Source organism: Chanodichthys erythropterus, chromosome 18 (assembly GCF_024489055.1).
Source record: "Chanodichthys erythropterus isolate Z2021 chromosome 18, ASM2448905v1, whole genome shotgun sequence".
Taxonomy (NCBI): Eukaryota; Metazoa; Chordata; class Actinopteri; order Cypriniformes; family Xenocyprididae; genus Chanodichthys; species Chanodichthys erythropterus.
In genome coordinates this window covers 21,689,966-21,762,054 of record NC_090238.1, presented here as the reverse complement: position 1 = coordinate 21,762,054, position 72,089 = coordinate 21,689,966, and the positions used below count along the sequence as shown (strand labels likewise).

General features: G+C 37.5%; 1 protein-coding gene across 1 annotated transcript; it reads left to right on the top strand.

Annotated features, from left to right (window-relative positions):
* The first annotated feature begins 17,181 nt into the window (after window positions 1-17,181).
* chst15 (carbohydrate (N-acetylgalactosamine 4-sulfate 6-O) sulfotransferase 15) lies at window positions 17,182-60,279 on the top strand. The gene is made up of 8 exons (XM_067366545.1): window positions 17,182-17,336; window positions 46,225-47,049; window positions 49,026-49,365; window positions 49,638-49,781; window positions 50,392-50,548; window positions 50,706-50,862; window positions 53,455-53,602; window positions 53,766-60,279. The coding sequence occupies exons 2-8, from the start codon at window positions 46,621-46,623 to the stop codon at window positions 53,948-53,950; spliced, it is 1,560 nt and encodes a 519-aa protein (XP_067222646.1). The 5' UTR covers window positions 17,182-17,336; window positions 46,225-46,620; the 3' UTR covers window positions 53,951-60,279.
* Window positions 60,280-72,089: the final 11,810 nt, after the last annotated feature.

Below are 72,089 nucleotides of genomic sequence, written 5' to 3'. Positions count from 1 at the left end.
AAAGAGCAGTTTCCTCTATCTCCGGGTCCGAAGAGGGCTCGGAGAGCAGTGGGAGGGCTAGAATCTCACCACTCTCATCCACCTCTTCTGTCGCCAGCGGACAGCAGCGAGCAGCAGGTAGGCAAAACCTCGACTGCTCTCTCTGTCCACCCGTGGAAGTAGGTAAGTGTTGCACAGCACACTGTGACCCCGCTTCGGGCCGCCTCACACAGAGAGCCTCCCGGGCTGCGTCCCTGCGTTCCACCTCGCTGCCCCGCGGCGGGTACGCCGGTGGTCCCCTTGGTGCCGCTTGCGAGGTCTCTGGGAGCCTGGCTAGCACTCCCCAATCCGTCTTGCTGGCTCCTTCGGACCATCAGGCTCGGCTATGCGATTCAGTTCGCCCGGCGCCCCCCCCAAGTTCAGGGGCATCCTCTTCACTACAGTGAAAGATGCCAATGCCCCTGTTCTGCGTGCGGAGATCGCAGTCCTACTGGCGAAGGACGCGATAGAGCCGGTCCCTCCAGCCGATACTTCATTGTACCCAAGAAAAGCGGCGGGTTACGACCGATCTTGGACCTGCGAGTTTTGAATCGGAGCCTCCACAAGCTACCGTTCAAAATGCTTATGCAGAAACGCATTTTCGAGTGCATCCGTCCCCGAGATTGGTTTGCAGCGATCGACCTGAAGGACGCGTACTTCCATGTTTTGATTCTTCCGCGACACAGGCCATTCCTGAGATTCGCGTTCGAAGGTCGAGCATATCAGTACAGAGTCCTACCCTTCGGGCTGGCCCTGTCTCCCCGCGTCTTCACAAAAGTCGTGGAGGGAGCCCTTGTTCCCATGAGAGAACAGGGTGTTCGCATTCTCAACTATCTAGACGACTGGCTCATTCTAGCACAGTCTCGGGATCAGTTGTGCGAACACAGGGACTTGGTGCCCAGTCACCTCAGCCAGTTGGGGCTTCGGGTCAACTGTAAAGAGCAAACTCGCCCCAGTGCAGAGGATCTCTTTTCTCGGTATGGAGTTGGATTCGGTCGAACAGATAGCATGCCTCACAGAGGAACGTGCTCTGTCGGTGTTGAACTGCTTGAATACGTTCAACGGCAGGACAGCGGTCCCACTGAAGTTTTTTCAGAGGCTCCTGGGGCATATGGCGGCTGCAGCAGCTGTAACACCGCTCGATCTGCTTCATATGAGACCGCTTCAGCACTGGCTTCACGGCCGAGTCCCGAGATGGGCATGGCAACGCGGCACGTTCCGGGTGCCAATCACTCAGGAGTGCCGCCGAACCTTCAGTCCGTGGTCGGACCCTTTGTTTCTCCGGGCAGGAGTCCCGGCATGCTGTGGTTTTCACAGATGCTTCTGCCACCGGCTGGGGTGCCAAGTACAATGGGCATGCAGTCTCAGGGGTTTGGACGGGACCCCATCTGCATTGGCACATCAATTGCCTCGAGTTGCTGACAGTACGCCTTGCTCTGAGCCGCCTCAAAGGCCTGCTTCGGGGCAAGCATGTACTGGTCCGCACGGACAACACTGCGACTGTTGCGTACATCAACCGTCAAGGTGGTCTACGCTCCCGTCGCATGTCGCAACTCGCCCGCCATCTCCTCCTGTGGAGTCGGAAGCATCTGAGGTCGCTTCGCGCCATTCATGTCCCCGGTGTGCTCAACCGTGTGGCCGACGAGCTATCACGAGCTGCGCTGCCAGGAGAATGGCGACTCCACCCCCAGGTGGTTCAGCTGATCTGGAGAGAGTTCGGAGAGGCTCAGGTAGACCTGTTTGCCTCACCAGAAACCTCCCACTGCCAGTTGTTTTACTCTCTGACCGAGGGGACACTCGGGACAGATGCACTGGCTCACAGCTGGCCCCGGGGCCTGTGCAAATATGCGTTTCCCCCAGTGAGCCTACTTGCACAGACCCTGTGCAAAGTCAGGGAGGACGAGGAGCAGGTCTTGTTAGTTGTGCCTTACTGGCCCAACCGGACCTGGTTCCCAGAACTCTCACTCCTCGCAACAGCCCCTCCCTGGCCCATCCCTCTGAGGAAGGACCTCCTTTCTCAGAGACGGGGCACTCTTTGGCACCCGCGTCCAGACCTCTGGAAACTCCATGTCTGGTCCCTGGACGGGACGTTGAGGTTCTAGGTGACTTACCCCCTGAGGTACTTAAAACCATCACTTCGGCACGTGCACTGTCTACGAGACGTGCTTACGCCTCGAAGTGGAACCTGTTTGTCGAGTGGTGCTCTTCTCGCCGAGAAGACCCCCGAAGATGCTCGATCGGAGTCGTGCTTTCCTTCTTGCAGCAAGGGTTGGAGCGTAGGCTGTCCCCCTCCACCCTCAAAGTCCATACTGCTGCTATATCCGCTTACCACGACCACATAGATGGCAAATCTGTTGGTCAGCACGACCTGGTCATCAGGTTCCTTAGGGGGCCGAGACGGTTAAATCCTCCTCCTCCTCCTCGTCCCTCTTCCATACCCTCTTGGGACCTAACTCTGGAGCTCAGAGCACTCCAGATTGCTCCCTTTGAGCGTTTGCTGTCAGCAGACTTAAAGATTCTGTCTATGAAGACTTTGCTGCTGGTGGCATTGGCCTCCATCAAGAGGGTAGGGGACCTGCAGTCATTTTCGGTCGACGAATCGTGCCTAGAGTTCGGGCCGGGTGACAGCCACGTACTGAGTACTGAGACCCCGGCCTGGCTATGTGCCCAAGGTTCCTACCACTCCCTTCAGGGATCAGGTGGTGAGCCTGCAAGCGCTGCCCTCGGAGGAGGCAGACCCAGCCCTGGCTTTGCTCTGTCCAGTTCGCGCCTTGCGACTGTACATAGACAGAACTCGAAGCTTCAGGACCTCAGACCAGCTCTTTGTCTGTTACGGAGGCCAGCAGAAGGGAAAGGCTGTCTCCAAGCAGAGGATGGCCCACTGGATAGTGGATGCCATCGCCCTGGCTTACCAAGCCACCTAACACGTTCGCTAGATACTATAGCCTTCGTGTCGAAGAGACCCCGGCTTAGTGTCGGCTTGCTGCGCTACATGCGCGTTCTATTCTTCAGAGAGTCCCTACGGGCAGACCCTGTTGAGTCCTCCGGTTACCCCTCGGCAGCCGACGTGGCGGAGCGTCTGGCGCCAAGCCTATACTCCGTTGTATCCTTGAGAACCGGATTTAGGCTGGGTTCCATATGTGTGACCCTACGGGGATCCCATATGGGTTTTTCCACGGCTGCTCCTAAACGAAGCCCGTGTCTTTCCCTCTGGGGGAACCCATCTCTCACCGAGTGGAGTCACCCCAGTTCTTCCATATGTTGTACAACCTACGAGGTTAGTCCATATGTACTTGTCCATATAACTCCTTCGGGGAAGGATATGGCTTCCGCAGCGTTCCTTATCTCATGTAGGCTACGCTTTCCCAGCGTTATCCAATTGTCTCACTGTTGGGAACAACAGTGATCGACCCTCTCTGTGTGAGCTCGGTCCCACCGTCCTTAGGCAAGGGGGTTCAGGTGGCTCACAACAGAGCGCTGGAAGAGGGCAGCTCCTTTGGCGCTTTGGTAGGGATTCCTATTCGTCGGTCTGTCCGACGTACGTCGAACGTGACCAACTGAATAGGAACGTCTCGGTTAGATAAGTAACCCTCAGGGAACGGAGACGTACGTCCCGTCGCCACAGGCGTTGTCCTGCTGATGCTGCCGCCTGCTGGGTTCGGCTCCTCAGCGAAAACCTGAAGATGCAACGCACCTGCTGCTCATTATATACCCGCGCTGCGAGGCAAGCAGCTGATGCATATGATTGCATGCCAATGTGCATTGGCTCGTTTAGTTACACTCGAAGTAGATTGGCCTCTCTAGCGAGATTCCTATTCGTCGGTCTGTCCGACGTACGTCTCCATTCCCTCCTTCAGGGAACGAGGGTTACCTATGTAACCGAGACGTTCTACCACACGTACATTTACTTACGTTTTCATACACACAAAAACGTACAATATTGACGTACTTTTGGTACCACTTTTGACATTTTCTTTTGACAATTATTTTTCCTCTGCATGCTAACAAAAACTATGCAGTTATTGGAAAAAGTAGTAAAAATATATTAAAATAAATAATATATAAATAAAACATAACAAATTATATATACATTTTAAGGCATGTGGTTACACAAAATTTCCTGATTTTACATTCCTTATTAATTTATATTTAGTCAATGTTTTTTTGTTATAAAGCTCCGTTATTTTGAATAAATTCAAGTCTGTGTTTTAAATAAATGTTAAGACTTTCTGCAACTATATTGCACAAAAAGGAGATTTGGATTGACATTAGCTCAGCTTTTGCTCATTTAATAAAGCAACATTATTGTCTTAAAGCAATAGTTCACCCTAAGTCATAATTTTCTTATCCATTTTAGGGTGAACTATGTAACCCTTTGATACATGTCACCTACAACCTAACCATACGCTGTACTTCAACTTAACAGACACTCTTTTAAATGTCAAATATAAATCAGCATTAAATAGATTAACAGATCTTTCTCTTCACTCAAAAACACATTCTGTGTAATAACACTTAGTTTCAACATTTACTCTCTCGATCCACTGCTGTTCACTTAATACAACAAAAAATATTCATGAAGGCTTCAAGTAAACTTCAGTATCATTTATTTAAGTAGATTGAACATAATGAAATTAAGTTAGTACAAAATGTATTGTAATTGCGTTGCTTAGTTTTTAATTAATTTAAACAAGCAGCAAAACATTTTTTTTAGTGTGGCATGTGCAAATGTTTGAATACTAGCTTTAGTAACACCCATTTTAGCAGACATCTTAACCTCCAACATTTCTTTTATACAGAAACGTTTCTATTCTTGCTGCTTCTATTTTAAAATTTTATTACGATCATCTTTCATCCACTGACTGCATACGTAAGATCTCCTTATAGATTCACAATAATAGGGCCATGCACTGTCGTAATCTTTCATTTTGTGAGGTAGTTCATAGTTGAGGTATGTTTTGGATTTTCGTGTTGTTATTTCTTGCTTCTTATCAGTACTTCCTGAATATGTTGATGGAGAATCCACTCATTCCTTCCTCCCCCATATCTTCTGCTACAGGCTACCATGCAACTGCCAAGCATAACCAAACTTCCCCCATTGCTATTACCTGGCATTTGGTTTTCTAAATGCTTTTCCTTTTCATAAGCCATTAAATCTTTCTGCATGTTCTTTGCATTGATGTAGAGTTTATATATACTGTTCTTGATAAATGTACAAGCAGTTTAATTTTTTCTTTCAGATTTTGTATCGACTTGAACAAATTCATTTTAAAGCCCATTTCTTTAATTACATTAAAACCATGAAAATTGCAGGCAGGAAGCACATAGATGGGCTTCCTCTGCACTGTACGAGTCTGTTTTTCTCATTCTCTGCCAGCCCCTTAGAGGAGCCCAGGGTTGTTGAGCGTATCCACAACATCCTGAGGGACTCAGACTAACAGTGTTTATTAAGCTCTGGAATTGTCATCACCTGACTTAGATTAAGGCTTACCAAGTCAATTAATTCTGAGACCTTACAAAAAAGCTCAAGTGGATCCAGAATGGCCAACTTTCTTATAAAATGTAACTATTCTAAAATAATAAAAAAATATAAAAAGTTTGAATTTTAATTTTTTCATGTGCAGAAGTTAAAGGTGCAATATGTAAAATTTTTGCAGTAAAATATCCAAAAAACACTAGGCCAGTGTTATATATTTCGTTCACTTGAGTACTTACAATATCCCAAACGTTTCCAACTATTTGTAAATCCTGAGGAAAATTGCAATTTTAACCAAGGCTCCGGGACGTGTGAGGAGTCGCCTGTCAATTGCGTCATACCCACATTACCCTCGGTCTTCCTCGGTTTCTGGTTTTATTTTGTAGAAACCATGGAAACATTAAAGATGCTTTAATATTTACACATTTTAATAGACAAGGGAACAACTGTTTTGATATATTTATAGATAGAAAACTAATTGTTGTTATATAGCTCAACACGTTCACTCTTATTGTTTAAATCTAATTTTCTTGATTTTTTTGCGAGTACCTCGCCTCAGAGAAAAACACTATTTTGTCAAGTAGCTAACATAGCTTAATCAGATGCAGCTTTATTTTTAGTAACAGTAATACAGAATTTTCTCCATCATACAATATGTTTTAAAATGAATTGCATGCCATTTATCAACACAAGCCATCCAGTATTTAATATGATATTCTAAAATCGATCTAGCTTACTGCAAGTGTGTCTCAAACAAGTGTCTCGCAGCAGCCGCCGAACGAACACACAGAGTAATGTTATAACATAATTTTCAACACTCTCAAATGTATCTAATATGATAAACAGAGCTGCGTTACCTCATACTCATGACCGGAATAGCGGAAGCGGCGCCAGCGACTGTGTCATAATAAAAGTTCCGTTGCTCGTGAGGCATGTTGCGCAATTGCTCCAGTGGCCTCGTTCAGCTCCCACAACACTCGGTCCTGCTCTGCTTCATACTATAGTAACGTTAATAATCGCATCCAACATGATTTCTTCCCGAGTCCTATCCCTATTGTTTTGCAATGTCCGTTGAGGTGAAGACCACATCCGCTCAAACTTGGCGTCAAGCTACGCCTTTGTTTCGAATAGGCCTCTAGCGACCTCTAGGGGACAGAAATCCTACATACTCCAACTTTAACTGTTTCACTTAAAAACATGGACATAACATATTTTAAAAAGTGATATTAATAAAAAAAATATTTAAATGTTTCTTTGCTCTAGCATGAATAAAATACAAAGTTCTGTCATGAAAGCTGAATCCTAATTCAAAGGCTGGATCCTTTGTGAAGGTCAGACTGGGAGTTGTCAAGCAGTCTAGCCTACAGAGAACTGTTCTTGTCGCCAAGCATCTGTGACAGCTGCCGTTGACAAGCGGAAGTAGGCCTAACATTTGAACTGGACTTTTAGAAAAAAGTTATATTCAAATGCCTAAAAACTAAACAGCATTCAAAATATGTTCACCTTGGTCCATTTATGTACACAATAAAGAATATAAACTATATAAAATAAAAGCAATTAAAATGTTGATGTTCAAATATATATATATATATATATATATGTATGTATTTTAGATTAGATTGTAGATTAGACTAAGCTGAAACCCAATACCTACTTACATTTAAAAGTATAATCTGGCAATTTCTATCCTTATCATTATAGGCGCGCAATGAAAACTGGGGTAGGATCCATCCGTTGTAACCTTCATTGCCTGCAAAATTAAGGACACATTTGAAGGCTGCATTTGAGCCGTCATGCCACAGTGACACAATTGGCCTTACCTGAAGCTAGTGATTACAGTTTGCAAAATTATAAATATGGATATTTTTAGCTTTATAAGCTAAAAACGCTTTACTTTGCTTCAGGTATTCGTTATTAACCCCCTGGAGCTGTATGAATTACTTTTATGATTGATGGATGTGCTTTTTTGGGCAAAATCTAGGGTACATTCACTCCCATTGTAAAACTTGGAAGAGCCAGGATTTTTTAATATAACTCTGATTGTGTTTGGCTGAAAGAAGAAAGTCATATACACCTAGGATGGCTTGGGGGTGAGTAAATTATGCTGTAATTTTCATTTTTGGGTGAACTAACCCTTTAACCACCTGTTTGACAAAGTACAGAGCGACTGTCAAGTCATATTCTTGCTTCACGTATAGGCCCATATGTGCGTCAATGTATTAGTCCTTGAAATATTTATACCCACACTTTGTCTTTACTCTCTCATAGTGACAGCACACAGGAATGTTTTCTGGAATACTGCTGAACTATTCCATCCAAGCTGTACATATACTGTATTCTCAGCTCTTTGGCACACTCCACCATGCCCTGAGTATGAAGAGAGGATGGGGTTATCTTTATGACCACATTTTTTCAATTTCTTTGGTGTTTGTCACAGCTCTGTTAAATATCTATTTTTCAAAAGGACAGCTCTAAAAGAAATAATAATTACCACATAGAAGAAAGTATAATTATTGCATTTTATTACACGGCTCTCTGGAATACTTGACTCTGATTGATCAGTCGTGGAATTCAGTGGTCAGATATTTTCTACTATTGACTGTCATCCTAAGCAAAGTAACTAAATCCAGCACTGCCTTGATTTCTCTTTGCAGACTTGATTTCTTTTGTTTCATTCAAACGCAAACGCAGCATTAAAAATAAAGGTTCCAAAAGGTGGTTTTTGCAGTGATGCCACAGAAGAAATATTTTCAATTCCCCAAATAACCTTTCAATGAACAATTCATAAAGTAACATTTTTTTTTCTTATAGTGAAAAATAACCTTTTTTTCCATTATGAAAAAACCTTATGTACATTGAAAGGTTTCATGGATGATAAAGGTTCTTCATGGAACCATAGATGCCAATAAAGAACCTTTATTTTTCAAGGTGCCCTAGAAACCCTTTTTTACAAGATGTAATAAGTCTAAGGTGTCCCCTGAATGTGTCTGTGAAGTTTCAGCTCAAAATACCCCATAGATTTTTTTATTATTCAATTTTTTAACTCCCTATTTTTGGGCATAATTAGAAATGCGCCGTTTCTGTGCGTGTCCCCTTTAAATGCTTGCGCTCCCTGCCCCCAAGCTCGCAACTCTATAATGGTAAGTATGGTATTTATTTAGATGTTTACATTTGATTCTGAATGAATTTGAGGCTGTGCTCCTTGGCTAACCGGGCATATGGTACACTGTTGGAGAGATTTATAAAGAATGAAGTTGTGTTTATGAATTATACAGACTGCAAGTGTTTAATAATGAAAATAACGACATGGCTTTGGTCTCCGTGAATGCAGTAAGAAACAATGGTAACTTTAACCACATTTATCAGTACATTAGCAACATGCTAATGAAACATTTAGAAAGACAATTTACAAATATCACTAAAAATATCATGATATCAAGGATCATGTCAGTTATTATCGGTCCATCTGCCATTTTTCGCTGTTGTCCTTGCTTGCTTACCTGCATAAAGTCTGTTGATTCGGCTGGCATATGCAAATATTGGGGCGTACATATTAATGATCCCAACTGTTGCGTCAGAGGTCTTTTGCAAAAATCTAATTTACATAAGAAGGAGGAAACAATGGTGTTTGAAACTCACTGTATGTCATTTCCATGTACAGAACAGAACTAATTATTTAACTATGCCAAGGTAAATTCAATTTTCAATTCTAGGGCACCTTTAAGAATGTGGTGCCATGTTGCATCTCAATTGATAATTATCTGTTATTAGGTAAAAGCAAATTTGGATTCCTTGATACTTCAGCTTGACAGCTGTCAAGTTTTGTTATATTTAGACACACTTTAGCCCAAGTGTTGGCGACATTTATTTTTCACGAGCATGTAACATGCTGTAGGTTTCAAAACAAAGTAAATTTAGCGTGGATTCAAGACGGTTTTTTGCTTTCCCAGCCCCCAAACAAATATCTCCCAACTGAGATCTGTAACAGCTCGACAAGAGACTCATTAGGAACAATGGATAAAAGAGAACACTCATATCACAAAAACATCTTCAAAAAGTAAATGGGAATATTGACATCTATATTCCCTGAAACTGTGGTTTGCTAAAAAAATGGTAATGTATGGTCAATCTACTGGAATTCAGATGTTGCAGGTTTTAAATGATGACTGTGTCTGAAATATGTAGAAAGGCTGGTCATACATTTGCAGGAGCAGAAATATAGGTTGGTTTGATGAGATTTATTCAGTCGTCTCTGTGTCCTATTTTGACATTTCATCAAGCACCCAGGTAACATTTGCAATGAGTGGGCTGCCTGCCTGATGACAAATTAGAGATATGACCTGAATAAAATATCAAAAAGTAATTTGATATTCCTCATCGACTTGATTAACATCATCAGCTTCATCAAGACATGAAGGATTTCTCTGAGTAGAGTGGCGAGTTGATCAGCATTCAGATGAGATGTTTATAAACACAACTCACCCATCCATGTCTCCGTCATGAATATGGATGAAGAACAATTGGCATTTTCAAAGAACATTTACACTCAAAACAGAAAAAAGAAAACGTATTTTCTAAGAGACAAGCACTTTGGGACTGATCGAAGATTTATTTCAGAAAAGATTGCTTGCTTTATAGATTTGTTGTGTTGCATTCCCGATGTCTCGTCCAGTCCCCCAGGTTTTCAAATATATAACAATGATTTAGACAATGTGGAAAGAATTTCATAGATAACAAGCCATGGACAACAGCCCTCGTTTATCTTATCACACAATTACCAAGAGCAACAGATTTATTTAATCTTTATCGCAATTTTGCTACATTCCCCTGTTGACTCACCAACTGTGGCAGAATAATCCAGCTGGGTTTGGATGATTACACATATTTTTGGAACCATTTGAGGATGCTTGAATCTGTTATTTTGTTCTCTGGTGAAACCCAGTTTGCAGTGTTGGGGGAAACATTACATGTAACTAATCAGATTACTTTTTAAAGTAACGAGTAAATGAATGCTTTACTTTTAAATTTACAACAAAATATCTGAGTTACTTTTTCAAATAAGTAACGCAAGTTACTTTGTTTTAACATTTATCGGCCTCTACTGTACATGAACCTTATTGTAAAGTGTTACCAACATTTCAAAACAATAAAAAAGTTCTTCTTACTTAAATTGAATTTCTTAACAGGGTATTACTTTTAAAATTTCTAAAGGGATTTTACTAAGAAAGGGAGAGAAGGGAATCTAGGTGAAAACATCTCCACAGACTCTCAAACAGATGTCCATCCATCTGTCCATCCATCCGTCCATCCATCCATCCATCCATCCATCCATCCATCCATCCATCCATCCATCCATCCATCCAACCAACCAACCAACCAACCAACCTATCAAAAATGTCCATAACAATATTTGAAGGCCCTCCCTCACTCACAATTCACAATTTCTATACCCAATAAAAAAAATTAGAGCTTGGCATACAGAAAGATGTATATTTGTCATAAAAATAACCAAATACTAAGATCTATCACAGGGGATTTCAACCTTTTTGACCTGTTTTTGCAGTGTACTGTGTTTATTATAAGGGGGTTGAATCCACAACTCAGTACTCACTACTCATGAGTACTTTCAAATAAGCTTCTCTTTTACTCTTATTCAAGTCATTTTTTGAACAAGTACTTGACGCTACACTACACTTTTACTTGAGTGTATTTTTTCAGTACTTTTTCCACCCCTGGTTAAGGCCTTCTAGTAGGCCCTGGCCACAATTAATTTTATCTGTTTCTGCATCAAGTCAAGACCAAGTTGTTCAATGTCTGATTCTGAGTTGAGAACAGACCATTGAACAAACACGAGGATGTGACAGTGTTAGTCAAATCCCATTCGTTACGGCAAATTAAATTTTGATTTCCCAGAGGGCATCTCTCTTTGAAGAGGTGGGATGCTGGCACTGATGGCGACACGAGGAGATAGACAGAGAGAGAGAGAGAGAGAGCGAGCGATTAGCTCTGAGACATGGCATCGGAATCTAGAGCATACTGCTGTAACAAACACACCAAATGACTGAAATATGAGAAAGTAAGGTAGTCCTACAGAGTAGCTTTCAAAAAATATGCAAATTAATATTCCATATTTACACTTCTGAGGTTTACAAAAAGCAGAACTTTTACAGAAATTATAGTTGATGCTCTGCCTTAGGACTCAAGTTTGAACTCTGACTCATTTTCCAGTCTTCATCACAGTCGTCTGGGAATTACGGTGCTTTTGCTACACATTCACTCTATTGCAAAATATCGGCGGGGGGGGACACACTGACAGAGAGAGAATTCTGTCAGTGTGTATATCCATATTTGAAAATTGCTTCATACAAAATGTATCATGCTAAAAAAGTTCCAGAATAAATCCAGAAAGTTTGGTTGTTGCAAATAATCAAACGATGGAGTACAGGAAAATAAACTTTGGTAACACTTTAGAATACTAGTTTCTTACCCACTGCATAACTAATAAGGAATTACTGAAGAACTAATATGTAATTTTTCATTAACACTTAAGTCACTACTGTTAACTACTAAGGAAGATGTATTAACTAATCAGTATGTAGGCCTAATAGAATTTTATTATTTTGTTAAGTAACAGTTAGCTAATCAATAACTAATGAATTCTGTCGTACCTCCTGAAGAACTACTATTAATTATCTATTAATTAATGTTCAAGAACAATAACTATGAAGAAACTACCAATGAACAAACACAATTACATTGAGTTGTGGTCCTTTCTTATTTACTAATGTTATCAGTAGTAGTATTATGAAAATGCAATATTAATAAAATACAATAAATTTTATAGATGTTTTTGCCTGTGTGGTAAATAATTATTTTGTGAGTGTCTTCTGTAAGAAATCAACTTCGTAAAGGAACCCAACTCCCACTCTAAATGCCTTGTCATAGCCAACCTACCTCAGATTAGTACTGTAACGTTAAGTGTGTCTGTTTTCCTCAGCATATCACATTACCATTGAGTAAATTCCAGTATGTAAGGCAATGACTGAAGGAAAGTGAAAATACAGGGAACCCATTAGTAATTAATAAAAAGAATTATAGATAATTCTGCAGTATTTACTTAGAACCTGAAACAGTATTCTAAAGTGAAGATTTAAGGAACCCATTAGTAATTAGTAAACAACTTCCACATAATTCACAATATTTTATTTCATTTTAATTTTAACATGTACACAATATTTGCATTTCAAAGCAATTAATGTGTAATCAACCGGTTCCTTTTATCCCGTTTCCATAGGGTAGCGGTGCTGGATCTCGTGCAGGAGCTGGGCTCGTGTTCGGCGGGGAAATTGCTAACTTCAGACCGCCGCCGTGTGTTTCACTCATTCATTGCCGAAAGATGCTGTGACTGACTCCATAACCTGCCCATAAACAAACATAGCTCTGAGAACATATTTTAATATCTTAAGTAATTAGATTTAGTATCTTTAGAAATAAAATAATGTGTTTTATGCAAGGCATTAGGCCATCATGCAAAAGACCGATGCGACACTCGTTAGTCAGTTGACTGATATCGCGTACATGTATGTTGATATTCATAAAATAAAATGATTTACAGCACAGCAATGATTTTATAGATAAAATAAAATGCACACAAACCTGTATTTCGGCGAAGAAATGCACCAGAACTGCTCTCTCCTGAAGAGGATGAAAATGCCCGCGCTCAGTAGGGGGGAGGGGCGGGGGAACAACAACACAAAAACTACCCAACACTGAAAAAATAACCCAAAAATGACCCAACAGCCTCATCCCAGCGTTTGGGTAAATAAGTAAATAAATAAATAAAAAATTTTATATCTGTGGTAAGTTGGATAGTTGTGGCAAGGCAGTGGGGGTGGGGTTCCTTTCCGAAACTGATTTCTTACAGAACATGCGCACAAAGTAGTTATTCACCACACAGAAAAAACTTCTGAACAATTTGTAGTAACAATTTTTTAGTCTTTTTTTTGGGGGAGTGCAGCATGCAGCATATACATGCATATGTAATTTCCATAATAATAATAAGTGGTGGACTGTGACAAAGTAGTACAAAGTAGGCTATAGTTATAATTTTACTCAAGTAATTTTGAAAATTAATCATTTTCTGTTCATTAGTAGTTACTTCAGTTATATTTCTTGAACATTAATTAGTAGATAATTAATAGTAGTTCTTCAGGAGGTATGACAGAATTCATTAGTTATTGATTAGCTAACTGTTATTCTATTACATACTGATTAGTTAATATCTTCCTTAGTAGTTAAAAGTAGTGACTTAAGTGTTAATGAAGAATTACCTATTAGTTCTTCAGTAATTCCTTATTACTGTTACCGAGACTTTAATATAATCCACAAACGTACACATTGATACAAACATGTAACTTATAAATACTAATTAAACAACAGGTGAATGAATTCAGAACTATGAGCACATCTAGAGCGTGAATGAGTAATCAGGAGCTAGTAAGAACAGGAAAACAGAAACAGAGCAAACAGAGAGGAAACGAAACTAAAACAGAACATACAGTACATGTTTCAGCAAGTTGATGATGAGCAAATTCTGGAGAAAATGTATTCCATTTTAGACAAGTTTATGGGAATTTACACACCATAGTGCCTTTCAGTGAACTCTTGACTCATAATTAGGCCTGAGACCACAGATTTCTGCCAAAAGCTCAGCAGATTGCTCAATTCAAAGCTCAACACATTATTTTACTGTTCACTGAATTGTTAAAATATATTTTTGGTCATTTGCTTATACATTAAGTAATCAATAAGTTTCCTACTCTGCGCTTCATAATATATATATATATATATATATATATATATATATGTATGTATATATATATATGTATGTATATATATATATATATATATATATATATATATATATATATATTTTTTTTTTTTTTCAATCAATCACACACTCAGTGAAACTGTCAAACTCTTCACAACTTCTAAACATTAGAGGAATGTCACAACCCTAAACAGCAACAGTAACAGCAGTACTGTATTTATACGGTACATTTATTTTTGTAGAAATGTGACACGTAAAATGAAAATCCACAGTTGCTTGTTATGGAAGAATGTGTGCTGGTGATAGGGGAAGACATAATAGAGTGTGTAAAAATGAACAAACAACTTTGAATTGTTAGTTTATGTGTAACAAATTTCTATAAAAAATGTACTATATAACTAAAAATACTCATTTTCTTTCTGTGTACTACAGTATTGGCTAAGTGTGACACAAGAGCATTCAGCTAGACAAAACTGAACTAGAAATTGAATTAGACTTTCAGGTAGCCTACTTAAAAAATGGCTGAAAACAGTAATACACATATAGGCCTAAATTTAATTAATTGGCTTATAATGGTAAAACACATAGGCCTATGATTACAGTAATTAATCGGCAAAACACGGCACAGTGTGTTAAAGGGGTGGTTCAGTGTTTTTTTTCTAGGCTTGATTGTGTTTTGGGGGCACAGTTTAACATGTCTTAATGCTTTAATTTTTTGAAATGCTGTATTTTTCATATATTTTACGTTTATTCTACACCTCTGTTTCCACTGTCATGAACGGCTCGTTTGACTTCCTGGTTCTATGAAGCCACTCCCTCCGAAATACGCAATGTGCTCAGATTGGTCAGCAGGTTGGTAGCGGCCCAGTGTATCGTGATTCAGAGCAAATGTAAATAATAGCGCCTATATTGCTGTATCAAATTGAGCCGAATCAGACCCAGATGAAGAGGAAAAAGCAGAACCTCTGCAATCGCGTCTTTTAAAAGAAGTTTGTCTATGAACAGAGACGTTTGTCGCACTAGAACTTAGCTAACTGGCTAGCAAAAATTAGTTGGTCTTTGTTTATGTCCTTGACGCATTAAAAATCGCAACAGAACTATAACATTACATTTAAAAGACATGTACAAACAATAAAACGTACTTACAGTTTGGGGCCAATAAACAGCAGCTTCTGCTTTTAAAGTGGGAACTGCTTCATCTTTCAGTAATAGCTTTTGTGCAAATCCAGCATTGAACTTGTGTAGATTCTGGAAGCTGTCTTCCACGCCGCATCCAGTGTAGAAAATATCACAGATTATAATGGGTTCTATTATCTTTTGACGCGTCGCGTCGCGCAGCTCGCATTCGGTGTAAACAACTCTTCCGTTTCCACATGGCCTCGCCCACTTTGTTGCGTGTTCCCAGGGGCAGTGTTTATGTTAATGTTTAAGTTAATTTTCATTACTTTTCAAAGTAACTTTCCCCAAAACTGCATAAAAATGTTTACACAATCTTAAAACATTTGCTGGGAATAAATCCAGTTAAAGCGAAACTCAGTAAGATTTGCGAAGCTCCCCCTACAGGTTCCTTCAGTGAATCACACTGTCGTAAATACTCCAAGCGCAGCTCTGGACTACAACGACTACAACGCTCACCAGCGCAGTAGTTTTGCAAATACAGTACAAGAAATCTCGATGGAGGTGGCTAATTTTCGAAATTGTCTTATAAAGTGAGGTCACTATGTGTATATTGAATTACCACAGAATTGGCACAGCTCAACTTGCAAGTGTTGTTTTCTGGTGTAGACGTGCCAGAGGGGGTTAGTGCTCGCCTCAAACACACCACTACAAGTCAATTAACCATCGTAAGGACTTAGAAAACTATTTATGAAGGTAAAAAAGTTCTGCTTTAAAAGTGAGAGGACGTTTCTTTTTTTTGCTGAGTATACATGGTCATCCCCCTTATTCAGTATAACAAATGAAAAGTTACTGAATGAGGAGGACAAACCACAAGTCTCTTCTCAATAACTTCTGGACTTGGTAAATAATAGTACAGCAATACAGCTATATTTTGTAGAAACTCTGATTCTTTGTTATTGTCTTATTTGATAAATTGCCAAGCCTGCACTCTGAGTGCTAGAAAACAGATTCATCAATTCTGAATCAATAAATATTATGCAACGACTACTATTCAAACTGCTCATGCTTCTTTTCACCGCTGATTTATTTTGGCTATTGCAGTAAATTCATCTTGTATAATCATTCAATTTCTTTCCTCCCATTGGAAAAAGTATCTGTGGTTTGCCAAAGGTTTTGACTGTTTGGTTTTGTCATGTGCTCGACCACACACAACATCAATCTCAAAGCTCTACATGGACATTTGTGAATCCATCAAAGAGAAGAGGAGCATGGGGGATGTTTATTTTATTTAAAAGCTGTTCACACACATACCAGATTGTTGATGTATAAAAATAATGAGTGCAGTGCAAAGCTGATTTCCTTGGCAAAAAACCATTACATCCTTTTCTGAATTAACTAGGGTGCATGACAGTCAGTTAGTATACAAACATGAGGAGAGATTAGATATGATGAAAACACAGAATTGGTCAAAGGGTTTGTGTTAATAAAATACATTCAATCAATCAGTTTGTAGGCTACTTATTGTGTACCTACAGGTTGTTTTGCTAAACTGTAACGAAACTCACGAAATAGACCATTAAATATTTCTTCTTTTCTGTTCTGTTTTATTATTAATCTCAAGTAGATTGATTTCATAAATAGCAGGGATTTGTCGGAGCAAAGCACATCAATAGCAGCATGCATCCCACCCCCTCTGCTGAACCCCTGATGATAGAGAGAGAGAGAGAGAGAGAGAGAGAGCGAAAGAGAAAGAGAGACACACATTGGTGCTTGAACAGAGACAGAAAGGCTTTCATCAACTCAGTCGCTCAGAAAGTTCTCTATATAAAGGGTCTCAAACGCAAACACAAGCGTTCATTGGAATAGTAGCCTAAAGCTGGACAAGTTGTCAAGGTAAGTTTTCTACGCGAGTAATATGAAGGTATTTTTGACAAGATTGTTCGAGGGTTTACGTGTTACATGTTTGAATCAGGCTTTACCGAAACATTAGATGAGAGCGAGGCGCTTTATAGCGATGCTCCTCTTCTGTCACTGACTGAATGTTAAAGCGTCAAAAGATGATTTCTAAAACTGGTCCATTGAGAAGCGCTTCATATACAGCGGCTCTCATCAGGATTTTCACACCCACAATGTTTCATTCAAAACGGATGGGATGCTGCTGTGACAGAAGATTCGCTGTGTATACATACGACCTCGGGCAAGTTCAACTGCATCAACCTTACAAACGTTACCATCGTTACCACAGTTTACGCTAAAATACCATAGTTACAGTTATTGTTACTGTTGTAAAACCATACATTCAGGGGTCGATTGGTAGGCTAAGGTTTTCGCTCTTTGTTGAATATATCTTGTGAAACAAACATTAAAATAAGTTCACGGGTAAACAGATAATTCCAGTGTCACCGAATAACTTTTGTTAGCCTAATTAATGACTAAAGTTTTGTTGTCCATTTATACCAACCTAATTCAGGTTGAGGGGTTGGATAGTTAACAAGTGTTACAAAACCAAACAGAATTAGGGAGACAAACAGGAATAAGTAATTAGGACAAATATATTTTTGAAAGCAAACTAATATCACTCAACACACATTTGCATGATGTGATTGTATTCATGATAAAAAAAAAAAAAAAAAAGCTTGAACAATTATGAGATATGATTCATCATTTTCACAGAATTTTAAAATTGACCAGAAGTAGGCTATAAGCCTATTGTCAGACATAATTTATCACAGGCTTCTGAACCTTAAATCAAAATGTAAAAGGTTCACATAACCAACATTTAAACTTATTTCTCCAGTTTATATATATATATATTGTAACATTGGGTAGCTGATGGGGTCCATTTTTGTTTAAAAATGAAAGAAAAGTTGTCCTCACCTCCACAGGTTTCTTTGATCTTAATCTTAATTAAATCTTAATAAAATCAACGGATGTAAAAGAGTCTGTGCAAACATTTCGTGACATCAAATGGCCCAGAAATTAACCCTGTAATTTAATTTTGTTTAATTTCTTTTTCGTTTTTGGTGATAATACCAAGTTAGTAATATTTTTGTGAAAGCTATGGCTACCATGGCAAATCTTTGGAAGGGTAGACTATTGCTCTTGAGCTATTTTTAGGTACCAACAGCACACTAAACACACTTGCTTTCATAATCACACATCATTTTGTGTGATTTATGAATGTACATGTACAGCAAACATATGTATACATATGTGATTAAGTCAGTCAGCCAATCAGTCAGTCATGAACAATTTCAAGTCATTTTCTAACTGACCCTTTGCCAGGAGTTTGATTGACAGGCGATCTAACCAATCATAACACAGAATCCTCCATTTTGTCCAACAAAGCAGTCAGGGGAGTTGGCAGATTAACGTTGGTGAACTTGAACTTGAAAAATGGTGTGTACTGACATCTTTCTGCAGTTGAAACAACATTACTGTTCATTCAAGTGAGGAACTGAGGCGCCACAGCAATCTGTCATGACACATTAAAGAGCCACATGTTTAAATTTCTTTAAAAATGATCAAATTTGAAATTTGAAACTTTGTTTCATATCAAAAGTAACCTGCTCTGTTGTATCTCAACGTGTTGTCAGTGTCCTCTTTGCTCTGTGATGTATTTTTCACTGTGTGAGAACAATGATGTGTGGCGAGAGATCGGCATGGCTTGTCGAACGTAGCAACAGTAACTAAAGGGGACGGGTCTTTGCGAGCGGTCAATTGATATGGGCTTCATCTAATTCTGGAACTCTGGCATTCACTTGCCCCCATCCAATAAGCTCCACCCCGGACGGATTTTAGGAACAGGGTTTGGAATGAGGGAAAGAGACTGGTAGGAATGTTGTCTTAGGAAAAGCAGTGGTTGTTGATAGAAGAACATCTCTCGCTTGGGTATCAGATGGATCTAGTCTTACATTATTCTATGGCACCAGGTTGCATCTACAGTGTCAATACCTGTTGAAATCCATGCTGTACCGTAAAGCACCTATTAATCAGGCTGTAGCTGGTTAATTCTAACCAATGAATTCAGAACAATTTAAAGTTGCTTTAATTTTTTTTATTATTTTGTAAGAAATTAAAGAGAATTAAAGTGCTCTTTTACCCCAGAAAATTGCCATGGGGAGGTTTCATGTTTGTCATGGCTACTGCACTCTGGAGTGTCTACAAGGCTGTGATGTATTAGTAATTGTTGGCACAAGGAGTATTTATTGGATGGCTGGAAAGTCTCTTCCTTAGAAAGACATTCACCAGATCTTAACAGCTGCAGAATATATAACTTAATGCTGAGTCAACATGCTATCCATACCAACAACTAAACCCTTCATCGCTCTGACCCACTGTCTGCCTAGACACACACACACTGGTTTCCATGTTTTATGGGGGCTTTCCATAGAAACAATGTTTTTTATACTGTACAAACTGTATAATCTATCAACTAACCCTACCCCTACCCCTAAACCTACCAATTACAGAAAACAGAAACCTTTCTGGATTTTTACATTTTCAAAAAACTTTGTACGCTTTATAAGATGTTTTCTTCATGGGGACCAAAAAAAAAAAAAGCTCCCACTAGTCAAAAATTACTGGTATTACTATGCACACACACACACACACACACACACACATGTTAGGTTTTTGTGAATTGTGGGGACTTTCCATAGGCCGCAATGCATTTTATACTGTACAAACCGTACATCCTATCCCCCTACCCCAACCCTAAACCTAACCATCACAGGAACCTGTGCATACCTTTATTTTCTCACAAAAACGCAGATGGCCGGTCCCCACGATGTAGGTGAACTCAGGTTTATATTACATCGTGGGGACATTTAGTCCCCACAATGTAATATAAACAAACTCACACACACACACACACACACACACACACACACACACACACACACACACACACACACACACACACACACACACACACACACACACACACACACAGAGGTTTGTTTTGTTATCAAAGTGAGGACATTCCATAGGTGTAATGGTTTTTATACTTGTCCTCCTACACAACCCCCACCCCTAAATCTAACCATCACAGAAAACTGTCTGCATTTTTACATTTTTAATAAAACATTGTTCCAATTCCAACCAATACGCCCATATAGGTCATTTTTTAGTTGCGCCCCTATTGACAACAGGACACTTTAATTTGAATGTATTTTACCCTTTTATCTGCATCAGATTTTGGATTTTGTGTAGCTCAATTGGTAGAGCATTGCAATGTACAATAATATGCAATCATGTGATCATTTCAATTCAATTCAATAAATGTGAATTGAATTGAGTTGAATTGAATGCGATTGTGGGCTAGATCCCAGGGAACAGGTTTCTGTTTTTTTTTTTTTGCCGAAACAGATGAAAGTGAATATGGTACGTTTTTATGACATGGGTTTTTAAACGAATCACCACAGTTCTGATTTGACATTTGCACTCCATTGCATTTTAAAATAACGTACCACCAACACTACACCTAAACCTACCCAATAGTGTTAAATGTGACATAAAAGAGTCCGTAATCGTGCTGTTTTAGCTTGTTCAGATCTCTCTTTGAGCTCTTTTACCATGACGCCTTTCATGGTATTCGCACCAAAGGCTTCCTCGTCTTAAGTACAACTCCGTATCAGCTGACCTACCGAGCAAGCTTGTTATGTCAGAAAAGCGAAACATATGGAGCTGGTTAAGCGATGCAAAGTCCAAAATATATTTGTTTACAAATCGTGGACTTTGGTAAAAATTGTTTTGAAGTCATAAATCCAGCATTAGTATCAGTTCTGGCAGGACAAGTCAGTCAAGCTCGCATCAGCTGACTCCCAGGTGACTCATGTCTACCTATAAGAATACGATGCCTATAACAGCTCCCATATATAAGCTCTTCAGTATTATCAGCAGCTATTGCATTCTCAGGAGCTAATTACCCTCCTCCATCACCAGCTCCTCATCTCTTCAGTCAGGATTGGCCTTATGATTCCCCAGAATCAACTAATTCTTGAAATGTGTACATGTTAAATTATTGACATTAGTTATATCTGCATATATTGGTTCTGTTCTGTTTACCCTAGGGGGGTTATTGCTGCTCTCCCTGATCTTATCCATGCTAGGCTGCATGGATGCGCAGGGAGTTCTTGCCCAGAACAGAACCATACCGCCAATACAAACTCTATGCAATTATCAATCATATTTGACAATAGTGGTCCTGACAGAACATAATATTGTGCAAGGAGATGTGAAAACGTGTCTTTATTAATCCATAATCTGACCCCGTAATCTTAACTGTGTATGAAAACAATTAAAAGCGCTTGTTTTTTACAGTTTTTTTACTGTTTTTTTTGTGGTTGTGAATACAGTATTACACAGTATGAAACAAAAGAAATACATCAACCATGTGTAGTTGGACAGAAACAATTGTTGTGTTTGAAAAAGGAAATCAAAATACTTCCTGTTAGATTTTTGTGTGTTACATAGAGAATTATGTGTTGTGTTTTGCAAAAAGTGTTTTATAAAATTGAAAACTGAGTCGAAGGCTGAGAATTAGTTTATGGTTTTGCAGATTTGGCGTGTGGTTCTGGTGTTTGAGTGTCAGGTTTCAGAAATTGTGTGACAAGTAAGGATTTTGTGTGTAAGCAGTTGAAAAAAAACTGTAAGTGAATAGTGTTTCTAACTATATGTTACATCCATTCACTTGTTTATTATGTTAACTATCATATTGATTGCTTTTCTTTTTACATGTCAGATTTTATATGTCATGGTCATTGAGCTAATTCTTATTTTTTTGTGTGTGGCCTATGATGATACAATAAATTGGACTTTCGTGATATTTTCCATCATCATAACATTACATAAAACTATACAATTTATTCAGGAATACCATAATAGCACATTTTGTATTAAGGGGGTGTTTTATATATTGTTCCTATTGCTTTCAGCAGTGAGATGAAACTCAATAGTGGAAGACAGCAGGGGCTCTCAGACCTCACACTACAGGAAACAAGGCCTTTATTAACATTTCTCTTCCTTTTTCTTCTGAGAGCCGCAAAACTTGGCCAGACAGGTAGACAGATGCCCTTTGGCTTCTGACATGGAGCTGTGTTTGTGTGTGTGTGTGTATTTATGTGAATGTCTCTTTCCTTCTACTTATGTGTGTGTGTGGATTGTTTGTGCCCAGCCCCTGGCAAACCCCTCTTTTAATTTTTTTTTCTTTTTAGAAAATGAAAGCTGCCTCCCATAACCTTTGGGGGAAAATAAAAGGGGATGAAAATTGGAAAAAAAAGCCAATGAGAAAGAATTCAGTTATTTATGGCTCATGTCATCTGTTCACTGGCACAATTTATGCTCTATAAAGGCTCTCCATTCTTTTCTTTTTTTTTGCAATTTCATACCCCAGCAAATCAGATATTACACAGCATTGAATTTTTAATATTGTGTGGCCTCCATGTGATAGAAAGAGTGATCTATTAAAAACTTTGAAAGTAGTTTATATCCATTACTGTAACTTGAACATTATACAGGAGGAGAAGAACTGAGCTCATAGTCACAAGGGCCGGAACTATCCCTTTTATAAAAAAACATAATTATAAAATGGATAGTTCCGGCCCTTGATTCTGATTCTGGTTGAGCCGCGTTTGAAGCCGTTGTAAAATTCCTGAAAACATACAGCTGACCGCATTACATAAGTATCGCTGTGCCACTCAATGTGTAAGTTGCTGCGTCTGTCTTAGCAACCACTCTTAGAAACGCAAACATATGTTTGTTCTCTATTGATTTTGTTCACTCAAGATTACAGCATTATGTAGAAGAGTATTTTGAGAGAGATATCGAGTGACAAAGTATATTATCTGCATTCAAATTTAGCATTTTCCTTCAGGTCAGTCCTATGTTCATAATAAAAAATTAGTTTGAATGTCTGCTGTAATCTTGTCCTTTTAACATTTAGTGGGTTTTCCCATGCGCTGCTGACACTGACAGCGCTAGTCAAAGCATTTGCGTCTTGTTCCGTGTTTACAAGAAATTTCAATATAAAAGTCTTTGTGTCTTAGTGCCATCTAATGGTGAAATAAATGTAACTTCTGTTGCTGTTCACAGTCAGGGTCTACTTTTTTTTTCCAGCAGAAGGAAGCCTTTTAATGAAAGTTGTATAGATACTTTTTGCCTTTAATATATGTATTGTGTGGTAACCGTTTTACAAAAGCAATAAGTCCTGTGAAGCAGTGGTTTACAGTGAATTTATAACAGCTAACGCCCCTTAGCTGTTATAAATTCACTGTAAACCATGGCTTCTAGGGGCTTATTGCTTTATTAGAACATACGCGCAGAATGTGATGTCATGTTGTGACCGTTGTAGTGTGTGTAGAAAGAATTTGCCCACTTGTAGTACTTCATGGAGTTTTGATGTATTTTATAGACTCAATATTGTTTCTTATTTAAATGTGGTGAACATAAAAAACAAACAACCAAAAAAAAACAGTACCCCCAACCCAAAACCTCTTACCGTGGCCCTGGGGAAATTAATACTTTTATTCAGCAAGGACACATTAAATTGATCAAAAGTAACAGTAAAGATATTTATAATGTTACTATAAATACTTTTTTATTTAAGAGATAAGAATTCTGGAAAAAAACCTGAAACTTGTTAGCATTGTTACGTGTACTGGTAGAGAGATGAGGCAGATGCGGATTTCCACAATAATATACTGCTTTTAATGTAACAAAGGTAAGGAACGCCAACATACACAGTAAAACAACATTCAGAACGGACAAGGAGTGAAGGGAGTGAGTGTCATATAAAGGGAGTGCTAACAATAGAGTCCAGGTGCAGGTGATCCGTGATGATGGGGAGATGACGAGGGAAGTGAGTGCAGGTGTGGAGAACAGGAGGATCTTGGGAAATGGAGTCTAGGAGAACAAGGGATCTGTAACAGTACCTCCCCCTCCCGGTAGGCGCGTCCTCGCGCCGTAGATGTAACAACCGGGAGGGGGGCGGGCGCCCTGGAGACCTCAAACCGGAGCAGGGGGAGGAGTAGACTGGAGTGGAGGTCTCCAGGGCAGGCTCAAAAACCATGGCGGGTCAGGAGCCGTGGGCAGCCATGGCGGGTCAGGAGCCGTGGGCAGCCATGGCGGGTCAGGAGCCGTGGGCAGCCATGGCGGGTCAGGAGCCGTGGGCAGCCATGGCGGGTCAGGAGCCGTGGGCAGCCATGGCGGGTCAGGAGCCGTGGGCAGCCATGGCGGGTCAGGAGCCGTGGGCAGCCATGGCGGGTCAGGAGCCGTGGGCAGCCATGGCGGGTCAGGAGCCGTGGGCAGCCATGGCGGGTCAGGAGCCGTGGGCAGCCATGGCGGGTCAGGAGCCGTGGGCAGCCATGGCGGGTCAGGAGCCGTGGGCAGCCATGGCGGGTCAGGAGCCGTGGGCAGCCATGGCGGGTCAGGAGCCGTGGGCAGCCATGGCGGGTCAGGAGCCGTGGGCAGCCATGGAGGGTCAGGAGCCGTGGGCAGCCATGGAGGGTCAGGAGCCGTGGGCAGCCATGGAGGGTCAGGAGCCGTGGGCAGCCATGGAGGGTCAGGGGCCGAGGGCAGCCATGGAGGGTCAGGTGCAGCAGGCTGCCATGGAGGGTCAGGGGCCGAAGGCGGCCATGGAGGGTCAGGGGCCGAAGGCGGCCATGGAGGGTCAGGAGCCGAAGCCTTGAAGCCGTCGAGCCCAGGCGGCGCTGAAGGACCGGCGGGAGATGGCGGAATCCACGGCTCCGCCGACCGAAGCGCAGCCGGGGCTCCAGAAGGCCGCAGTAGAAGACAGACGACATACAACAAAGTGAACACCGGGGGGAGTGAGGAGGCCAACTGGAACTGAGGGACGGAGGGACGGAGCAGAGACGGAGGAGTGCAGTCCAGAAGTGAGGGCAGGCCGACGAAGGAACAAGGTGTGAACGGGGGCAGGATGGAGACTGGTGAGACTAGTGGACTGATGGGCCATGGTGGAGACGAGGGAGGTTGGAGCCAGGGTGTAGGTAAATCGCCCAGAGGTCCGAGGTGGAGATCTGGGCGAAGGGGCTTGAGGTGGAGGTACAGTGCTGAGACATATGGACGGAGGCGGGAGAGGGAGGCAGGGAGGGGAAACAGTCTTTGGGCTGGAGGGTTCAAAAACACAGTTCATAGGAGCAGTTGGTTCGGCGGCGGCTGGAGCGGCTGGCTCGGCGGCGGCGGCTGGAGCGGCTGGCTCGGCGGCGGCGGCTGGCTCGGCGGCGGCGGCTGGAGCGGCTGGCTCGGCGGCGGCGGCTGGAGCGGCTGGCTCGGCGGCGGCGGCTGGAGCGGCTGGCTCGGCGGCGGCGGCTGGAGCGGCAGGCTCGGCGGCGGCGGCTGGAGCGGCTGGCTCGGCGGCGGCGGCTGGAGCGGCTGGCTCGGCGGCGGCGGCTGGAGCGGCTGGCTCGGCGGCGGCGGCGGCTGGAGCGGCTGGCTCGGCGGCGGCGGCGGCTGGAGCGGCTGGCTCGGCGGCGGCGGCTGGAGCGGCTGGCTCGGCGGCGGAGACTGGAGAACTTTGCTCGGCGGCGGAGACTGGAGAACTTTGCTCGGAGGAGACTGGGGTTGAGGGCCATTTCATCCCCTCAAATACAATTAAAATCCCCACAGGCACTGGAGCTGGCTCTGTGGGGACTGGAGCGGGCTCTGGAGATACTGGAGCGGGCTCTGGAGATACTGGAGCGGGCTCTGGAGACACTGGAGCGGGCTCTGGAGACACTGGAGCGGGCTCTGGAGACACTGGAGCGGGCTCTGGAGACACTGGAGCGGGCTCTGGAGACACTGGAGCGGGCTCTGGAGACACTGGAGCGGGCTCTGGAGATACTGATGCGGGCTTTGGAGACACTGGAGCGGGCCCTGGAGCAGGTTTTTTCCTCCTCTTCCGCTTTCCGGACCCAGCAGGAGAGTCTGGATCCAACGTGGGGCAGGAAGGACGTTCACTGGAGGGGTAAGCGGAGGAATACGGAGGCTGACTAACTGGCCCAGCCGACCGTGTTTCTGGACGGACTGGAGACCAACACTCATCCACATAGAATTTGGAATTATTCAAAAACAAAATAAAATTGATAGTTTCACTTAAGGAGAGACGATAATCAGGTTCATGGAGACGGAGAGTGTTGTCATCCAGACCGTCCAAAAACAGGGCGATTAAATTAGCATCGGGCCAGTCAGTCAGATAAGCCAGCTCAACGAACTCCTCCACATACCTCTCCAGTGAACGACCAACCTGAAGAAGCCCGATGAGGCGATCGCCAGCAGAAAGGAGAGTGAGAGGCGTTGGAGGAGCGGTAGCCAGGGAGCCGGGGAGTGTCTCCATATTCCTTGAATGTGGAAATCCGGTCGGTTTGGGTCCGTTCTTCTGTTACGTGTACTGGTAGAGAGATGAGGCAGATGCGGATTTCCACAATAATATACTGCTTTTAATGTAACAAAGGTAAGGAACGCCAACATACACAGTAAAACAACATTCAGAACGGACAAGGAGTGAAGGGAGTGAGTGTCATATAAAGGGAGTGCTAACAATAGAGTCCAGGTGCAGGTGATCCGTGATGATGGGGAGATGACGAGGGAAGTGAGTGCAGGTGTGGAGAACAGGAGGATCTTGGGAAATGGAGTCTAGGAGAACAAGGGATCTGTAACAAGCATGTTTTTTTTTATAGATATTACGAAGTGCAACTGTTTACAACAATAAATAACAAATGTTTCATGATCGCTTAATCAGCATATTAGAATGATTTCTAAAGGATCATGTGACACTAAAGACTGAAGTAATCACATTGAAAATTTCTGCTCTGCCATCAATAATAATAAATTCCATTTGATTATAAAAATATATAAAAAAGTTATTTTAAATTATAATAATATTTCACAATATTAGTTTTTACCACATTTTTGCTCAAATAATTTCCGCCTTTGTGAGCATAATGTTTTTCAAAAACATTAAAGGTGCCCTCGAATGAAAAATTGAATTTATCTTGGCATAGTTAAATAACAAGAGTTCAGTACATGGAAATGACATACAGTGAGTCTCAAACTCCATTGTTTCCTCCTTCTTATATAAATCTCATTTGTTTAAAAGACATCCGAAGAAAAGGCGAATCTCAACATAACACAGACTGTTACGTAACAGTTGGGATCATTAATATGTACGCCCCCAATATTTGCATATGCCAGCTCATGTTCCCAACATTATGAAAGGCATTAGACAAGGGCAGCCAGTAACGTATGGATCTGCACAGGTGAATCAACAGACTAGGTAAGCAAGCATGAACAATAGCGAAAAATGGCAGATGGAGCAATAATATCTGACATGATCCATGATATCATGATATTTTAGTGATATTTGTGAATTGTCTTTCTAAATGTTTCGTTAGCATGTTGCTGATATACTGATAAATGTGGTTAAAGTTACCATCGTTTCTTACTGTATTCACAGAGACAAGGGCTGTCGCTATTTTCATTATTAAACACTTGCAGTCTGTATAATTTATAAACACAACTTCATTCTTTATAAATCTCTCCAACAGTGTAACATTAGCCGTTAGCCACGGAGCACAGCCTCAAACTCATTCAGATTTAATGTAAACAATATAACAGTATACAATACTCACATAATCCGACGCATACATGCTGCATGCATGACGAACACTTTGTAAAGATCCATTTGAGGGTTATATTAGCTGTGTAAACTTTGTTTATGCACTGTTCAAGGCAAGTGTGAGCTCCGTGGACGTGAAGCACGAGAATTAAAGGGCCAGTAGCCCTGAATCGGCGCATTTATAAGGATGCCCCAAAATAGGCAGTTAAAAAAATGAATTTAAAAAACTCTATGGGGTATTTTGAGCTGAAACTTCACAGACACATTCAGGGGACACCTTAGACTTATATTACATCTTTTTTTAAAAAAGTTCTAGGGCACCTTTAAAAAACCATTAACGACCCCAAATTTTTCAGTTGTGTATAAAGTAATGTATTACATTTACTAAATTTGTAAATTTTTATTCATAAATAAAAATAAGTAAATATGAAAAAATAAAATAATACAATTCTATACATTTAAAAATGACACCATTAAAGTCAAAATTCATGCATGTCACATGAGACACTTAATCCTTATGACAAATTGTGAACTTGAATTCTTGAACTGGAATCCTTCTTTGTTGTGCAGGCCCTTTTTGCTTTGCAAGACTCACAGCCACTGCAGTTTAAGTGAACTCCATAGCAACAATAAAGATATTTCACTAAAATATTTCACTTCACACTTCACCAATTGTTAACATCAGCCTAGTCAGCAATGTATTTGGCCATCCGTGGGAATATAATCTTGTGTTGCCTCCAGCCATGTTGTGTATTTGAGACATGCTAACAGCATTCCTACAAGCACAGAAGGCCGTGAGTGCCATCGTGGAGTCATTTGTATGCAGCATTAACTTGCATGAGTGCTTTTTGTTAGTCTTAATGGTGTCTGCCTGAGTGGTATTAATCTCCTGTGTTGTGTTAGCCTGTCTTAATGGTGTAAGCCTGTCTGAAACCACCAAATAGGGAGATCTGTCTACCTGCTTCAGTGAGCCATAGTGAGCTTGTGTTAATGGACCACTGAGTTCAGTCATAAAATATTTCTGGTAACTCTTAAGTGACCTTGTGACATTTACTGTAATGGACTTGCTACTCAACTCAAGCAATACTTGTTTCCTGTTTATTGCGTAATTGCTTAATTTGGAGCTTAAGCTGATTAAATCAAAGACAGCGGTTTGCAAGGACTGCTTCAAAACTTTGATAGTATGGAAAGAGAGAGAGGGAAAGAAGCAGAGTATCAGGGGAAGTAATTTTCAGGACGATGGCCCATTCCAGCAGGATGATTCATCATGCAGGGTGCCTCAAGGGTTACGTTGCATTACTTTTTGATACATTTACTCTTACGCACAGTCTATTCCTAAAAAACATGTATTCATATTATAAGCTTACATAAGTGATAATAAATGTAAAAAATGAACTTTAGCGAGCTGCTGTAATGTACTTCCTGGCTGCATTACTGTAGCTTCTCAGTAAATCTGAGGGAAGTCTATCATTTATGCATATCCTTGCCCAGTGTTTGGTTCAGTGGCTTCAATTCCCATCTTCATTTCATCCCCATAAAAAAAGACAAAACTTGTTTTGCAGTTTGTCTGTGCATTTCTATGCTCTTGTCATCCTAAACATAGTCTCAGCCACAGACGGCACACCCACAGACCGCCCACAGTCCGCTCACTGACCGTCTGATGCATACTGGACACAAACCTGGAAAGTACTTTAACAATCTGGCAAGCTATTATCTGATTGGCTGGCCTTGTGCAGTTCAGGGCACACAGGTTTTTTTTTAACTTAGTCCGCCTACAAACAGTCAGCAAGTGGTTTTGAGGATTTGCCAAAGTTTGCCATGTTAGTTTTAAATCTTCAATATTAATATCAATATTCTATTTTGTTTTAAAAACACAAATAAAAAAACTAAATTAATCATTTTAAATGCTACAAGTTTAGGCATGTAACTTTAAATGAAAATGTAGACATCATAACATTGTAACATAAGATTACACTTTATTTGGTAACACTTTATTTTAGTGTCATTGTTACATGTTACATGTATTTACTATTTTAATCACTATGAATTATGAATAATTACATGCTACTAACCCCAAACCAAACCCTAATCCTAAACCTAGAGTAAGAACATGTAGATACTTAACATTACTCAATACTTAAATTACAGTGTAACAAAGACACCTTAAAATAACCCTTTATTTTAAGTTGTCCTTATTACAGTGTAATTACACATTTAAGTATGTTAGTAATATTTAAGTAGATGTACTTAGGATTAGAGTTTGGTTGAGGGTTAGTTGCATGTAATTATGCTTAATTTACTGTTATTACTATAGTATCTACATGTAACATAACAAGGACAGTAAAATAATGGTAACACTACATGTACTTACTATAAAAACATGTAAATCATGCATAATTACTTATAATTAAATATAAGCATAATTAAAGTAACTAACCCTAAACCAAACCCTAACCCTATAGTAAATACATGTAGTTAATTAATATTACTCAGTACTTATTTGAGTAAATAAAACGTAACCGATGAATGTGTTATCTAACATAACATTAGTGTAATAAAAGATTAAATAAGTGATTATTAGAGAACGGTAATGGTAAACTAATGCAAGAATAGAGTACCCCAGGGATGACGTGTTTTTGTAGGCCAACCCGGAAGTTAGTGGTGCACGGGTTCCCTCGATTGAAAGCCTATGCATTTTTCTCCTAGACTTTTGGAAAATCGCAGAAAATAAGCTGTGTTTAACAAAGGGTTATGACACTTACACGTTTTGTCTATCAAGATAATCTTTACAAGTTAACACAACATTTATAGATTTTGAAGCCTAAATAAAGTCATCAGATATAAAAAGCTAACAGTAGGCTATAAACGGACTACAGCACACCATGGTCGCGGATCAACGTCGCCACCACCAGGCGTCCTCAAACTTTATTTAGAAAACAACTTTATTTATAAACATGCTCACTGATTATGATATGCACTGTGTATGAATACTTATCCACTTTTTCATGAGAATTGCTGTCCAAATGTCCCGTTTTTAATGATGACGTCTAAAGTCCCCGCCGAAGGAAGTAGTCCCTTTTAGCAATTTGTTAGCAACCACCGATTTTAAGACACAGTAAAAGTTTAAAAAATCACAAGTGGGTTATAACTGGTGTGTTTTATGTCATAGATCAAAACGTAAAATTATTTAGAGTCTTTGTTAACAACAGACCTTATTTTGGGCGATTTAGCAAAAACCCATTCAAAAAACCCATAGACTTTACGGCGTGGGAACCAGAAGTCCTAAAATGCTAACTCGCTTCCGGATTTTGCCTACAAAAATGCGTCATCCCTGAGGCACTCTATAGAGAAATATTTAAGAATAAACAATTAAATATTTAATACATTTGTTTTCAATATTTTTTCCAAAGTCATCTCTTCCTGTCTTATTAGACTGTTCTTCGCTAGAATAAGCTGCAATAAGGACCAGACCTTTCTTTAATCAGAGATCTGGCTACACAAGACTATGCAAACCACAAACAGCGAGGCACTGGCCTTCCCAGTGTCCCCTTCCCCCAATACAGTGTATTTTTAGCAACTGCACTAGTGAATAGGTATTATCAACAGGCACAGAATTAGATCAGAGTCCTAATGTGATTTTACTTGAAGCGTCATGCCCCCTGAGGCTCAGTTCTAGGTTCTGCTTTCATGGCTATTTGAAGCAGAAACATAAACATTGTGCACTAGTATCAATGGAGGGAGGACGGCCTCTGAATGCTGGGCTGAGTGAGTTCACATCTCCCCCTCTCTCTTCTGGTCATGTGTGCCAGGAGCATTGGTCTGCTGCCCTCTTTAATGATGCATGGAACATTAGCCAGCCACTATCCAAAGATAGGACGAGGCCGATGGCATTCTCTGGTCAAAAGAGGCTGCATTGTTTGGGTTCAGAAAAGCATGGTCTACCGAGAAAGGGGAGAACAAAGTGTGCTGTCTGTCGAGTTTGTTATGAAAATTTGTAGCCGCAATCGTAATTTGTGATTGCCACAAATTACATTTCAAGGTCTTTTATATTCAAGCACATTTCTGCCATGCATGGAGTGATGGGAAAGCAGATGGTGTTAGAGGTAATATAGATACAGTACAGTTTTATTCTTATTTTTTTAATCATGTATATAGTGTATTTACACTAGGAGAGCATAGATAGATAGATAGATAGATAGAAATATAATCCAATAATAAATGAATGATTATATTTATGATTATTCAGTAAAAAAAATTGCAAATAGTTTTGTGATAAAAAAATAATTATACATGCAGCATAACTCAGTTGGTAGAAAAATAAATAATAAAAAAATAAAATAAAAGAACTTCCAGATAATATTTTAATTGTGTCTTTTGACATGAAAATAAATAGCATTTGACAAATTATTTAAATAACAACATGTTGTCTTTATAATATTAATGGGGCTTCATACTGCACATGAAAATACTTTATACTGCCTTTATATTTTAGCAAAGGAATCTCAAGGAACACATATTTAGAGTTCTTTGGCAACAAAAGGTATATGAAAAACCCTGGTTTAAAGAGTGTAGTTTTGACTAAACTATAAAAAACAAAAAGATCAATAGAAACATAACAAGGAAGGGGAAAAAAACAAGAATATATTGTGATAGGCAAAACCTTGTGTTAAGAAAAATGAAAGCTGCCTTCCATAACCTGCATTCGGGGGTGGAGAAACATAAAAGAATAGGATGAGAGAGAGAAAAAATAAAACAAATGAAAAAGGATTCTGGGAGTTATTTGTAGCACACGTCTGTTCATTCGCACAACGGATGCTCTATAATGAATCTCCCATCCCTCTATTTTCAGTTTGTATCTCAACTCTTTATATCACAAGTCCCAGGCAGCAGATTTAATTAAGAACCCAGTCTAATATATCATTTATTTATGAGATAAATTCAAGTGGCTGTTATCTGACAGTATAGAATCTACGTGACTTCGCATTTTTATGCACAACTGCACTGCTGACATTTGCTACATATTATCCTTGTGAATTTTCCTTGTGGAAGGTAACAAAGAACAGGCTATTGATTAAATGGCAAGAAGAACTTGGATCTATTGTTGTACTGTGTGTGTATCTAGGACATAAAAGATCTGGGAAGAGGTGTCCTGAGTTGCCCATCAAGCACACAATAGTATTTCAACAGTGCATTGTCAGGAAACACATAACAGTTGAATACACAACCATGGAACTGTTAATTAATAGCAAATGTTGTAGATGTTAGCAAGTAGTAGATTTTAAAAAAGTCTCTAGTAGTAGAGTAAGTAAAGTAATTACACCACGAGTATCTGCATGAATTCTTTGAGAAGTTTTTATTGTCTTTTTGATAAAATAAATAAAATACTCTCGGAATGAATTTAAACAGCATTTATTTATATACATGGAATGTATAGGTTTGGTCTTGGATCTGCTATGCTGCTGCTGCTGGATGAAATGAACATGAAAACATTGAAGTGAATTTAGTCTGCTGCAAGGAAACATAGGGAGAAGATCTAGGCAGGTGGTGCTGGGGAAGGTGGAGGGCAAGCAAAATCCCATGGTGCTCTGCAATGAACTGATCCGATTCGAAGTCAGGAATAAATAGGTCACGTAGATAGAACAAAATGGAACTATTGGACGACCCATTGGCTTTAAGTGAACCAATCAGCTGCTCGGAAGTGCTTCATGACCGTAATATATATTTATTTAAAACATTTTTTAAATTTTATATATATATAATATATATATATATATATATATATATATATATATATATATATATATATATATATATATATGATTATATTTGTATGGAGGTTTGTTTCTGCCACTGAATAAAAAACAGTATAATAATAACAATAACATAACAATAACAGTATAAACTGTAACAATATTTTACAGTGCCGTAGTTACATTGTAATTATTCAAATAAGTACTGAGTAATATTAATTAACTACATGTACTTACTATAGTGTTACAGTTAGGGTTAGGGTTTGGTTTAGGGTTAGTTACTTGTAATTATGCATAATTTACTGTTATTACTATAGTAAGTACATCTAATAACGTGTAACTATGGCACAGTAAAATAAAGTGTTACCAACTTTTTCTGATTGTGAGTTTGCATCTCACAGTTCTAATTTTTTTCTCAGAATTGTGAAATATAAATTCACAACTAGGGCTGCACTATTTATCGCACGTTACGAAAAATACTTAAAAGCGCTTATTGCTTAAACGCGATTCTTAGTGTGATTATGAAATCGCAAAGGCTGCAATTATTTTTTTTATGCGCAGCTTGTCAATGAAGTATGGCTCCAAATGCTCCAAGTGAGTTTGAGTCGCTTATAATGTACATTTGAAAAAGCAACACGCGTCAAACATCTTTCCAGACATGAAAAGCATTTATCAACAACTTGTCCAACAAAAGACAGAATTTAATAACATGTTTTTACTCCAAACTCACTTCATAACACTTTGACAGTTGAGCATCCTTCTGTGAGATGATGTGGCTTCTTACAAAGAATAAGGCAGTTGTGTGTTTTTTAGTCATGTTTAATCAATCAAAGCATCAATCTTCTGTTTATTCAGCTACAGTGATATGATGCGTATTATCTTCTTCTGCGGCAGGGCATATTTAGAGTTTCTGCGCAAAAGAGCCCTCCAGCTTTCAGATGGAGAAGCTTTTACTACTGATCACAGAGCCGTACAGCTCTGACAAGCTGCGCATAAAATTATCGCAGCCTTTGCCAAATCGTGTGCGATAAATCGTGCAACCCTATTCACAACTGCGAGATATAAATTCCGAATTGTTCGATACAAAATTGCAATTCTGAAAAATAAAGTCACAATTCTGATAAATAGTCTAAATTGTGAGAGATTCTCAATCCTGACTTTTTTCTCTCACAATTGTTAGTTTATATCTCACAATTCTAAAATGTGTGAAAGGTACTGATGTATAAGGGTGCAATCATCTTTAAAGAGTTCTTTCTTTCTTTCTTTCTTTCTTTCTTTCTTTCTTTCTTTCTTTCTTTCTTTCTTTCTTTCTTTCTTTCTTTCTTTCTTTTTCATATCTGAGAAATGTTTATTCACATAGGCTGCTGAGTGAAGCACTTGCGGGAACTTCTCTTCTCTCATCTCTGTTGTTTAATTACACTTTTTTTCTTCTGCGCTACTGCTCTTTTCAGCATGGATTACATAAACACTTCTCCCCAGCTTCCTTGCTGTGGTGCTACACACGCTGCACAGAATAAGACAATAAAGCCTTCCATCAATGCACTGACAGCCTGAAATCAACAGCAAACCACATGCCGCATGTTTCAAACACTGAGACGCAAACATCTTCTTCAAACCGCAAAACAAATCTGCCAAACTGAATGTGAGCCTGTCATCACATATATGCATGCTGGAGTATCAGAGAGGGAATAAAGGAGCACTGACAAAGGCCTGCTTTAGCAGGAGTTCACATAGGAGTTCTTTAGCAGGAGTTTGTATCTGTCTGCCAGATGGGTCCCAAGTTATACAAGATGTCTCTAATAATAACTGCTGTATTATTTATGCCCTTGAATTTATCAGCTTGGGAAAAGATAAGTAGCATTTTAATGAGAAAAGTTCAGGCTTTACTGACCTACTGCAATGATAAATACCAAGTGCACAGTGCTATAAATTAGTGTCACATGGTTTTTAGTGACAAATAATAATAATTTTGGCTCTGATTTAGTAAAGGTTTGTGTAAATAAAAACATGTAAACTTAAAAGCTCTTTACAATGTCAATTGGTGTAGATTTTCTTTGATTGAATATGTAATTTGGGGGGTGTCGCCATAAAAGTGCACAATCAAGGGCAGTGTCAATGCAAACAAATTACATTGTACCTGCAAAGTAATCTGTCAAGTCTGAAAGTAATTTCGGAAACTGCGTGTGCAAATTAACATGACTGAATGGCAGGTATTAATCTGATTCGGGTTATGCACTGGCTGCTGTCACTATGATAAAACAGAGACACAGATATACCCAGTGCTGCTAGAACGGATTAATGCATACAAATTTATTTCTATGCAATTGTTTTATATCAAAATTACATTTATCACACAAAATTATCACTGAATGTAATGCATTATATAAAGCACATTATATCTCTAAGAAAAATGCAGTGAGATGGCATGGTGAGCACAGAACCAGTTTTTGCTAAAATTACATGATATTAAAAAGATAGTTCACCCCAAAACAAAAAATGTTTTTAAAAAATGCTCCAACTATTTTTGCCCATACAATGACATTAAATATACATGCAAACAACACACACACACACACACACACATATACTTGTATATGTGATTTTATGGGGACTCTCCATAGACGTAATGGTTTTTATACTGCACAAACTGTATATTATATCCCCCTGCACTACCCCTAGCCCTAAACCTACCCATCATAGAAAACATTCTGCATTTTTACATAAAACATTGTTTAGTATGTTTTTTTAAGCTATTTTAAATATGAAGACTCATGAAATGTCCTATTTCATGATTACGTCGTAATACCAGTGTAATACCTATGTCATTATTCAAATATGTGTCCTCATAAATCACAAAAACAAGCACACACACAAACATACACACCCACCCACCCACACACGCACGCACATGCACACAAAACAAAATGAGACATTTTTCAAAGTTGCTTAAAAAAGCAAGTCATACTGGTTTTGAACAATATCATTTTGGGTGAACTGTCCCTTTAAGGCAAGACACAACAGGCAAAAACATTGAGGGCCATGCAGACATTTTGGAGGGCAGGTGCTCAAGTAAAAAAAAAAAACACTCCTCTTATAATTATTTATAAAAAGTAAAATTACATATTGTTGATATCATATTTTAATTACACTATTTAACAACTATGGGGCTGTTATAACAATTTAATGAAATCAGTATCAACAAAATCCAACTTACCATTTATTAAAAAACATTTACATTGCAATTAATTGCCTACATAGTGTTCTGAGATTAATGTTCTAAATATAACATTTTGAATACGGAAATATGAAATGCTGGAAAAAAGGAAATGATTCTATATGAAACTAAAAGGAAATATATGTAATGAAACTAAAATAGTGCATATTTAATAATATAATGCCTCATTTGCATATATAAAAATTTCAGAAAACTTGTAATACAAAATGCAATCAATCAACTGGGAATTATGGTAATATCTATTAAATTAATTACTCTATTTTTTACCCTGATTTAATGACTTAATCCTTTACCCTAAATTAATTCATATATATTTTTATATATCTTTGAATTTTCACCATTCTCTTCAGACAGAGACATTTTCAAATGCTGTCTAGTGTTGACAAGGGGACTAGAATGTCTGAGGTTTTTCACACTGTGACTATATTAATTGAACTGTCATTCTCATAGCTTTTTTTGGTTTGTGTTTATCAGATGTCACATCCTTGTATTCAGAGCCTTCACTCATAATGTCCTTTGTCTTTCTTTTCCATTTCATTTGCAGGGCATTTAATCAACACTGTCATTTTCAGTCGGGAAACAAATTTAATGCATTCGTATTGAAGACATGCAACATGCAACCAGACTTTAAATGATTATTCAGAAGAATTTGCTATTCTCTAACATTATGTATAATTGCGTTTAAACATTGCCAGATAATACAGTAAAGTTTAAAAGTGATTTTTTTTAATTAAACCTGGAAATAAATTGATTAAAAAAAACAAAACAAAAAACAAACAAAAAAAAACAATATTTAATTTTTAATATTTAATTCAAACAGAATAAAGATTTCATGTTAAGCTGATGAAAAATGTGGTAAATTATTTTAAAAAAAGAAAAATATAAGAATTTTTGACCTCTGAATTTGGCTATGTACAGTAGTTGTCAAAATGCTTTTGTTGAGCAGTTTTGGATATTTCCTGATATTTCAGCTTAGCTTTAACATATTAATAATCATCGCATAATAAGCCTGATTCTCCTTTCATTATGAGTGAGAGTATTATTTTGAATAGGTGAATTCAATGAATATATAATCAAGTACATCCATTACAGATTATTCAGTTTGATTTAATCAATATACTAATATAACTGACTGATGCCATTTCAGAATCTGCATCACTGAGCTTCATTATCCATCTCTATGGTTGCTGCATGCATTCATTTCCTCTCACTTGTACTGACTGTGGAATAGATGTTATCCCTGCATGTTTTCCCTCTATTGACACTGCACAAATGGAATGTGTACTTGTTAGTCTGTATGTGTGTGTCTTTGAGCATGTGTGTAGTAGAGGAGAATTTAGATTAACTCAGGAAGAGATGATAGCAAGCATTTTGTTTTCTGTGTTGTCTTTGAGATGGAGAGCTGAGATAGATAGATAGACAAACAGATAGATAGATAGATAGACAGACAGATAGACACATTCAGACAGACAGACGGACAGATAGATAGATAGATAGACAGAAGACACAGTCAGTCAGACAGACACAGTCAGACAGACAGACATACAGATAGATAGATAGATAGATAGATAGACAGTCAGATGGACGGACAGATAGATAGATAGACAGAAAGACAGTCAGACAGACAGACAGATAGATAGATAGATAGATAGATAGATAGATAGATAGATAGATAGATAGATAGATAGACACATTCAGACAGAGAGACGGACGGACGGACGGACGGACGGACGGACGGACGGACGGACAGACAGACAGACAGACAGACAGACAGACAGACAGACAGACAGACAGACAGACAGACAGATAGATAGATAGATAGATAGATAGATAGACACATTCAGACAGACAGACAGATAGATAGATAGATAGATAGATAGATAGATAGATAGATAGATAGACAGACAGACAGACAGACAGATAGATAGACAGACACATTCAGACAGAGAGACGGACGGACAGATAGATAGATAGATAAATATAGACAGATAGATAGATAGACAGACAGACAGATAGATAGACAGACACATTCAGACAGACAGACGGACGGACAGATAGATAGACAGAAAGACACAGTCAGTCAGACAGACAGACAGATAGATAAACAGACAGACAGACAGATAGACAGACACATTCAGACAGACGGACGGACAGATAGATAGATAGATAGACAGACAGACAGATAGATAGACAGACACATTCAGACAGACGGACGGACAGATAGATAGACAGAAAGACACAGTCAGACAGATAGATAGATAGATAGATAGACAGTCAGACAGACAAACACACACACATATATATAGATAGATAGATAGATTTACATTTGCCTGAACTAACTTATTCAATGAAGAAATTATATTTGTTTTTTCTGTAGTATTTACTTCACCACATAATATTTTTAGCAGTGTATATCTATTGTTTTATCATTCAAAACCTTTTACTTTTGTAAGTATGTTTGTCCAGAAATGTCACTTGGTCTGATATTTTGTTATCTAATGCAATGACATTCATTCTTTTTTGTGTTGCTTGATTGTACAAATATTTTTTATGACCACTGTGTATGCACAGGCATCCACAGATCTTCTGCCCCTCCTACTGCTATACTTCTCCTCACAATATTCCAACTTAAGTATTGTTTTCCCGTGGTGTATTGTGGGCTGCAACTTAAGCTATGACATTCCCCCCGGATCCTTGGCATCCCCTTCCATCCACCGGGATCCATTCCTGCATACTCTGATCAGTTAGTCATGGCATTGGCTGGCACGGACAGAGTAGCCTCTGTGCTCGGAGGCAGTGGTCTTGACAGCTCTGCCACCCTCTTTTTATGACTCTTGAAATGGGTGAGGAAGGGGGCTCAGAGAGACGTATGTGAAAAATGTCTTGTAGCACATCACAGGAGTATGATTACCAACCCAACATAGCAACAATGGCTCAATCAGCATTTGGAAACCTATTTAATTATTCCTGTGTAAATCTGTTTTGTACTTTGTACAGCACTTTGGAACAATCTACATTGTGTTTAAATGTGCTTTATAAATAAATGTTGTTGTTGCTGTTGTTGTAGTGGTGTGAGTTTGGGGTTAGAGAGTCAGACTGGTAACCCGAAGGACCGGAACAATGAATCGATGCATCGCAAATCGAGAAATGATTCTGGATCGATTCTGAGGTTTTCCGAATGCAAAACGATTCCCTCTCAAATTGATTCTGAGCTTAGTTTTTAACAGCAGGTGTCACTGTGTGCTTTAGAAACAGCTGTACTCTGCTTGCTTGAACCTTACACCACTTGAACCTTCTATAAAATAATAATTCATAAAGTTTGAAAAGGTTTACAATTACAAGTGTGTTTGCAGTGGGCTGTTTACATTAATCCCGCATCATAAAATCATTCTGAGGTGGAAGTACATTCTCAGACTCAGTCGAACGCACAAGCGCTCTTCAGACCTCTTCTTGGTGAGCATTTGAGCGTTTTTTTAAAACTAGCCTCGAGCGGCATCTGCTGTTAATAACGAACTAAGCTCAGAATTGTTTTGAGAAGGAATCGCGATGCATTCGGAAAATCTCAGAATTGAGTGATGCATCGATTTATTGTCCCAGCCCTACCCGAAGGTTGCGGGTTCGATTCTCAATTCTCTATTCCGGCAGGAAATGACTGAGGTGCCTTTGAGCAAGGCACTTAACCCCCAATCGCTCCCCAGATGCCAAAGCGAAATGGCTGCCCCCTTCTCCGGGTGTGTGTGTTCACTACTCACTACTGGTAATGTGTGTGCACTAACTTGGATGGATTATTTGCAGAGGACAAATTCTGAGTATGGGTTACCATGGCTTTCACAAAAACTAAAACTAAACTAAAAAACCTGTTTGAAACAGTGCTAATATTTTTAAAGGGGTCATTAACTGCATTTTTTCTAAAACTTTTTTATAATGTTCTCTGAGGTCCGCTTATAATGTTAATTTTTTACATTAAAAACATCCTAATTTACAAGTAATAGGCTATTTTATATCCTGTTTTTGACCCTCTCTTTGAAACACTCCATTTTGATAGGCGTACCGCATTCAAGGCTTGGAAGTAAACGCCCATTGCTGTAAATGGGTAAATTAAAATAATTTTCAAATATAAATAAATATTTATATTTATTCCTTATGGATTTGTGTGGTAGTGTTGTATTTTATGATATTATATTAGTGTTGAAACAAAGACGCAATAGAAAGGTGTTCATCTTGTTCATCATATGCTTTTTAAGTCTTGGTTGTGGCACATAAAGTTTAAGTTTAAAGTTTACTTCAAGTGTTTTGTGTAAACAAATTATGAATTAATGACCATTGTTTGTCACACTGTCATTCTTATATCCATTGTTCATCATTCTCAGTAAAGTAAAAGTAGAGACTCTTAGTAAAGATATCAAATGATCTGTAACAGACAAAGCAATAGTGACACATGGTTAAAACATTGTTACACTTGTGTGTTGCGACATTAAAGGATCCAATATAGTCGGCAATGCATCATCTTTTATTTTCAGTCTCTCTGAAAAGCCTGTGTCGAACTGTTTTAAAAATGAATCTGCAGTAAAATTAAGCGAACATGAACCATGTCTTACTGATGCAATCTGGAACTTCATTAAAAATAAAGTTCATCCATGCTTTCTTAATGTTAGGATCACAAGGAAGGCAATGCAAAAGTGTTATTTTCCACAGCATGGCATTGCAGAATGTTTTGTAATCTCTCATCTCTATTGTTTTGTTGCTGGAGTAATCCTGTGTTTGCGTCTCTCTCGTATTTACTACTACACGACATGCGTGATTCGGGGGGCTAAACAGGAAATGATGTAGAAGATCCCTTCCGATCTTCTGCTGAGGGGGGTCTTTTGTCGCATAGTGACATAATAACTAGTCGTTTTTTTGAGCTTGGTTTCAATAAAAACTTTTTTTTTGGACAAACGACGAAGTTTTGACTTATCATGTCTCCATGTAAACTAAAATAATTACAATTAATTGTACACTTTAAACATACATTGGATTTAAAAATAAAAAAAATAAAAAACCTACCAGTTAGCGATAACTTTGAGAACTAAAATAAAAACTGAAATAAAAATTAATTTAACAAACTAAAACACTATAAAACTACAACTAAACTACAAATAGCAATGACATAGGCAGCACTAATGAAAATTTGTTTAACTTGAAAAGAAAAATTGAAAATCGAATGTTCAGTCAAAAATAACATGAAATCTGTCATCATTTAGTCACCCTCATGTCATGGCTTTCTTCTGTGGAACACAAAATATATAGATATATAGATAATTTGAAAAAAAAAAAAAAAAAGTGTCCATCCAGTAAAAGTCATTGCAGTCCAATGTTGTTTGGACCCCATGCACTGACTTTCATTGTATGGACAAAACCATTTGAAACATTCTACAAAATATCACTTTTCACAGAAGAAAGAACGTCATACAGGTTTGTAACGTCATGAGGGTGAATAAATGATGCAGGATTTCCATTCTTTTGTGTGAACAATGCCTGTAAAGTTTCTAAACTGTAAGTATTTTTTTTTAAAATGACACTCTAAAACAGATAACTTTGTAAACGATAACAGAAGGGATAGTTCATTTTTAGGTGAACTATCCCTTTAACCTGTAAGAAGCTTTGGGCTGTCTCAGCTTTGCATAAACAACATCAAAAGCATCAATAGGCACGCACTTTGTACAGCTCCTCACTTGTCGTTTTGATTGACAAGCATAATGATGGAGCTTCTCAGTAATGAATCATTGAGCTGTGGACTGCTGTGGCATTCCCGCAGCGAGTGCTCATTTCAACACTAACGCATCCTCTCACTGTCCCGGGCTCCTCCTCTACTTCAGTCAGATCTATAATGAAAACACGCACGCAGATGCCTCACCTCCCCACACTTAGAGCTGGGTTTGTTATTCTGAAATATATTTAAAGTGGCAGCACACGTCAGCCCAACTCCATGTTAAAGTCATCAGAAATGAACGCTTCTGCTTAAAATAAACACCCACGCTGACAGCGACGAAAGTCCTCATTGCTACGGTTTACCTCAAACTCTTATTTCTGGCACAGATAGCGAGACCTCAATTATTTTCAATCAACGTGACTCAGGGCACACAATCTGTCACTAGGATGTCATCTAAGGTCAGCGTACATATACAAACAATCCCAGAGTCTATTTTCCATAGCAACACAGATCAATGACACCTGCCTTCATCTCCATGGGAACGCACATGTCCTCCTTTGACTACCTTCCCTCTCTTTTTCTTTCATTAATCTCTCCCCATTTCTCTGTCTCTCTCTCTGAGTGTTATACAAACCATTTATTTTCGTGCATAAATAGGAAATTATCTATAATTTATGAGACCCACATCTATTTATTAGTTCAGCATGGAATACTGTGGTCTGTGTGGGCTTCGGTAGAGTCACATTTCTGTTAATGATCTCCCCAAGGTAAATTTAACCACAATTAGGCGGTAAATAACAGCCCTGTACTGTCTGTTGAAATGATGAAGGCAAACCGTCCACCAGAGGATCCTGCAGGCCCTTTAATTTGCAAAAATAAAAGGATTAAAAGCCCTGCTCTAGAATTTCCAACCCTGCATATTCAGCGATAAACGAGCCATAGGTCTACATTGAGGAGAAATGATTTGTTGTTCATTTTTGTGCCCAAACCTGACTTGTGAAGTTTGTAGGAAGAGATGGGAAGGAAGTGTCCTTGAGTTTGATACAAACACAAAATTAAAAGGAAGTAATTACACTGTAAAAAAAAAAATAAATAAAATTTACGGTAAAAAAACGGCAGCTGTGGTTGCCAGAACTTTACCGTAAAAAATACAGTAGCAACGTAAAAACAAATCCGTTAAATTTACGGTAAAATAACGTATTTCATTAACTGATATAATGTTAATTTACCAACCTAATGAAGTACTAATATCTGTTTTGTACCTTTATAATACGCTGACAGTCACCAAACACAGTGGTGATAAGAGTCACATGATGAATCAAAGTTAGTTCATTTTCCACAAGCTGAGGAGGACAATACTAATATATAGAAGGAGCACACAGTGTCATTCACACACACACTAAACACCATCATTGTAACATGCATGAAATTTTAAAAATGCAATAAACATTAATTTAACAACATTAGATGTAACATAAAACCCTAATGTACATAACTGATTAGAAAAAAATGAGAAAAACTAAGAAGAAACAGAGTTATTTCAACGAAAATATATCAAATGTGAAGTGTCACGCAGGGAATTGTGGGAATGTCAATTTACGTTTTTTCACTGTAAATTTTACAATGAATTGTTGTTTTTCACTTCCAAAAACTGAATTTAATGGTATTTTACCGTAAAAATTACATTAAATGTACCATTAGATCTATTACAGTTATTCACCGTATATAGTATGGAAACTTTCTGTAAACCAATTGACAGTTTTTCACCGCAGCATTTTTACAGTCTTTTACTGTTAAAATCACGGTCATTTTTTACAGTGTAGAGCATGCTGGTCCTAAATAGTCAATTGCAGATATTTATCAAGAATGCAGCCATTAGTTTTAGAAAAACAACCTGAAACAAACCCGAAGCATATATACAATGATTTCTGAAGGATCATGTGACACTGAAGACTGCAGTAATGATGCTGAAAATTCAGCTTTGCAATCACAGGAATACATTACATCTTAAAATATAATAAGACAGAAAACAGTCACAACCCAAACAGTAGTGTAAATAGCGTTTAATTGTATGAATAAATATTTCTATCTATACAACTTCTGTATGTATAGAAACTTCTAAAGGCTAATTCACAGACAAAAACCAACAAACGCCAAGCAAACAAGTTGGCAGTTGGATTTTAGAATTTTATGAAAAATAACTCTACCCCAACAGACACCAAAAAACACTGATTGAACATTGTCAGTCAGGCGAAAACAAACTCCGACCAACTCCAACAGACGCCAACAGGGGTAACACACTGATCAGACAAAACCCAACAAACGTGTTTGTTGGTGTTTGTCTGTGCGGTGTGAATTGGCCTTAAGACACAAGGCTTTTGTTTTTGACTTCATTTGGTGTTTTCAGGCCTTAATTAGGGCAGGTCAAACCCCCTCAAACCTTGCATTTCGATCTCCTCCTCATCCTTTACAGCCTCTTTTCTCTGAATTTCTATTTCTTTTATCATTTGTATCATTGCCACACTCTTGAAAAAAAAAAAGCTGAGACAGTACCCTTTAAAAAGGTTTTAATAGACCCTTTTCACATTTCCAGGTTTCTCAGAAGTGGAAGTCATCATAGTTGGGTAAAATTCTATAGTGGTGAATGAGAGAATACATTCAATATATTTTTTTATGTTTCCATTTTCTCAAATAGCAAAAGAAAAACTCCACAATAGTGTTTTCACAACTTTCATAAATAAGAAAAAAATAGAAAGCGATTGATAACAGCACTCAGAATAGAGAAAGATGTAATTTTTACTGTCCCAGCTGCTGTATTAGAAACGCTCACAGCAGCGTTAACTAGGTTTTTGTAATTTGATGTAAAGGTAATATAATACTTAGTATAGTGTTATAAATGTACATACAGTTAAAAAAAATGAAACTATAAAAAACGTTGCAGGATTTACGATATTGATGACCGTTAAAACGCGTCATCACAGTCCGTGAAAAGGGTCTATATGTACCATTTAGGTAATAATACGTACACTTTTGGTACCAATATGTACGTTTTGAATGGGTACTGCCTCAGTGACTTTTGTACCTTTTTTTCTGAGAGTGCAGGAATGAAAGAAACACAGAGAGCAGAACAGAGAAAGAGAAGGCGTGGAGGTTGTCAAATAAATGTATCTATTAGCATGCAGCTGGTCTACTATGTTCTTAATTAGGCATGTCCTTAGGCTATCATGTCTAAATGGATTAAACTCTCCAAAACACAAACAACACACATACACTGTGCAGGCGTACATACATACCCACACACACCATATGCCACGCAGTCTGTGGCCTGTGTGATCTTCCTGCCATTCTTACTCTGATGCTTATCCAAACCCCATCACAGAGTTACTGGCATATGTGACAGACAGAAACCAAACATCCACCCGCCAAGATTTAAATCAATGAATCAACTTTGTGTATTTATGGTTTATTGTTTTTTTTTTTTTGTCTTGCAGGAATAGATCTTTCTGTTATCTGAGCTGCTGTTGTGACCTTGACAACTAAATCTGCAGTGTGTTTGTGCTGGTGCGCTGTCAACCCCGCTGCCGCTGTGTCATTTGTGGCAGCTAAATTGAAGGAGTGCTCCAGTCGTCTCCCACACATCTTGCCCCTCGCCACGTGTGCGGGAAGCCCTGCTCATTCCACTGTCTGTCTTCATGCCCACAAACATCCCATCATAAACAATGACCTGAAGCCACACAGCATCTGCTGCATGAAAGATGTTGATTTCATTGGCAAAACACAGATCTTTTGGGTTATGGCGCTATGATGGAGCAGACCTTGTACAATAACTCACATTGATGGGATTCACTTTATATGCAAAGAAAACACATCTAATGTAACACACAAAAATGGACCACAAGTATGGCCTTCTAAACGCCCCTGAAAAAAACCTGGAGTACTGCAAAAACAAGCCCAGCAACAGGTGGACGAGTGTATGGACTGTCATAGAAAACAACAGAGCACAACATCAGGCATGGGGCCCACCGACACTCGGGTCTGTACGGAAAATCAAAATCTTAAGCTTCCTTTTTGGACTTACAGTAACTGTTCTAATCATGGCATCCTACATCTTGACGAGGGATCAGAAAGTGCTCTTTTTAACGCCGTCACCGTATCACCTTACCATAGTGTCTCATCCGGCACAGCAGCCCCTTAATCTGTCCTTCACTACTGACTACACAGTGGTGAGAGAGGTGGTGAGGAGCATTGTGGCCAAAGTGGATTTCAGTCGTAGAAAAGTGCCTGACCTGGGAGAAGTGAGAGAGAAAGAGGCAAACGTATGTGATTTTTTTAACAATTAATCAAAAAAAAAAAATCATAAATAACATTTGAATTTTAAGCTTTAGATTATAGATAGCAATTATATTAAAGATTTAACCCTTGAGCGTGGGTGTTTTAAATAAAGAATATCAGAACTTTAAAGGGTTAGTTCACCCAAAAAAAGAAAATTCTGTCATTAATTACTCACCCTCTTGTCATTCCAAACCCAAAAGACTTTTGTTCATCTTCGAAACATAAATGAAGATCTTTTTATGAAATCGGAGAGCTTTCTGTTCTTCAATAGACAGTTAAGCAACTACCACGAATCCATAATCAAGCGGTTTAGTCCAAATTTTCTGAAGAGACTCGATCGCTTTATATGATCAACAGATTTATTTTAGGCTTTTATTCACATATAAACATTGATCAGCAAACATAAACAAAAGCTCAACCGAACCTGCTTGATGCGAGAGAACCTCTTCCGGAAGCTCAAATGTGCTGTGTAACACACGAGAATGAACCTCATTGGTTCTTGCAAACATGCTTGAGCTTCCATTGTGTGAACTGATGAATGTTTATGTGAATATAAGCCTAAATTCAATTTGTTCATCTTATAAAATATTTGTGTCGTTTCAGAAAATTTGCACTAAACCACTCAATTCATACAGGGCTGCGTTTCCCAAAAGCATCGTAAGCCTAAGAAGTTCGTAAAAACGATCGTACGACTATTCTTAATATTACAGTCTGTTAAATAATTAAGAATAAAATAAAAATAAATATGTAGAATAGTGCTGATAAAACATGTCTGCACTAAAAAGTTTGTCTGTACACCTGTAGAAATTGGCTAGATGAAATACATAATTTGTGCTACTGTCACCCTTAATATATACCCTTTATATAGGCATATTGATATCTAAACTTACATGTTTATGTTTTAAAATTTAGTTCATGGTTGAAAAAAATGTAGTTTATGGTTGAAAAAAGTCATCAAAAGTCTCACACACACACAGTTTTAGTTTAACTCTGAGATATTTTATTTCCATTTTTTTAAACTATAATGAATAAACTGTATTAATGAATGAAATGTTCAAGGTGTCTGAATAAATGTTGGTTTGACTGTGTATATATATATATATATATATATATATATACATACACACTTCTACAGAGAAACACCATTTTATATATATATATATATATATATATATATATATATATATATATGATATGATGATTATTAGGTTAAACGTTAAAGGATACGATTCTATAAGGTATATTTCAGCATTTCAGCATTCATGTTAAGTGCATTTTTGGGGAAACGCTCTTGGAATTGTAGCGAGCGTTCATAATCTCGTTCGTAGAAAGTGCGCTTAAGAGCTAAGATACATCGTTATTGGGAACCCAGCCTAGAATAGTTTTACGATATTTTTATGAACTTTTTAATGTCAAATTGATAGTCACGTAGTTGTCAATGGAGGGACAGAAATCTCTCGGATTTCATCAAAAAGATCTTCATTTGTGTTTTGAAAATGAATGAAAGTCTTATGGGTTTGGAATGACATGAGGGTGAGTAATGACAGAATTTTCATTTTTGGATAAACTAACCCTTTGATATTGGAGAATCCCTACTAAATAATATCATGCCAAACCAAATTTAAATTTAAACAGTTTCATAGCTCATGATAATGCCATATCATTTTTATAAAAATGGGTGGCAAACTTAATTTACATAGAGAGTTTTAAAGTCAAAGGATATATCAGTAATTCTTCATGAGTTGAATTGGAAAGTTCAAACAGCATTTTTGTTTTGTCACTTTTGATCAATTTAATGCCTCCTTGCTGAATAAAAGTATACATTTTTTAATTAATAAAATTTCAATTAAGATCAACAAAAACTTACTAACCCCAAACTTTTGAATAGTAGTGTATATAAAGTAAATACACTTATATCTTAGTTTACTATTATAAGCCTTCTGGTCTTTCTCATCCACAGATATTCACTGCAATTCCTCGGAAATTTCTCCCCCATCTCAAGAACCCCTGCTGGTATGAAGAATTCTTTGGGAATATCACAGCCGATCCTTATGGGAAAAACTTGTATGCCCTTTACTCAAAGCGCTTCCAAGCAATATATGACCACCTGCGCAGGGCGTTTCCAGCTCACCTGCATCAGCATGCAGGTAGATATTACCGCCTGCGCTGCCTGCCCTTCTTTTACATCATCGGTCAGCCTAAGTGCGGCACCACAGATCTCTACGACCGGTTGCGGCTACATCCAGAGGTCCATTTCACCACTATGAAGGAACCACACTGGTGGACACGAAAGAGGTTTGGTGAGTTTCACAAAAAAGATAAATCAACCCTATGGTTTAAAATGTGAATTTATTATGCTGGTTGGTCTTTTTGCCAGCAAAATGTTCATCCCTCACATCACTCCCATTTTCTTAAAATGCAAAGCATCTGCTTAATGTTAGACAGATCATTGGGTTCTATCACATTTAGTTTCTTTCACAAATTTTACAGCTGCAGAACAGATGCCCTGTAATTCTGTTTGCAAGCTCTTTTACAACTGAAATAATTGTACTTTGTTTTCCCCTGGTTTAAGGTATCATCACGTTGAGTAATGGTTTAAATAACCCCTATCCGCTGAATGACTACCTGGACCTTTTTGACCAAGCATCCAATCAGATTCAAGATCACTTGATGAGCAACTCCTCTAAAAGCCACAAAAAAGTTGGCACCATAATTGGTAATATTTATTCATTTTAATTGTGTTTTAGGTTTAGTTACTTGTGTAGGCCCTTTCTTTAAGGCAGGGATTCCCAAACTATTTGTAAGCTGAGCCTCTCTGACATAAAATATTTATTTGAAGTACCCCCTGAGATTTTAAGATAATATTTCAAATATTTAACAACATATCGGCATGTTCATGGTTATCTGATGTCACATAGTTTGCTTTATTTTAAAATGATTTATTTTATAATTCAATTAATGATTAGCTTTTTTTTAATCAACTCACAAACTCCATGCAGTTCCCTCGTTAAACCCCAGTTTTAGGTATTGTAGGCCTATAGTTTTTGATGTGGCTGCTGAAAGTTCTTCAATTAAATTCACATCATCTAGAAACACAGACGTTCTCATTAGGGGTGCCAGATGTTATGGTTAAGGTCTGTCCTCTTGTTATGACTCATACCAGAGGTATTAAAATAAAATTAGAGGCCTGGGAAATTACAACAGTCAAAAAGAATGATGAATATCATTCATCAGATTATTCCTGTCTTCAAATGAAATATTAAGTTGATTGGGATCAAGCAGGGTTATAAACTTTAATAATTTCATATACATTTTTTGACTGACAGGTGAAGCGAGCGCATCAACAATGTGGGACAATAACGCTTGGGTTTATTTCTACGACAATGGAAAGGGGGTGGAGCCTCCTTTTCTGGTGCAAGACTTCATTCATGCTGTCCAACCAGATGCCAGATTCATTGTGATGCTCAGAGACCCAGTAGAGAGGTACTAATCCACTTTTCAAATAAGATTAGGTATATTTATCTCTATGGTTCGGATATCATATCCAGTAGTAGACTACTGTGTGAGAGATGCTCTTTATATTGTCCTCTTACCTTTTATTGCGTTTGTGCACTGTGTGTATTTGTGTGTGAGAGAGCAGGCTTTACTCAGACTATCTGTACTTTGGCATGGCTAATAAATCTGTGGAGGATTTTCATGAGCGAGTATCAGAATCGCTGCATCTGTTTGAGGGCTGCTTGGCTGAGAGGTCCATCCGTTCCTGCATTTACAACACCACTCTCAACAACCTGATGCCTGTGAGTGCAACATGAATCACCTCAAATGTGAATATTTAATATTGCTATCTTGAAGGGATAGTACACCTAAAAATGAAAATTCCATCATCGTTTCCTCAACCTCGTGTTCCAAACCTGTGTGATTTAAAAGAGATGTAGTAATGATGCATTGAAAGTGAACTGAAAACAGGGGCTGTCAAGTTTCTAAAACAATTCCTTCAACTCCTTAAAATGTTATCTTCTGAACGATAGATGGATATTTCTCCCCAAAGCATCACAGTTGGTAATTCTCATTAGGGATGGCCACCAAAGGCGGCTGGTGTGAGTCAGAGTCAGATTTCGTTCAGTGTGATATGATGTAATTGGTTCAGCCACCAGGTGCAGCCTTGTAGATAAGATATACCCACCAGGGGATGAGCTGTTCTGGCTCTTCCCCAAAGCTGTGCAGCCAGTAGATGATCTTCACCTCTGGAGAAAGCTGTTGGAAGGTGAAATGAAAGCAGTTTTAGAAAAAACTGAATGTGTTTTGAAAAGTACATTGTTTTGCTGCACTGATCTGGGGATTAAAGTCATGAATGATTTATGGCTGTGATGCTGGTAAAGCTGGTTGATGAAGCAGCAAAACTCTGGATTGCTGCATCATTGCTGCTTAGTCTGTTACAGTAAATTGGATGTAATATAATCACAGATACTCAAGTAATTATATACTGTTATTTAATTAATTTTCCCTTGAAACAGTAAAGTAATGGATCACTCTTAATTTTTCTGTAATTTAATTAGTTACGTTGGAGTTAACTGCATTAAATACTATATAGAACAATTCTACATAAAACAATAGTGGATTTAACATCAAAAACGTTTAATGTTAAAATGTATGTTTTTAATTTTAACATTCTGCATTTAAATACTTTAGTCAGTTCAAGAATAATTTGTTCAATGTTTAATATATATATTATAAATTATATATAATATATATATATTATATATAATATAGTGTGTAAAAACCAATGTAATTTTACTCTGTTTATTAATGTTTTTACTCAATATGTGTGCAGTTATTGGAGGATTTGTGATATCTTTTAAATTTAAATAAATAAATTAAATAATATTTTTTTTAAAAGGTTTTTATGCAAATGCAGCTTTTTATGTAAAATTCACTTTATAAAAGGCCCAGATTTCTAACTTTTCATGTGGATAACATGGATAATTTGACATGGTTTAGTGTAAGATTTTTGCCCATCTTTTGAAAAATGCAGTTATAAAAGTAACAAAAAAACTATCATTTTTACCAGTAGATGGCTGTAGAGCTCCACTATTTGCTGTGTGCTATTTGAAAGATGTCTTTTCACAAGTTTTTTTTTTTAGTTGGATTCATATCTAAATGTTTTGAAATCACAATTATAACAATAAAAATTACTTTTTGTCAAAGTTTAGCATTTTTTGTACGGAAAAAAAAAAATCAGTTTTTCAATAATATCATCAATAATGTAACCCACAGAGACCCCACTTAGAAACTGGACAAAATCCATTCCCAAATCAGAAACAACGCACAACACAAATAGACAGAAATGAAGTGGCACACTTCCAAAAATGCAAAAAACATCCCCAATACAAAATGGACATGCTCACACACACGCACGCACACAAAAATAAAAATTATTTATTTTATTATTTTTATTATAAAATTATTATTGAAAATCTGATTTTGCCCTGCACAAAAAATGCTAAACTTTGACAAAGTAATTTTTATTGTTATAATTGTGATTTCATAACATTTAGATATGAATCCAACTGAAAAAAACTGAAAAAAAAAAACTTTTTTTTCTACACTAACATAAAAACAAGATATCACTCCAATTTTTTTTTTTAATTTGTAGATCTTAAAAGTGTTAACCACCGTACAAAGTCTCATGCCATTTGGACAAAGAGAAATTTTTTTTTTTATTTGAGCAAACATCATTTGCGGGTCAAAAAGACCCCGAAGACCGCACAAGGTAAAAGAGTAACTTACCCAACAATGAATAAATGCAAATAGAGAGTTGTTGCATCATTGTTGCACCACCAATCGAATTGAGAATGTCTGTTATATTCTGAAGGTATCAATTGAATTGTTATTTCACTATAACTAAATGAATTGTCATTTTATGGACCATAGTAACCTATTTACAGCATTTCCCAGAATTATAACATATAATCAATAGATTTTTATTTGTATAACAACATTATTATTTATCTACATATCAGTTGAAATTTGTCTCTGAAACTTGGAATTGAAAAAGATAAGAATGTTGTCTTATCCTGGTATTATAATATAATATATTAAATACAAAGTATACCTGATGTTTACATCAGAAGCTATTTTTTAACAATATATAGTAACTATATCACTGTTATATACAGCAGTACATAAAATCTGTTATAAAACTGAAAAAATGAAGGATTGTCTCACTGCTAAATGTTATACTGATCCTTTGGGTCCCTCTGTTGGTGAACACATGAAACTCATGCATTCACTTCAACTAACTTCCCTGGGGGCCACAAGATGACTCTTAAATTATTTAATTATAGAATTATTTAAAAAGATTTTGGCACTGTATTTCTCCTTTTTTGTAGGTGAGGATTCACGTGGGACTGTATGTCATATACCTGCTAGACTGGCTAAGTGTTTTCAGCAGAGAGCAGATACTCATCCTACGACTGGAGGATCATGCTGCCAACCGGAAAATCACAATGCGGAGAGTCTTTGAATTTCTTCAGTTGGGTAAGTTATACGTCATTTTCATGCTTCTACATACATAAAGTACGAAAACGTGTGTCTGTTTGTTTAACCTCCTGAAGTCTTCATAAATTTGTCATTATGTGCAAATAAGTGCAAGAATCTATTATTTCAATGACCGTGTGTTTGTGCTTCATCGACCCTTCAGGTCCTCTTACACTGCAGAAGGAAGCAGACATCACGAAGAGCCCTGCCTCCAACACAAGACGACCAGCCAATCGAAATCTTGGTCCAATGCTATCCATAACCAAGGAGATCCTGCAGAACTTCTACAGGCCGTTTAACCAGCGCCTAGCACTGGTTCTAAAGGACCCTGCCTTTCTCTGGACGTAGCCCTGAGGAAGAGGGAATGAACAGACATATATAATTGTAATAGACAAAAGTGATACAAATTTAACACTATTAGATTTGTTAGGCCAGTACTGGGTGGCTGGTATCACCTTTGGCCTGAATTTAAATTAAAGCAAACTTTTTCTATATAGTGATACCACTGACTTTATTTTTTTATTTTTTCATTTGGTTATTTGGTGCTGGACACTTTCATTATTGCACTTTGATACTCAGAGAGTATTTGGTCAGAATGACCACTGAGAAAGACAATTCATATGGATCTGGAAGGTGTTTCAACAAACAAACAGAAAAGGCAGCAGTCAGAATATACACTCAACACAACTAATATTAAATAATAAAAGTGCTGTCAATGTGGCTGTTACAGCTTTAAGAGTTTAGCTCTGAGAAAAATGTGAGAGTGTCAATTGTTGCCTGAAAGGTCAGAACTAGATATAAAAGACAATATAAAGGATTGTGGAAACAGAACACAAAAGCCATCATGGACATTGTACTGGGTGAATGACATCTGGTGTCACTGTAATGTAATTTTAATGTTGTAATCTGTTATTGTGACTGTACAGAGACAAGGGCAAGAATTCATCCATTCCCACTTAATTCATATCTTCTGATTGAATTGCAATAAATAGTGTTTCTTTAACTTAATTTGTCACAAGAACTGGTAATAGTAAGATTACTCAAAAATAAATGAAAAATATTTTTATGTAAGTGTCTTAGATACACAAGTCACTGATAATATACATGGAAACTAATTAACACATTTAATTAACACATTAATTAACACATTTAATTCATTTTAATGAATATATTAATAAAACACTTTTAGATTACAACAAGTTTTCAGTCATATGCTATATTTCAGGAATGTTGGTGTAAGATTATTTGTAAAGTACCCTAACAAAAATTGTGAATGTTAAGAGCTTTTAAAAATGGTTACTGGTGAAAATCTACTAAAAAATAATTAAATGTTTGTAATTTAGCTTAAGGATATATGCTTCTTACATTTTTTGTTAGTGTAATATATGCCTTTATTTTTACTTTCAAATGGCAAGTGGCAACCAATGAAGACAAGAATTTCTCACCTCCTCAGTGCCTTTAATGAACTGTTACATCCTTCATGACATCGGACGATGATTTTCGGATGGGGCTGGAGGATGAAGTGCATGGGAGCATCAACTATTATGATTCATATGATGCCCTTTAAGGCCCTTCTCCAAATCCACTTTGGTGATGTAATGCCGCATAGATAGACAATGTTTTGTTTTTTTGTTTGTTTGTTTTTTTGCAAAATTTGAACATACATACAGGATCAGGGAAATAAAATGTGGTTGTGTCTCTTATCATACATTAAAAGAACAGAAAACAAATATCCCAAGTTTGCATACATCAATATGAAATAATAAGGAAAAGAAGAACAATAATTAGGTTAAATCACATCTTTATATAAACCATCATAATGCATCAAAAAATTTTTACTTTTTTGTTATTTATAAGTCTGAGGGATAAAATAAAGGAGTTAAATTCAGCAAGAAAAATAGGAAAACTTAAGGGAGATTTAAGCCACTTTTGTTTGTGAATGAAGAATATAGATAGACGATGGGTAGTACTGCGTTATCGGCAGAGGGACGTCGTGGCCGCAAGGGCGGCGCTCCTGAACGCTCTACGGCCTCGTGGAGTTCACGGGCACGCGGTGGCCATCTTGATATGAAAACGTATTCGTGAGTAGGCCTACTGTGTATTCGGACATAGCCTACTTTGACTCAGTTGCTTACTATACAATAGTAGACATAAATACAGAATACGTTTTCACTGCTGCAGCGGATAATTAAAATATGCATGCGTGTTATAGTGTGTAAGATTTGAAAGCTATGCCAGATTTTAAGTGAACCACGATACTTTTCCGTTGGTTGCTCAAAAGTATGGCTTTAGAGTGACAATTCATTCATTGCCATTCCAGTGAAGAAACTGGACTTACTGTTGAGTGGCGGTTCATCCCAAATCTGACGACGCATCTACAATATGGTTTGTGCAAAACGAGCAGACAGATTCGGCCAATTTATGTTACAACTGCGATGATCAAAAGAACAGAGTAACATGGACAAAACAGTCACTCGTTGTAAACAAATATTCAATGACAGTCACTGGTACTGTTTCTTCTTCGTATGTTTTTGGCGCATTGCATCCTGTGTGCATATCGCCACCTACTTTTGCTGTTATGCAGTCATGATTTATTTTTTAATCAATTTCTAACTTGTTTTTGCTCTTTTCTAGTTTTTCCAAATATACTTACATATCTAATTAAATATTCATACTTACATAATTTATTAATGCTCTGTCTATTCTATTCTATTCCTTCTTCCAAAGGTGCTGCGTGTTCAGCTCCTCCAGGCTAATTCTGTGGTCTCTTAAGATCCAGAATAGACTAGAACATCTGCGTTCTATATTTAAATCCTTTAATTTAACCCAGTAGTATATATATTTTTATTAATATCCTGTATACAACTCTCTATTAAAATCATATCCTAATACTCGTACTTTTTTTTGAATGGGAGAAAACGGCGGAATAAGTCCCGCCTTCTAAATAAGAGCTAATGGCTGATTGGTACAGTCATCGCGTCACCGAATGCAGCGGCCGTTAGAAGCTCCGGTTTCTATAGAAACAGTCAGACGCGCGCCTCAGAAATGAGGCACAAAAGACGCGCGCCTCAGGGTGTGTCTCAATCAGTTCCCTAGATCCCGAGCTCGTGAATCAGTATATCGTGTACACGAATTCGGGCACTGGTAAGGACAGTAAAAGATACTGGTTCACTACACATTGGGACACTTATGACTCTATTTCCGGTGACGTGACAACGTCATTGTACAACATCACTACTGGTATTTATGAACAACAACAGAGCTGATATTTTCTGACATTACGTGTAATGTTATTTAAAGTACGTTATGATTAATTATTTGCTTGTTACATATACGTGCAACATTTCAGCCATGAATAAATTATAAATGTTAGCTAGATTATGTTCATTACTTGTCTAGCGATGTATGTTTATGCTGAAATATGATAAAATAACGGTTTGTATTTTTAAAAACATCTATCGCGTATGGTTATGTGTAGTGAGTTGGCTCACGTGATTCAAGTTTCGCGCTTCAGAACTTCCTTTAAGGGAGCATTAATATGATTGTTATCGTTTTTAACATTGTTTTATAATGTAAATAACATATAGGATAAAATAGTTTTATTGCGTGTCGAGCCGTTTCTGAGATAGATATCTCCGATGCACAGTGTATACGTCAGCGTCCGAATTCATTCACTTCAATTCGTTCACTCCATACAGATATAGTGCACTCAAATGCCATACACTATATAGGGATTAGTGAATGAGTGAACGAGTGAGCGGTTTCGGACACAGCTATAGTGAGCATCGATGCTCCCTGGTTTTCATGGTGCATTGTGGGACTTTTCAGGTAGGAACGTTTTGCCCTGAAAGGATTCTGCGATTGAGACAGCCCTTAAAGCAGAACTAAGTAACTTTTTTTACCTTCATAAATAGTTTTCTAAGTCCTTACGATGGTTAATTGACTTGTAGTGGTGTGTTTGAGACGAGCACTAACCCCCTCTGGTACGTCTACGCCAGAATACAGCACTTGCAACTTGAGCTGCACCGACCCGAAACAATCTCGCCTCATGTTCACGTTCACGCGAGAGTGACAAAATGCTTTACGGTAATTCAAAAACAATGTATATTATGTATTTATAAGACAATTTCGAAAATTACCCACCTCCATCGAGTGTACTGTATTTGCAAATTTACCCACCTCCTCTTTCTTGTACTGTATTTGCAAAACTACTGCGCTGGCGAGTGTTTTAGTCCAGAGCTGCGCTTGGAGTATTTATGACAGTGTCATTCACCGAAGGAAACTGTAGGGGGAGCTTCGCGAATCTTGCTTAGTTCTGCTTTAAAATGGCCGACTCCCTGGTCACTGCCCTGACTACTGAACTAGGGAGCTGATTGAGACACAGGATCAGAAATGAGGCACAAGAGACGCGCATTTAGGACTGCGCATGCGCATTAGCTTGATCCAGCCTGAATAATTCAGTTTTTTTGTCATGATTCGAGCGTTTAGAAACAATTTATGAGACAGTTGTTGTCAGATTTCATTGGTGATTTCAAATATGAAATTTAATCGAAAGCTTGGAGAATCAAATTGGAGAAATTGTTTTCCCCCCATTCAAAGAGATCGGAGCTGCACTTGAATGCCCGAGAGGAGTTTCAAAGATGGCCGCCGAGTGAAATGACTCGTCTTAAAGGGACTTTGGTAACGTCAAAGAATATACTCTTTGGTAACGTCTAGCAGCACGCTGTTGTTGTTTCGTTCAAACATTATGGAACATGGCAAGCAAACTTTGGGACAAACGAGAAATAAAAGGAGGAACAATATCGGCGTGGCCTTTCTAATATTTGTGACAATTTTGACTTGACAGAGCTTGACGCCGCTCTTGCACATTATTAGACAAGGTAAGCAAATGTAGGCATACATAAGACGAATCATGTTATATAGCAACACGATGAAATGTTAGAATATCATCAGTATGATATTCTTATGTTGATCTAGCTTAACTGTTAAGTCTCATACAGCCAACAAACTAATACATAGAATCATAGGCGCCGATTTATGTTTCTGCCGGTGGGTGCTCGCTCAACACTGGACGCGCTCTCGACTTTTGCCTTTAAAATAACGTCATTGAAACGGACTTAAATAAACTATATATAAGGATCGTTTCTGATCACAATCTGCATTGTAAAAAGCGGTATATAAATAAAGGTGACTTGACTTGATAGCTGCAAACGATTTTTTTTTTTCTTGTTCAAATCCATGGATAATATCTCGTAATTTTCCGTGGGTGCTCGACCATTTCCGTGGGTGCTCCAGCCCCCGGGATCGGCGCCGCCTATGCATAGAATAACATTAAGTTACATCTTTCAACACACTCAAATGAGGTTTAGTATGACGCCTTGCTTTATACCGCAGTCATGTTAAAAACATGAATGCATTCACTCATCCATAAACATTATTTCTAGTGATGGGAAGGTTGATACCGGGGCTTCGATGCTCCAACATAGTTTTCAAAGCACTATTGTATCACACAGTGTACCGAATACCGATGCTTGTATCGAAATGACAATACCACGTGATTGACATGCAGTATCGGAAAGTCGAGACAGCTGGTTTGAAAACATTGGCGCTTCACTGATAGCCTACATAAGGAAAATGCATTTAATCATGTTTTATTGCTGGGGTCTCAGAGAACCCGAACAGAACATAAGGGTGAAACAGCTCATCTAAAATATTTTTTTAACTACTCATGTCAGTTATGATCACATCATTGTATATTTTATATCACTGATCAAATATGTGATTCTGTTGACCATGCAGGTTACACATGACACGAGTTTTAGTCTCTGCCACTAATTAATTTAGATGAGATTACAACAGATTCAAGACAAGAGTGATTCCGTATGTCACGGACTTGAAGCTTTGGTCATGTGATTTTTCAAACCGTAGATCTGCTCCGCAATGATTTGGATATGGTGAAGAAAACAAGTTTGACCACCAGATGTCACTAATGCGCACTGTGTTAAAAGCTTCGAGTAATGAACCATTTTCCGGCACAATCTGATGAAAGCCTCAAACGCTTCAGAAAGCCTCGGTTTCCCATCACTAATTATTTCGCCATAAACATTATTAGATCCATCGGCATGACAAGTTCCATGAGCCCACACTCATTCACTGCGTCATCAATCTACGCCTTTGTTATTGTTTTAAAGAGTTTAGCGACCCCTAGCGGCGAAAAAACATACTGTGCCTTTAAGAGAAAAACAAGACAGCCAACCCAAGTGTATCAGTATCAGTGTACTGGATCTGTGAATAATGTCTTAATGGGACAGCAGTCTAATATTCCTGCTCTATATGTTTTAATGTTAATCAAAGGACAAAGAAATAACTCTTGACTGAATATGTAACTTCAATGAAATTGTAACTTAATGTTTCAACTCTATTTAATTATTCTTAATAGTTTATATGAAGTGTTATTTTATATTAGATTACTTTATTCAATTTCTGTACCTGAAAGCTGTTAGATACCTGAAAAACCTGTACAGCATTGTTTATTTTATTTGTATCTTAGCTCTCGTGTATTTATTTGTGCTGTTTGTAGTTAGATTGTTTCTATTTTCTTTATCTTAATTTGACAATTGTACTATTTTTATTTTTATTTTTTTACTGATCATAGCACATACCGAACTGTACAGAAACCATGACAATAAAAATGGGATACAAACCGTCCCACCCCTAATAGTAAATGTACCCTTCTTCCACAACAGCGACATCATCTTGTCTTGTCAATAAAGTAGCTAATGCATGTTGAAATGGTAGGTGACATGACCAAAATCTTATATCACAATATGATTAATTTTATTTCAATAAACAGATAACAATATATAACAATATATGTCATGACATAGTAATAAAGAAATCAGATGTATTAAAAAACACTGTGTGGTCTTCACTGTGTAAATTAAATACACATTGTTCTTAATAAAGTTACAAAAAGTGATTTAGTGAAGAGCTTTCTTTTGTTGTTTGATTAACATGAATGACAGACCGCAGGAATAATAGGCTGCTGTCACTTTAAGAGCTGCCCAAATGACTGTATTTACTAGGATACTTGCAGAGAGGCATTTTGACACATGTAAGCGTGTATGTTTAACCATTCAAAGCCAATAAAGCAGCAAAAATAACCATTCAGTACACACGCTCTCACTGAGCAGCAGCTTAACGTGTGCACATCTCTCAGACAGCCTATAGTGAAATTAGTTCTGTTTTGCTGCCTATTGCACTTCAGTAGGTTAAAATCGCTTAATTTTAAACCACAATGCTTAAAAAAAGCATGCAGATGATAAGTTTTGGTGACCACACATGCGACACAGCAGCGTCATGTGATCATAACAGCGATAGTCCAAAATCTCTATTGTTTGACACATTTATACCTGTTAAAGGGTTAGTTCACCCAAAAATGAAAATTCTGTCATTTATTACTCACGCTCATGCCGTTCCACACCCGTAAGACCTTCGTTAATCTTCGGAACACAAATTAAGATATTTTAGTTGAAATCCGATGGCTCAGTGAGGTCTCCATAGGGAGCAATGACATTTCCTTTCTCAAGATCCATAAAGGTACTAAAAACATATTTAAATTGGTTCATGTGAGTACAGTGGTTCAATATTAATATTATAAAGCGATGAGAATATTTTTGGAGCGCCAAAAAAAACCAAAATAACGTCTTATTTAGTGATGGCCGATTTCAAAACACTGCTTCAGGAAGATTCAGAGCACAAATTTCTTAATTTGTGTTCCAAAGATTAACGAAGGTCTTACGGGTGTGAAATGGCATGAGGGTAAGTAATAAATTACAGAATTTTCATTTTTGGGTGAACTAACTCTTTAAGCATGTCTACTTGTATATCGCCCTCCCCTATTAACATGAATAATCATCACTTAAGACCATTTGCCAAGGCTGTGAATTAGAGGGAAAAATGTTGTAAATAATGTTCAGTTTCTTACACAGACCATTAGTTTCACTTCTTAAAACCTTGATGTATTGCCACGGGTATTAATTTAGTTTTGTCTGCATATGTTTTTTTGAATCTCAAAGTGATGGCACCCATTGACTTCCATTATATGAATCACTGAGGACCACGGTTTCAGCTAAAAATCTTCACTGTTCTACTGAAGAAAAAAAGTCCCCTACATCTTGGATGGCCTGAGGGTGAGTAAATTAACAGCAGAGTTTCATTTTGGATGAACTATACCTTTAGTCTTTGGTAGAAGAGAGAAAAAATATTGCTGATTCTCTTATGAGAAGTGAATCAAAGTTTCTCTGTGTTTCAAGGCATGTTATTGGCTGTTCGCTATTGTCACACTTTCATGTGCGTGCGCATATGAACTCAGGATCAAAGCCTGAGTTGACAGAAAGTTGATGATGAGCGTCATGGTACCAACAAAGCCTGATTGGATCGGATTGGTTTTGTCAATTCAAAACTAAAATCCTGTAACACTGAATTTGTTCATCTACCATCATGATATAAGCCTCTGGTGTCCTCCATCTGTTCTTTCCAAAAACAAAATACTTGAACGTGACAAGCTCATAACTTAATCATGACTTCAGAAGTGGGAAGTAGGAAATTTCCAATTGTGCAAAAGGCAGCATTAGTTTTACTCAGAATTTGACACTGTAAATATAAGTGTTTTTTTTTTTTGTCTAATTATTTGCAAGTTGTTGTTGCAGGAAATCTTTAGATTGTATAGGTCTAAGTGCGTGACAGTGTATATTCTTATTTTTGTCTCTATATTTTAATCATTTTAAGCATTTTTATTTTCTGTGAGTGACCTAGAGTCCTAGTTAAATTCAGTCTGTATGAAAGGATTTATTGTTTTAAACGCAATTATGCAATTTCAGCACAAGGGGGCAGAAAAGGACAATTTAAAATATCATGAATCCTTGTGGCATCTCAGTACCTGAATCTAAACCAGTTAGTAACTTCAAGAAACCTATATAACAGATATACACAATCAAACAGGCCCAGAGACATATGTGTGTGTGTGTGTGTGTGTGTGTGTGTGTGTGTGTATATATATATATATATATATATATATATATATATTATATAATATAATATAATATAATATAATATAATATAATATATATATAATATATATATATATATATATATATATATATATATATATATATATATATATATAAAATATAATATAATATAATATAGGGAGTCAGGGTTTGTCTATGTTGAAGGGTCCAAATGTTGTCACAAGAATAGAAAAACTTAATTTCTGTGGACTGTGGTGTCTACACCTTGATAAACATAATGCATTAATGAAAACGTAAACATATGTTAGGTTAAGTTTAGGGTGAAGGGATGAAAATATCACATAAGAATAAAATCAATAGAAGTAAATGGTCCCCACCATAATAGATTAACACCTTTGTATGTCAGTGACAGTGAACAATAATGCTTCGGACAATAACAGATTACAGTCATTAAGGAACTTACTTGATAAACTACTAAATCTACCGTTTATGTAACACATATTTGACAAAAATTCTAAATATGAAAGTTAAATTGTATTTGGAAAGAGATTTTCTATTTGCTGTGTAGGCTGTTGTTGTATATGTGCCAAAAAGTTAAAAAACGAAGCAGACTCTTTGATCACTTTGGTAAGTTTAATAAACTTTCACTGCGTCATTGTGAGTGTCTGTATTAAAAAGAGCTGTGGAGGAAGGCAGGTCTCTCAGGGTCATGCTTTTAAGCATCTGTCCTTTTTCTCTCTTCCACTTTGCTCTTGTTTATCCACTCCAATTGGTGATATTATTTTGAGCAGCAGTTTTCTCCACAGTCTGACCATTATTGATAACATTGATCATCGATAACCCACAAATTTGCATGAAAGATACTGGCTGGATACATTAATTTGGCTATAGCTCCTGACAGTTTACTATTATATAAAAATTCTATTTTTTAAAAAAGAAGCTCAGCATTGCATTGTCCTTTCATAATGGAAAAAATTATATATATCAGAAAAAGTTTTTCTTCAGCTCTGTTGATGTGTGAATCACCAATGAGGAAATGAACTCTGAAACATCACTGTGTCAGACAGGAACTGCTTTACGATTGGTTATAGATGGAAATACTGAGGTGGGGAAATGTCAGTCTTGATATTTGGGGGGTAGTAAGGTGATTTTTGTTGAAGTGTGATGTGGACAGTAAAGCAAATATTTACACATCACAGCAATATCTAAGGTTCAAATAAGGCAATATTAATTATATTTTTGACAATATGTATTAAGCAATTCATCAGACAAAGGTACTGTGCTTCAGCTAGTTTGTATGGCTGGTCCTCTGAGTGCTTAAATATGTCAAAAATCTTTACTGGGTTAAAAACATTGTAAGCTTACATGTTCTTCTGCAATAATGCAGCCCAGCACCTTGTAAATTCACTATTGCTATGCAGAGCCTTTTAATGTTCAGTCAGTTGACCTAAAAATGTCAAGCAGTTCTTACGTCGAGCTCTTTTCTAGTTTTTGAATGCCGAGGAAATTAGGACTTTCAAAGATACACATCAGCTGTGTTCACACCTCAGAACTGCACAGTGATGTTTTTGACAGCCTCCTGCTATTGTAGGAGAGGTTTTCTAATCAAAATAACACAACACCTTCTCAATTTATTGCGAAGAGATGACTATCTCTGTGCACATCTAAACCAGAACACAAGGCTGATTTAGTGAAGCGTAATATTAAACCTTTCTTTATATGACATATCATTAATATACCTCTCAGCCTTTATGCTGAGATTTGACTCACGATGAGCTGGCTACACTCTGATGGAGTATGACATTGCAGACACACACCCCTCCACACACATTATTCATGGCTCTCTGCTCCATTTCCTCAAACACATTTCTCACTATGTCTGCCTCTTTTTCACCTGCTCTTCCTAGAATCCTCTGAGAAATACAGGGGTGCCGTATTTCTGTGGGTGGATGGAGAGACAAGCGTGCACATGACTCATCCATTGTTTGTCTTTAGCTGTAATCTCTCAGAGGGAAAAACATATTGTTTCAGGGAGATGGATTTCAGGTCTGGGATCATATCTGTATTACCAAAGTAATGTAGATAAAAGTGAAGTTTTGATTAGCTGCTTGGTGCTGTTTTGGGCTATTGTATTGCAGATAAGAACATATGCTCTGTGCATCATGTCTTTGGCGGTTTGGTGGTGCATCCTGTTTTGATGTTCTTATGGCATTCAGTGGTTTTGATGTTTGTGGAATTCAGACCTGGATATATTGACAGCAAAGGTCATTTTTGCTTGGAGGTAAAATGAAGTTGAAATACTATCACAAGATATTGTTGACCTAATTTAAGGGCCTGGAATAACGTGGTTTGACCAGTGGGGTGCTATAGCACAATACTGCAATGCACCCATTCCCAATCCAAAAAAGCCAATCCAAGAAAGGAAGACACAGCACTTTGGAGCGTGAACGAAGTTTAATATAACTACAAAAAAAAGCTGTTATATGCCGGGCTGCCAACTCACACATTCAGACTCACACAATTGACACTGTTTTCACACCACATGTCCATTTTCTCACACAGTCCTAATAAAAACACAGTGTACTAGTCATTTTAGCAGTTGGCCTGCTGATGACTTCTGAGGACAGAAAACCTGAAGGAGATTGGTCTATTCAGTAGAGGTGTGAATCATCAGGGTTCCCACTCTAAGCCAAATGTCAAATTCCCTGACTTTTCCCTGACTAAAAAGCTGAATTTCCATGAACGGAAAAACTGTTGTGATGAGCACTGAGCAGATAAAAATCAGCCACAGACAGTATTTTGAATCCATCCATTTGCAAGTTTTATTTACTTGTTCACAAGTAATACAAAGGTTTACACTCATACGTGCTTTACCTGTTAAATGCACTTTGATATTTTTCTGTACAATTTCTAGAGAAATTATTTTATAATTTTTATGTGTTCAGGGGTTAAACACTTAAGAGCATTTTCTGTTTCTCATCAAGTTCATCATTAAATCTTTTTATTTAAATTATGATAAAAAAAAAAATTTGATTATGATTAAGTCATATTAAAATGGTTTGAGCTTGAATATCATTTTGCATGACTTTAATAGCCACTATGAGAGCAACAATGGATAATTTACCTCAGAGTTTGAAAGGAAAGAAAAGGAAACAAGAATGTTCAAACTGTAAGTAATAAATACTTTTCTTTGTGCATTTATGTCCTTGTTCCCTCTCTATGACCTGAACTAGCTGCAAAATCCCAGAAATATCCACCTGTTTCCGCAGGGCGCTACTGTAAAAAAGAACGTGGGTACAACTTCCGGTGAGGCGGCGGAAGTAGCATACCAGTCGTATTTTGTGTTCTAATTAGCGAAGACACTAAGTGTTTTTTGTATCATTGTTTACTTTGTAAAGTTGCAAATCTTTATGAGAGATGTCGTTACAGCGCTCAGGGACAACATTTCACGCTATTCCGTTGACTCGAAGTTAATTAAAAAGACATTTTCAAAAGTTTTATTTATTCAAAAGCCTACTGATTAATCTGTGAAATAATCTATGATTAGTTGATTAACTGTCATATTAGATTATCTAGTTTGTTGCAGCCCTAGTTTTGAAATGACGCCACGCCAGTTGTTCTTCGATTCACTTTTAGGTATGTCAGGGCATTAATGGATGTACAATTTTTTTTTTTTTAATTTATGTATAGTTTGATATTGGATATAAATCAGACAATGTTGGCTATTTAATTTAATTGTGCTGGCTCAGATTTGTATGTAATGCAGCAGGAATCAGAGTTCACTGATCATGTGACAAGAGTAAGTGACGAGATGAATGACAAGACCGTAGCTGAGGATTCTTTGTTCAACAGAGCCTAAGCATCTGACAAATGTCTTATTTTGTAGAATGCGTGCTCAGTACTGCTGTATGTTCACGAAAGTGAAAGTAAAATGCTAGCATCCATTCAGTCGCGATTTCTGTACCCTGCATTTTGAAAGCTGCTCCGTTATGCATGCAAATATCTCCCAATATGAATCTTAGGCTGGGCTGTGAAGTTGTAACCATCTCTTAGCTCTGTATCATGCTTGAAGAAAAATTTGGTCTCTATTTGCATTTTGAATATTGAGAGTGTACTTTGATTATGGTTGCACTTATTGTTTGCACTTAAGACTAAGAGACAACTGTTGTTCATTATTCACTGTATTTCATATACTGTTTTTATTTCTATGATCAATTTATGTGAAAGGAGTTCAGTTAGGAGGTCAAAAGTTGTAGAAGCACATAAATCATGTACAGTAAGGTCTGAAGAGACTCGTATGAAATCATACAGGAGAGAAGTCAGTCAGTTGAGTTAATGGCAAAACCTTTTACAGTGCTTGAGTATTGTTGTCTTTTACTGCATTTTGTTAATTCATACTCAAAGTAGAACTGAAATGATTCATTACAAGATGATTAGTTAAAACATTTCAAATCCACCTGCAGAATATTTTTCTATTCATATATTTCGTCATTTGAGGATTTGGCAGATTACACTGAGGGTGATCTATTGTAACATGTAATAAAAGCTATATGCTTATTATAATTAAAATAGTAAAATTAAATGACAGGTAATAATAGATTATGACAGATTATTAATACGTTGTTTGTCAAAATGACGGACAATGAGAAAACTTAACAACTATATCTACCACTCACTTTCTCTATAAAAAGCTCATTTAACACCATGCAAATCTCAAAATTAATATTCATTTTTACATTTTAGATTATAATTTTGTGATACATTTACTTAGATTATTTATTTAGACATTGAATTTTAATAAGAATTTTAGAGTTTTAATAAAAAATAAATATCTGCCTGTTTACTCACTTTTATATTTGAAAAGGTTTGAAGTTTTCAGCACCTCTATCCTGATTTCTTTGTGCTACCATGCAGTGAAAGCACATAGACTCTCTCTCTCTCACTCACACACACACACACACACACACACACACACACACACACACACACACACACACACACACACACACACGCGCGCACACCACTTACACACACCACTTTCACACTGCCCACAATGGTAATTTAGGCTTGATGGAGAGCGCTTCAGGCTGCAGGGCATCCTCAGATGGATGATTTTGTGATCCATTCAGACAATAATGAGTATGAATTTGATGCATTGGCCGCTGTGGGGGAAGGAAGACAGCCGCAGATGAGCTTGATTGGTTCAAAAGCAGTTTTTGACTTCATGAGACTTCATGATGTTCTTCAATCCTGTTCTATTTACTAAAGGACACCTATTCTACCCTAAAATAGAGATGCACCGATGTATTGACCACCGATATTTATCGGCCAATTTTTGCTCTATTTTGCTTAATAAACTGGCAAACTTTAAATCTGCAAAATAACTCTGCTCTCCTTTTCACTATAGCTCCGTAGACTAGAAGACCTGTCAAATTAAGAGTCCCGCCTCAGCAAAGGAGATCTTATACATATTTATTTCATATGTATCTTTGTTCTGCCTGCTGAATGATAAATGGATCCAATCCATGTTCATTAGAAATGATTTGATGATGCAGCAATAAACTATCTATAACTTAATGCATGTGTTTTTGAAATTCACTGTTTTAAAACATGATCAGAATACTGTTATAATAATAATATCTGTTTTAATGACAACATTTCAAATAAGAGAGCAAGTGACAAATATCCTTATCAGAATCAGCCAATAATTGTTTGTTAAAATCAATATCAGTATGGGCCCCCAAAAAACCTATTGGTGCATCCCTATCTAAAATAATAATTAATATATAGATATGAAAATGTAGATGTTAAAAGCATACATATAAATTAATAGATAAAATGATGAACCTGTTGACTTGGTGTTGAAAAGACTTATTTATCGTAGATTTTTTTTGCATTTCTGAGAGGTGCATTGCCTGTGTATGTTCACTGACCATGACCTATTATTCATATAACGTGTTTTATATTTTATTGCTAAAGACTGCCTTCTATATTGTGAAAGTGTGGTATTTTGCCTTGTAGCATGGAACAAATGGACAGTACGCGAGAGCAACAAGCAAGAGAGGGAGCTGATGTTATCTAAGTGATTCCATAGAAACCTTTATTTAGTGGTTTGCACTTATTTAAAGCACCCAGACATAGCTGTAAATTTTACTGCTGATACCACACTGTAAAACCCAATAAGTTCAGAATACTCAAAACGTTTGAGGAAACTTATTACCTCAAAACATTTAAGTAATCTAACTCATTTTTTAAAGTTGGTAGAACTTAAAATTTTGTGACAAGTGGGGCAGGGCTGAGAGCCGTGGAAGCGGATCATGCCAGTGTGGTGCACAGGTGTCTCTCACTAACAATTCTGTCACCAGCATCCCTTGCCCAACTCATCATAAAGTTAATTACATACAGTTCATTTACATAAACATCACATTCAGATCTTGGTTAAATGTTACATAGCAAATAACACATGCTATTATAACTATCAGAGAGACATCTCATTACATACTTGCATATATGTAATCAAACAACATGTGGTCTTAAATGTTTTGCAGCTCATCCTCAACCTAACCACAGGCTCTACTCTTCACCACAGTGGTAACCCTTCAAAACTAACATAACAGAACCCCCCTGAATCCCAACATAACACAACATTAAACATTAACTTATATCTCCATATGTTAATCTTGTGCAAAAACACACAAAATAACACTTAATTTCAACATTTATTTTTATGGTCTGACGCAAAGCATGCTGGGAATTAGAAATCTGCTGCAGCTCAACTCAATCATATTAAGTTCAGCTTACTACAATGAAATTTGTGCAACTTTTTTCTATTAAGTACAATGAACTTTCATTATTATTTGAGTGAAACAAACTCATTTCATTTAATTAATTTTACTTTTCGGTTTTACAGTGCACATAGATATATCTTTGACTACATGTCAGCTAGAATACTCTTTTTTTTGATCACCTGTGTTGACAATTTCATGAGACTGAAACTCTGCCATTTGTAGATTAGCATTTGTTTCTCTAAAGGCCAGCCCTGGTGATGTCATGACAATTTAATCAAAACTTTTATATATATATAAACTTTTATTTTAATCTGTATTTCTTTGCAGAGATGGATATTCTTATAATGAATTATTCAAATGTGCTCCAAGAAACTGGAGAAGATAAAGTTGATGATTGAAATCTCTCTGCATAAATTGTGAAATTCTGTTTAGAAATCGCACAGAATAATTCATTATTCATACAGTTGTGAAGCCTAAGAGGAAAAAAATCAGTGGACAATGAATATGTAGCTCACATAAAAGATATCTTCAGTTCAGCACACTGGGAGAAATAGAGCAGTCTTAAGTTTATTGTTCTAAGGCTTTATCAGAAACATCCTTACTCAGAATATACTATTCTATTCAGTCTGTTTAGTAACCATGGTGATTTAACTTGGGGGGCAAAAGAACTTTATCAAGAATTAAGATAAACTCTTGATTCCTGAACATGGCAATTAGAGGATCTATTTCTCAAATTTACAAGCACATAGGTAACACTTTATAATAACTGCACACTATGAAGCATTAGTTAAGCATTAGTTAATAGTTATTTCATCACTTATAAAGCATTAATAGACATTAGTAAGTGGTTTATAAATACAGCTATAATTGCTTTATTCTTGATTTATAAGCATATCTATAATGTGTTTAATAATTGTATTTTCATAATTTAGAAATGATAAATTGATTATTAATAAAGTAAGTATTATATTATTTACAAACCAGTTATTTGGGAGTTGTCAGTAGTTCATTTAGTAAGTGTAAGCAAATGATTAATAAATTATTTAAACATTCATTTATACATCTTATTATTTAGACACATAGTAATAGTTACTTAGTGTGTTAGTAAATGTTTTATTAACACATATTCCTACTGCAATTCATGATTAATTCAGGTAATTATAAAACATTTAGAAGTGATCAGTTAACTATTTTGTGAGCTCATCTAAAGTGAGGACTGTTTATGCTTTGTAAAGCTTTCATAAATGAGATTTAAAGGTTCAGTGATCTTCTGCACTGCTGTTCTCTAATGTTTTAAAGTTAGTACCAAGGTAGTTTTGACACTAGGAATATGTTAATAAAGCATTTACTAACACACTAAGTAACTAATACTATATGTCTAAATAATAAGATGCATAAATGTACATTTAAATATTTTATTAATCATTTACTTACACTTCCTAAATGATCTTATGAACCACTGACAACTACTAAATAACTGGTTTGTGAATAATGTAATACATAATTTAGAAATGATAAATTGATCATTAATAAAGTATGAAAATACAATTATTAAACTAATTATAGATATGCTTCTAAATCAAGAACAAAGCATTTATAGCTGTATTTATAAATGGCTTACTAATGTCTATTATTGTTTTATAAATGATGAATTGTCTATTTACTAATGCTTAACTAATGCTTCATAGCGTGAGTTAATCTAAAGTGTTACCTGCACATACAGTATAAACCTCAGCAAATAGTATGATTAAATTGGTCTGTCTGTCCGTACATCTATCCAAAGCATATTCATTTTTTTTGTACATATACCACTTAAATCGGTATGATTATGTGCTGCTTTGTGCTAAATCTCTCAATGTTAAATCATAAACCGATCTCATCTAAAAGCTGCTCTTTCAAAAAACTGAGATCATCAAAGACATAACATCTCTCTGAGTAATTAGAATCCACATTGATTATTGAAACTGCACCATGACCAACTACTTCAGACAGAGCCTTTTGATGTATAAAGAAGAACTGGTCCTTGCATTGCTGTAAGTTTCATATAGCAGACCTGGTTGATGTCACACTGTATAGTGATTGGGGATCCTTAAGGACATCTGTTGTTTGAATTTAAAGCTGCTGTCCGTAACTTTTTTTTTTTTTTTGGTTAAAAATTATCCAAAATAAATTTTTGATACATAAAAAACGAGTCCCAGCTAGTAGGCTATATCGCATGTAAGGCGGATCATTTATAGCCTTTTCTCACAGCAGCTGCAATAATTAAACTTATAATTTTGATGGCAGATTGTATGGTATGACAAATTAACGTTAGAGATTTGACTGTACAGAAATTGAAATCTACAGTGCTAATACACACTAAATACACATCACGCAGTGCTGATATTGTTAAAGCTGCTGTCCATAACTTTTTTTGTTCAAAATTTACAAAAATTATATAATGAGAATGTACAACATGAATCCATTTTCCACACTGTGTTTTTGTCTTACCCTGAATCATTATGGTACACTTACAATATGTGTTTATATTCGGACTATTTCAGACCGGACTGGTAGGACCCATCGTAGAGTATCCCAGTAACTGCGTGACTCGCCATACACATACACGGAGAAAAGTAGCTCGGCTACAGTGTTTTTCCACAAGACGCATGCAGTTCTGTTTATTAA

Coding starts and splice junctions, on each gene's coding strand:
- chst15 (XM_067366545.1), top strand. CDS start 46,621: ATGGACCACAAGTATGGCCTTCTAAACGCCCCTGAAAAAAACCTGGAG. Junction 47,050..49,025: donor TGAGAGAGAAAGAGGCAAAC/GTATGTGATTTT, acceptor TCTCATCCACAG/ATATTCACTGCAATTCCTCG. Junction 50,863..53,454: donor CTCTCAACAACCTGATGCCT/GTGAGTGCAACA, acceptor CCTTTTTTGTAG/GTGAGGATTCACGTGGGACT.